We start from the raw sequence: 70,256 nt of genomic DNA, 5'->3' as shown, positions 1-70,256 counted from the left end.
CATGAACATTTTGAAAGATGTGATACCCAAAAGTCTTCCGTGATTTTCCTAAATTATTTCAGTACACATGTCATGCCACAGGTCTGTTCCGACTCTAACCAGGCTTGTGTCCCAGACACTGGGGGCACCTTGAATAAGACAGAGACCCCGTGGGCTGGAGGGAAGCGGCTGAGAGGTCGAGGGTGAATGGACCACCTCCATCCCGGTGTGGGGTCTGGTTGACATGCTGCAAAGATGGCTCTCCCTGCTGTGCAGCAGGGAGACTGGACTCCAGGAGGAGAGGTTGGGGGTGGGCAGGAGTGGAGACACAGACCCTGGTCAGAGGCCGCAGCCGCTCTGCTGTGACTGGCCAGGGCCCGCGGTGCTGGATGTAGGGCTGCTGGGCAGAGGAAGTGGGGATCACAGTGGGGCGTCTGGCTGGAGCAGGTGGGCGGGTGGCGCCATTTCCTCAGATGGGAAGACGTGTGGACGAGCAGGATGGGGTGGGGCGGAATCCACGTTCTGTGTCCGACGGGCTAGGTTTTCAGTGCCCGGGAGGCGTCAGGTGGAGAAGTTGAGAATGAGTAAACGAGTCTGCAAGCAGGTGGTTCTCTTTGTTTTATTTTTCTAATGAGCACAGAGTTCACTGAACACCTGCCCTCCCCTCACCTAGTGTGAGCCGTCAACATTTCCCATGTTTAACACACACGTGCACGCGCACAGCACAATTTCAAAGACAATGACAGATGTCATGACCCGTCACCTCTAAATATTTACGCCTGCGTCGCCCACGTAACACCAGTGCCGTTTTCACACCTCACAAGGTCGATAGTCATTGTCTTATACCATCTACTACCTAGTCCGTATTCCCATGTCCCCCAGATGTTCTAAAGGTGACTTTTATGGCTGCGTGTTTTTCCAAACCAGCACCCAGCCGTGCTCCTGTGTTGCATTAGTGACGTTTTTCTGTCTCTAAGCTATAGCAGTCCTTCCTACCCCACAGTTTCTATTACGGCACTGAGATTTTGAAGAGATCGGGCCAGACAGGTGCCTGTAGGACCCTGGATTTAGATGATTCGTTGTATTTATTTATGGTAATTAAAAATTTTTATATAATTTTAAACTTGCAGGAAAATTCCAAGATGAGTGCTAAGAGCTCCTTGTGTGCCCACCCAGCTTTACCCAGAACCCCCAGTTGTTCACATTTTGCCCCATTTGTTCTGTCTCTCGCAGTCTCAACCATTTGATGGTAAACTGTGGGCACCATGCCCCTTGATACCCAAACACTTCAGTCTGTGATATTAAAGACTATTACATTATCTTACATAACCAGAATACAATGGCCCAAATCAGGACACTTAACATTGCTGTAATACTCTTATCTAATTCAAATTTTGCCTCTTGTCCCAATAACATCCTCTACACCATTTTCCCCGTCCAGCCCCAATCCAGGATCACTGGTGACACAGTTGTTGTGAGGTGACATTTTGGGGTCATGACCTTGAACCCTAGCCAGGCTCTGGGGCTGTGAGGCAGTCTCTCACTCTGTGCTCCCCTCTCCTGTGTCGTGTCACCATCACAGTCTTTGGGCAGGACGGTGGCGCTGCCCCCCTGCTTTGTCTTCCCTCCTCCACCTGAAGACGGGCTGGGGGCCGCCCCGCACCCACTTGTCCTTGCGCACCAGCCCCAGTTATCAGGTGCAGCTGTACTATTACTTCTCCCTTTCCTGTGCAGTAGGAATTTTGTCCTTTTTATTTTAAATTTATTTTATTGAAGTATAGTTGATTCACAATGTTGTTTTAATTTCTGCTGTAGAGCCAAGTGACTCAGGTGTATATATATGTATATACACATATATATACACACACGTATATATATATATATATACATTATTTTTCATATTCTTTTCCATTATGGTTTATCACAGGTTACTGAATATAGTTCCCTGTGCTATACAGGGAACTGTAACCCTATATAGGGTTAGGACCTTGTTTATCCATCCTATGTGTAATAGTTTGCATCTGCTAACCCCAAGCTCCCACTCCATCAATCCCCCACCCCCACCCCCTTGACAACCACCAGTCTGTTCTCTATGTCTGTGAGTCTGTTTCTGTTTTGCAGATAAGACTGTTCTTTTGTAAGAACAGCATTTTGTCTATTTCTCCCATTTATTTATCACATTGTGATCAGTGAAGATGGTAGTTTTTAAAAGCTTGTTGAGACTTCCATTGTGACCTCTTATGTGGTCAATTTTTTTAAATTCTGTGTTTATTTGGAAAGGATGTGCATTCTCTGTTTGGCGAATTCTGTATGTTTATTAGGTTGAGGTTACGAATTGTGGTTCAGGCCTTTCCTGTCCTCTCTTGTCTGTCAGACCTGTGGTTCTGAGAGCCCCCGTGGCATCTCCCGCCGTGACTGGCCTTGTCCCATCTCTGTGGGGCTCTCAGCGTGTCTGAGTGTCGGGGGCACATCCTCCCCCCGGGGCCCCAAGGTTTGTCACCCCGCTTGGTTTCATTAACCCTTTTCCTTTAAGTCTCTCGTCTCTCTGTACAGATGACACCAGTTTTCTTCCTCTTCCTGACTTCCTGGTATAATTTCTTGACATGTAATTGGAACAGTCTTTCTTTTTTCCTACTAAAAATAGTTTTTATTATTGACCTTCTCCTATTTACAAATTTAATGTGAATATCCAACTTTGACCAGAGGTCATCTCAGGATGTCTGATGAGTTGTAAAAATCCCTTCAAACTCAGGTATTTCGATTATGTTTCGTTGAAATAGACGCTACTTGAGAGAGCAGAGTAACAATTACTAGCTTCCCTTTGAGGCAGTCAAGGGCGGGAGGTGTCCACTTGTCTCCCTCTTTCACGGTCACCCCAAGTTCCCATGAACTGAGTCCCAGGGACCTCGTGAGAGTCTAGATTGAGCTACACCTTAACCCCACTGCTGGCAGAAGTATTCAAAATAAAGACGGGTGCCCAGGGCTATCCACCTCATTTTATGACGATTGTTTAGAAAATCTCTTGAAGTACTTTCTGACATCTGAGAGATGATTCTTGTCTTCCTTCGGACTTCTATTTAGGTATTCTCAAAGGTAAATTCTACCTTCTGAAATATAGGCAAATATTTTATAGTTGGGCTTTGGGTGTCAGAATATAGAAACCAATATATCAAACCATGGTTCATCTTACATTGCATTAAGACCCGTTGAAAATCTTTTAAATTTTGGGAAGGAAATTAGAATGTATTTATGTGCAGATATAGCTTCTGAGCATAGACAGTTGTTGCAAATGGCAGATGGCCTTGGTTGGGATGCCACTTAGCGTGTGGACAGGTGGAGTGCTCCAGCCGTTCCAGATGACTCAGAAGTCAGCGCAGTGGCAGCAGAGAGAGCGCTTATACTTCCCTTCCTGGACACAAATTAAATATCAACCTATTGTAGTCCAGCAACAAAGAGACAGCACAATTCAAAAATGGGCAAAGGACTTGAATAGACATTTCTCCACAGAAGATAAGCACGTGGCCAATAAGCACATGAAAAGATGCTCAACATGACTAATGATCAGGGAAATGCAAATCAAAAGCACTTTAATGGATGTGAGATAGCAGTTCACACCCATTGGCTGTGGCTCTTATAAAAGAAAACAACAAGTGTTGGTGAGGATGTGGAGAAATTGCAGCCCTCGGGATTGCTGGTGGGAATGTAAAATGGTGCAGCTGGTGGTTCCTCAAAAAGTGAAACACAGAATTACCATATGATCCAAAAGAATAGGAATTACCCAGAAGAATAGAAAGCAGGGACTGAAACAGATATTTGTATACCAGTGTTCATAGCCGCTTTATTCACAGTCACCAAAAGGTGGAAACAATCCAATCAACAGTCGAATGGATAAGCAGAATGTCTGTACAGCCAATGGATTACTATTCAGCCATCAAAAGGAATGAAGTTCTGACACATGCCTCACAATATGGATGGACCTCCAAAACAGGATGCTGACCGGGAAGAGGCAGACACAAAAAGACAAATACTGTATGATTCCACTTACATGAAGTACCTAGAGTCATCAGATTCATAACGTCAAAAATTAGAATGACGGGTTCCAGAGACTGGTGGAGGCGGATGGATGGAGGGTACATGTTTCACAGGGACAGAGTTTCCGTTTGGGGAGATGAGAAAGTGCTGCAAATAGATAACAGTGATGTTTATACAACATCACTTTCTTAAGCCACTGAATTGTACACTTCCAAATGGTAAAAAATGGCAAATTTTATGTTATATATATTTTACCACAATAAAAACATATAAACTTAGACTTAATTGTGTAGGAATGCTATGCTTAAAAAAACCCAAAAACTTACAGAAATGTATACATGCACAAAAACGGAGAGACTAGAATAATGAACTCCCGTGTGCAATAACTCAGCTTCAGGCATAACTTTGTTTCACCTATACATCGCCATCCTCCCACCGTCACTGAGTTATTTTAAAGCATTTCCAGATGTCATATCATTTTCATTCACAAACGTATCTCTAAAAAGAAAAGGGCTGTTTAAAAGCACAATCATGTCATCATCATCTTCCTTAATCTCCATCCGTGTCCAGATTTCTCTGATTGGCTCACAGGTGTCTTTTTACTGTTGACTTACTTAAATCCGTATCCAAACACTGCATTTGGTTCATGGCTCTTAAATACCTTTTAATCTGTTACGGCTCCCCTTTCCTATTTTCCTTGCTGTTTGTTTATTGATGAGGCTGAATGGTACTGAACGATATTTGGGTCCCCTTGCCTGCGCACAGTCAAGCCAATTTGCTGCCACCAGTTGCAGTGAAAAAAAGTTCAGCGTCTCTTGCAGGTGCCAAAGAAGCAGTGTGGGCAGCTATTGCTCAAAAGACCTGAAGTTCTTGTTTGGCACCCGCAATAAAAGCTGCACTTTCTTTCACTGCAAGCCAGTGTCAGTAGATTGGCCTTACTGTGCGTGGGTGAGTGGACCCATCATCTCGGCCCCCCACGTGCCTGCATGCCTTGCTTACAGGCGCCCTTTGAGCCAAATTCCCAAAGGAAGACAGGCACAAACTCACCTCCCACCCAACACGACGCCCTCCTCGCCACTGTCCCCGCCCCCAGGAGAGGGGACCGGAACTCCCGTCACTTCTGGGCGGGCTTCCCGGTCCTTCAGACCATGGCAATAAGGCCGGCCATTCCCGTCGCATCCAACGCGACCAGGGACGAGCAAGGAGGAGACAACAAAAGCGTGCGATGGATACACGCGCAGGCACGTTTCCATCAGAAGCAGGATGAGGCGCGGCTGTCAGAGCCGTCACTCCTGGTGGCAGCCGCGGCCCTGGTACCGACAACGACCCTCCTCCATGAACCCGTCCACGCTCCCTGGGCCCCCGAGCAGCTGCTGGGGGTTCGTGGCCTGGTGGGTGACCCAAACCTTTGCTTCTGCCGGGTCTGAGCCTCAGCCGTCGGGCCCGAGGGCATCCCTGTGGCTGTCCATCGGCCTGAAGGATGAAGAGGACCTGGGTTCTCCGGCTCCTCACCCTGGACAGTCGGGCCCTGCCACCCCAGCTTTGGGCCTGAAGAGTCCCAAGTGGCCAGGCCACAGCCTCCAGCGACGGCCCCAGGAAGCCTCACTGCGTCCCTGCAAGGAAGCTCTCTTCCCCTCGGGACTGAGCCCTCTAGAACCGAGAGTCACAGGACAGGAAGCACAGATTCTGCGGGGCATCAGGAGAGGTAATAGGGAGAGGGGCCACCCCATTCGCACCCCTTGATTCCAGATCCAGCAATCCAGATCGCAGAGCTGGGTTCTAACTGGGCCGTTGGGCCAACCCCAAACAAATGTTCCATGATTTCCCCAGAGCTACGTAGTCCCTGCCTTCATGTTTCCAAGAAAGGTGCTTTAGCCCTGGTTCTTTTTTTCCAACATCTTTATTGGAGTATAGTTGCTTAAAATGGTTTGTTAGTTTCTGCTTTATAACAAAGTGACTCAGTTATCCACATGCACATATCCCCATATCTTAGTCATGGATTTTAAGGAAATAAGATCTGTGACCTTTAGAACGATTTCTCGTTGTATTCAACAAACATTTATTGCATCCTGTGTGCCAAGCACCCTGGTTGTAGCAGGGAGCAGAAGGGTGGCCTTCCCAGCCCTGGAGACGTGTGTGATGGGGTCCTGTGAGGGTCGGCAGCCATGTCCCTGGAGCCTGGGGCCCCTTGTTGGCACTTGAGGGTGGCGTGTATTGAACATCCACGTCTCCACGTCTAGTCCCCTGCTCTCCCATCTTAACACGGCAGAGACGTCTCAGGGGTCGCCTGGGGAGGCCCAGCCCCAACCCTGTTGTGAAGCGTTCTGCCTAATGCATTTCCTGAGCACCTTCTGTTTCCTAGCTGCCCGTGTTCTTGCAGACTTAGGTTAGCAGTGAGTTTAGGAATAAGGCGTATCTTTAATTTCCTTCTGATTTTCCACCGAGAACTGTCTTCTATTAGTATTCGATTAAATTCAGGCTGTTCCAGGCGAAGCGAGTTATGTTCTGATAAGAAAGGGCAGAATTCAAAGTTGGGCAGTTGGCCCCTCCCCTGATTGTCTGCTGTTACCGGGGGTCACCATTTCTTTCTGGCGAGCAGTGCCCCTCCCAGCATGTATGCGTGTGTGAGCATCACCATGGCTTGTTGAGGAAATGTGTCACTGGAACCTGGACACGGGGCGACGCCCAGTGCTTCAGGTGGCCCTTCGTGTGGGTGGGGTTTATCTTCTTGGTGAGGCGGGGAGGGTTTGGAGTGGGGACTCGGCTCCCGTTTTCTTCTTGGCGGTGGAGTTGTGGGTCCTGCTGTTGACACTGGAAGTCTCTCCGTGACTGAGCACAGGGTGCCTTATTGGCGCGGAGCCCCTTCCCTGGCAGCCCGCGGACTGGGTCTTTTGTGTGTGTGTTTTCCAGATGTTCCAGGTACTGATTGTTTTTTATTTCTGTTAACATGACGTGTTTTACCTTTTTTATCCACGTGTTGCAGGCTACCAAGTAACTTCCATTTGGCTCTTACAGAGCGAAGATTGAATGTTTACAGGTCAGTTCACTGTTGTCCTTGGGTCGCTGCAGTGGGCACTGTGTCCAGTAGAGGCCTGATTTCTCATACAACTGGTGGCTTCGGGAAGTCCTTTAAGAAAAACTTCCCTTAAAGAGTCCCTTTTGCATTTCTTCTTACTGAAATGGTGGCGTCAGGTACAGTGGAAACCTAATGTTACTCTCTTTAAGGCCAGCATCAAATGATGTGTGTTAATTCCACTGCAAAGGCTCTGTGACTAAAAGCTAATGGACATGTACTATTTGGGAAGGAGGAGGCCTAACGGTCTACATTGAGCTCCGTTGATCTTAAGCGCCCACACTTCCTGGAGTCTCTCGCGTAGGCCTTTTTTTTTTAAATTCCAAACTCTTAATTTATCCCCCTGCCCGAGCATGCGGGCCGTGGGATACACTTTGTTTTCTACGTCTGAGTCTATTTCTGTTTTGTAATAAGTAAGTTTATTTATGTCAAGTTTTTTAGATTCCACATATAAGTGATATATATTCGTCTTTGTCTGATTTCATTTAGTATAATAATCTCTGGGTCCATGTATGTTGCTGCAAATGGCATTTCATTATAGCTGAGTAATGTTTTGATGTATACATTAACCACATCTTCTTTATCCATTGCATCCATCAGTGGACATTTAGGTTGATACATGCCCAGGACTGGGATTGCTGGATCATACAGCAACTCTAGTTTTTAAAGGAACCTCCATACTGTTCTCTTCATTTTATTTGTTTGAGTAGTGTAGTTGACCCTTGAACAACATGGGTTTGAACGGTCCGGGTGCACTTACACAGGGACTTTTTCCAGTAGTAAATAGTACGGTACTGCACAGTCTGCTGTATACGGAGGCCAAGTATAAGTTATCCACGGGAAATGGATGGGAGTCCCGTTCCTGCATTGTTGAAAGGTCACCTCTAATTTTGAGGGTAAGTTGTTGCGTGAAGTTGAATAGGTAATTGTACGCATTTTAATAAGAATTGTTGTAGCCGTGATTGTAAAACCTACTTAGTCGGTGTGATTATCTTGTTTGTAATTTGTAAAGCAGAAGTTTCTCTCTTGAGTGTCAAACTTAGGTGCTATGGTTTTGTTTTTCATATGGTGATAGAGACACTCAAGAGGTATTTAATACACCTTTACTACAGGAAGGGAAATGAGGTTCTCCCCCAATGTAAAGAGAGCTGTACTGTGTGTGGGTTGCAAAGATAAGTTTATATAGAGAGAAAATTAGGATATAAAGAAAGGATATAAAATATGAAAGGATATAAAGAGAGCAGAAACCCCAGAAATGGCACCATTTGGAAGCCCAGTTACAGCTGTGGATGTGTTTGTGAACTTGGTTGGGGCGGGGTGGGGGTGGGGGTCAAGATGCGCTGGGAACTGTTACCTGCTGGCTTCGCTCAAGGGTGTGGGGCTCTTTCCATGGCAGGGGCTGTGGAGTTCATCATCCTTTAATTACAGTCTTAAAGAATTGCATCATATGGCTGTTTCTGGGTTTTTCTCAAACTGGTCGCCTGGTGATGGACATTGGTTTGTGTCCCTTAATTTAAAAAAAAAAAAAGGCATGCTGGGAGCCCCCTTACAAATGACACAGGCTATTTATCATACTCTGACTGGCACTTGACACGATGGAGTTTCACAGTTGTCCCCATTTCCCTGGGCAGCACACCTAGCTGTTAGGTTTGTAGTTGGGATTGAAGGCAGGGACACCCTGGTGTGAAGCCTGCCTTCTTCCGTGGTGCTGCCCCTTGAGCCTCCCAGCCCCCTCTCTGCTTATCAGAGGACTTACCCTACTTGTTAGTGTGTGGGTGTGGTCATGCTGTGGTCAGCGGAGGAGGACACTGGGGGCTGCCTTGGTCAGGACTTGGGATGCTGAGCCGGCACAAGGAGTGGTCCCCCTGAAATGCCCCCAGTGCCCCATGGAGACAGGGCTAGGTCAGTGCTAGCCATTGGCTCTTTAGGTTTGTTAGATTGTAATTTAAACAGTATTTGTGTTTTTAGTAGTAAGGTGGCTTTCTTCTGCACTTTTGCGACCCGGGCAGTGGTGGCAGGAGTCGGAGAAGTTGCCTCAAGTTGAGCTCTGCGTGGATCTGTAAAATCCTGTTTTTATTTAATAACTGCTTTATTTAAGCTTGGACCTTCCCCACTGCCCCCCAAAGGTAGACATTGGCCTCTTCTAATCTCAGAGAAAGAAAGGAAGATTCCAGCTCAAGTATACAGTTGAATTCTTGACTTTTGCATTTCCAAGGTCTCCAAGCATTATTTTTGCCCCTTGGCCTGTGGCATGAGATGCAGCTCCACTCATGAAGCACGTACTTGTGAGACAGCAGCAGGCCTTTGGTTTTTTCCTCCAGCCATTTTCTCTTTGGACTTGGGTGGCCGTCCCTCTGAATGCTGCCGTTTCATAACTGGTGCCTTCTCAGTCATCCGAGGAGAGGTGGGGAGGGTCTGGGAGAGCAGCCTCCTGGAGCGTCACTGTCACGGCCCTTCAGTCTCACTGGCCCATCAAGAGCAGCCCTTTGAAGTAGCCAGTAGTGTCAAGTCTGTGCCGTTGGCCATACTCAGACTGACCCCTTTACACCTAAAATTAACAAGGACCCCAAAGGGCTTTTGTTTATGTTGTGTCTATTGATATTTTCCATATTTGGCATTAAAAATGAGACATTTAAATATACTTAAAAATACTAACGTAAATAACACTTTATGGAAACTATGTTCCAAAAGAAAAACAATTTAATGAGAAAGGTAGTGTTGTCCTAGGGCTTTGCAGGTCTCCTGAACGTCTGGCTTAAGCGACAGTAGCCGGATTCTCTTGTCTCCTTCGTCCTATCTCTGTCATTTGGCTTCTGAGAAACCACCACGTCTGTGCCCTTAGTGTTGTGCAAATAGTTTGACCTTGGGAGGGCCCTCCTGAAAGGCCCCGGGGCCACACTTTGAGAACCTCTGCTGTAGGTCATGGTTAGAAATGCTCTTGTTGTTGAGAAATGGGAATTTCAAAAGGCAATTGACTCTGAACTTTAACACCTGGGGAAATGGGTTACTTTTAAGAAGATAGGCAATGTTTTCAGGGGGCCCTCAACCACGTTCTTGCTTTTTGGGAACAGCGTGGACTATCTGGCTAGTTTGTGGTCCCCAGTGAAGAGGGTTCAGTGCACACATCCCCCTCAAAGTGGACCGCCGGGAACCAGAGCCCCAGAGTACAGCCGGGGTGCGCTGTGGGTGAGGAGGCCCCAGGGGTCTTTGGGCCTGAGGGAACGGTGGCATTTTGCCTTTATCGTAGGCTGTCCTCACCCACAGCCTCTCACCGGATCCTTACCAACAGCTCTTGCCGCAGTGAGACACGGTGCACCGGGCCTGCACTGGGTGCTACGGGTGACACGGGGATCTGGCAGCAGTGCCCCCGTGGGTGCTGGAAGGGAGTAGCCAGCCCGGGTGCACTCGGGGCCCAGACAGACCACTGCGGATGTGAAAGCGATAGGGTGGGTGGTTAGGGGGGCGGAGCTGGAGGATCAGGGTCCCTAGGAAGCAACCCCTGAGGTGCCCAGCAGGGCTGACTGTCCTGGGGAGCGACTTACTGTGCCCAGGTCCCTTCTGTGACCCTCCCTCCCACCCACCTCAGAGTCACACCCTCTGTCTTGGTTGGGGAAGGATGGGGGAGGCTCCCGTTTGGGGGCCCATCCCAGTCTTGTCCTGGGCATTTAGCCAGACCTGCCCCATCTTGCAGACTCGGTGAGGACAGGAGCCTGTGCAGTTCAGAGGGTCCCTAAGACCCTGGCGGGGGCCTTGTCTTACAATCACCAACCCCCAGGGTGTAGGATTCAGAGAGTCCCTTGCCAGTGTTTGAAGCCATGTCTTCTTATTCCTTGAGAGACAAGAGGGAGCTGCCTCAGTGCACTCGGGCTGCCGTGGCAAGGACCACAGACTAGGAGCTTTGACACAGTGGACTTGATTTCTTGCAGCTCTGAAGGCGGGAGGCCCGAGGTCAGGATGCCGGGGCAGTTGGGTCCCGGTGGCAGGGCCAGGTGGGGTCTGGGGCCTCTTTTCCAGGGCAGATATCCCATTCAGGAGGGCTCTGGGGGCACAAACGTGCAGACCCCAGGAGTAGTCCATCCAAGGTAGCAAGCGGTTCCGTAGAGGACAGGGAAAGCCTCGTTTCCTCCACCTTACCCTGGACGCATTCAGGTGGCTCTGCTGGTTGTTCCTGAAGCGCTTTTGGAGAGCTGCCCACCGAGGTCACAAGCCTGTGTTTTCACTAGGAAGTGGATAGAGAGAAAGCAGAGTGCCCGCTGCCCGCCCGCCAAGGGGGAGCTGGGGTCCCGGCCTCACCAGAGCTTTGCCGAGGCACCAGTCGTGGCGAGCTTTTAAGCAACAAGTTTTACTTTTTGTCTGCACAGACCTGTGAAGCAAAAACACCTAAGAAATTTTGAACAGCAGGTGGTTCCTAGATTTCTCTCTGTAGTTACCGCTTGAGAAGCGTATCGTGCTGTGGGTCCTTTTGCTTCAGTGGAATTTGAATGACAGTGTTATTTGGCAAGCAGCAGACTTTGGATTGGCCACCTCAAGGACTGCAGTGCCACTAGGGCAGTCGAGTCAGGATGAGCGTGGGGTCGCTGAGAGGGACCGCTGCCAGGTCGGCAGGATGTCGCATGTCCTCTCAAATTCCTGGGCGTGGCCTCGTTAGTGACTGTCCCATTAATAAAAACGGAATTGTGCAAGAAGCTTGTGAAATTGTGAAAGCTTGCTGTTTTCAGTACTTCATAAAACTCTCAGCACCTTCTCGATCCCTCCTCATCCCCAGCAAAGGATTCGTCATGAGACGGAAGACTCTTAACGTGAAATATCCGTAACTGAGAACTTTGGCCCAGCCTATTAGAACCATAAGTTGAGTTAGCAGAGTCCGAAATAATGAGGTTACGTTGTAGCATTGGATATAATTTGTGAGCGAAATAATGAGGTTATGTTGTAGCACTGGATATAATTTGTGACCCGCAGGTTAGAATTGATTCAAAATTAAAATTGTTAGCTTTGAATATTGTTTCGGGGTGTGAGATTCGGAGGACCACCTTGTTTTGCCGCTAGGTGGGCAGGGCAGGTGCACGCTTGTGTGTTATGTTTTTGAGAAGCCGCAACGGTTTTCTCGTGTTTGTTGTGCTGTGAAAATAGGAGCTTCATTGTGGTTATATACTACATTTTAAAGTATCTCAGAGAAATTAGTCTCCAGTGCATAGAACTAAGCATCTTCAGATGGGTAAGATGCGGTTACTTACCTGTGGCGAGCTTTGTAGTAGTGGAGCCTTCAGATTTACGTGCTTGTAGAGTCGGGCAGCACCCACGTTGTTTGTTTGGGGAGCGTATTTTGGGTTTTGCTTGAAAGAAAATCACTTCTGGCAGCTTAACGTTTTCCAAGGGTTGTATAGTCTGAAGGGAAAACGAAGTGGGGCTTTAGAACAGTTTTGTGGAAGCAAATGTTTCCTCTCCTCTGACACTGGAGTGCGGATTCGTGTGAGCGCTTGGCGTGTATCCAGAATGTTCTTGAGCTACCGGAAATGGTGTGTTTTGAAACCCTTTGGAGGCTAAGAGCTCAGAAGCCCTGTCCAGGGTCACAGTCGGCCTCGTGAGCCAGCCCTGCCGGGTCGGCGTTTGCACTGCTGGCACAGAGGTTCCTGGTAGTGCCCCTGAGGGGCCAGAGGCGCCCGCAGCCAGGGGCCGCAGAGCAGTGCCGATGGACTGCATTTTTCAGGTGGTGTGTGTCAGGCGTTTTCTCGAAGATGCACAGCGTGAGACTCGAGGAAATCAACTGCCTATATTTGTTACTGATGACAAAATTCCGGTGTTAAAGGAAAATTAGCATTTGGAAAAGCTTTTATCTGCCACCCTGAGCTTGATGGCTTCCCAGTAATGAAAGACATTTCAGGAGATGGGCGCTCACATTAAGAGATGCGTCTCATGTCGTTCTAATGAAATGTGCCAGCGTGTGGACTCTGCACGTGTCCAACTGGCCACCGTGCACATAGGCAAAAGCTGTTTTCAGAGTGCGTTACGACGCAGGAAGGTGTGGAGCATTCATGGCTGTGGTTGCAGATTCGTGTCCCAAGTAGTTTTCATGGAACTGCGGCCTGTCGAGGTTTGATGTGGTATCAGGGAACATCCACAATTCTGAAAGCCTTTCTCAAGTTTAATTTTGGAAATACATATCCCACATGAGCACCCGCTCTTTGGGGTCCTCAGTTTGTAAGGGTATAAAGGGACCTTGACAGCAAAACGTTGGAGAGCTGCCTGGGAGGTGGTGGGCTGCTTCCTGCCCTTGGGTGGCCTGGGGGAACCTAAGGTTTCGTGTTGGTATTCCTAGGTCTGCTTAGGAAGTGGAGCCGTTTTCAGCTGAGAGGACATTTGCACTTAGAAATGTAAAGATCTAAAAGTATCTCAGTGCATCATGTTCGCCTCCAGGTTTTCTTTTTCCCAGTTTCAGGGATGACCGCCCACCGTTCTTTTCCTCTGGGGAAAAGTTGTTACTAGTACGGTGTGAGCACCGTTTGGTGACCTGCTGTTGTGTGTGGACCCACATTTTAAGTTGTGTTAGGAACAGAACACAATTTTTCTCTTTTAACTTTTGCCTTGATCATAGGAGTTTGTTTTGGTTTCGTGACCTGAAATTTTACCTTAGAATTTCTGGGAAGAAATTATGAAAGCGATCTTGCAAATGTAAAATCAAAAAAAAGAACCAAAATGAACCAGATGATCTAAAATGATATGATGTATTCTGAATAAAGTACTTCATTCCACTTAACAGAAATAGCTGGATTTTCCTTTTCTGATGATTCAGAAGTCAAATCCAGAGGCATGGGTTTTTTCTTGGGTGGGTGGTTGAGATTAACACAAACCTTAAAAACTTTTTAATTCCTGAGACCATCGTAATTTCTTTGCTTTTATACATGTTCACTGTTCTGAACAGTTTCTCCTGAGAAGTTTCTCATTTTGAGATGGGTTGACCATATGTGAGAGAGGTGGTGGCCATGGGGGGCCGGGGGTGACCAGAGTGAGATGGTCGCTATCTCTTTAAAAGGAGGTGGGACGGAATGTTTGCTCTGAGGTCACCCAAGGAGACCACAGTTAGAGGGGAGGCAGTTGGTGTGAGGTGAGGAAGAGGTGAGTTGCGGGCAGGGAGTCCTGGGTCTAGAAAGCAAAATGTGTTAAAATGTTAACACTGCGGACTTACCTAGAAACAGAGACACATTTGTGGAGCAAACTAGGTATCGTGATTGAATGAGGGCACAGGAGGAGAAACGTTCTTTCAATATGTAAATACACATAGATGAGCTGTACCCCGGTGATGTTCAATCATCATCACATTAGTCCTCTGAAATCTTCCTTAGATTTTTAACTAAAAGGATGACATAGGTATAGTGTTTTAGGGCTTCCCTGGTGGCACAGTGGTTAAGAATCCGCCTGCCGAGGCAGGGGACACGAGTTTGATCCCTGGTCAGGGAACTGAAGATCCCACATGCAGCAGAGCAACTAAGCCCGTGTGCGACAACTACTGAGCCTGTGCTCTAGAGCCCACGAGCCACAACTGCTGAGCCCGCGTGCCACAACTACTGAAGCCATGCGCCTAGAGCCCGTGCTCCACAACAAGAGCAGCCACCGCAATGAGAAGCCCACGCACCACAACGAAGAGTAGCCCCCGCTCACTGCAACTAGAGAAAACCCACGCACAGCAACAGAGACCAACACGGCCAAAACTTAAATAAGTAGATTTAAAAAGAAAAGAATTTCTAAATAATGACTTTCATGTGTAATTTTTGTGTTCATCTTTTCATGTTTTGTTCCTTTCTCTCTGTCTCTGGGTTTTTACTGACCTGGGTCCATCTTAAAAGTACGATTGTAATTGGAAAGCAGCTGGTACCAATGATCAGTTTTGAAACCCTCCTTCCCACTGAGGCCTCTGCCCTCTGCCCACCAGCTTCCTCCCCACCAGTGCGCAAGCGGAGGCCTTTCCAGCCCCCTGCTTTGAGGTGTAGTCAAAGTATCTTCCCTTCTTTAAAAGTCCTTAAGGAAGCAGGGGACTTTGTTTTGTGGATATTGTTTGTCGACTCGCCCAGTGTCTTTGTGGGTCATGTAATGTACATTCAAATAAGAGATTGTTTGGAAAGCTTCATGCCTTTTTTTTCTTAAACATGATTTTAGTTATAGTTGCTTTAAATCTTTAAACTGTTTTGTTGTCTTCTTTTAGGAGCTTACTGCGTGGTGACAGTCTCGAGATAATCTGCATTGTAATCTGTGAATAGTGACCGGCAGCAGCAGGGTTTCGGGGCTTGGCGCTTCCCTTGGACCCCGCAGTTGCATCGGCCAGGTTTTCATTGTTCCTAGGAAGTCGGAAGAAGCGCCCAAGCTTCCGTGTGGGGCAGGTAACGTGGCAATAGTGTTAAACGCCAGCAACACAATTTTCAGTTTAGATGTCATGTTTTCTATTTCAAAAGCAGCATTATATGTAAAGAAACTGATGTGACATTAGTATTTGTTTGCAGTGGTTTAAGCTTTAGCCCAAGATTTCTTGAAGAGTGTCTAACTGTGTGTTAAGAATCTGATTCAGAGCACTACTTTATTTTTACATGGGTGATTTCTTTAGTGCATTTACGATGACGTTGTATGTTGTCTCTGGTGAGAACTGTGTTTTGTAGAGGAGAGTCCTTCCTGCAGAAAGACTTGGGTGACCAGGACAGTGGCGTGGTCCTTGGTGGCACAGGTGCTGATGCCACAGCTACTCCTGCAAGCTTCCAAGTGTCCTGGGAGAGTGTGGGCCCAGGCCCAGGGTGGGGGAGTTGCAGAGCTGGACATGGAAATGGGAGGTGACCATACTTAGTGGGAACGAAAAAGAGAGTTCAGTTACGTGTGATTTTTAATTTTGTGTGTTTTCTGTTTGAAGGTTTCCATTCTGTACTAGTCCTTCCCCTGGGATGGATCATGGCGTAAAACCTGAGTCATCGTTAGCATTTAAATGTAATTGAAGGCCGCGCAGCTTGGGAAAAAATTCTCAAGGTATATACTATCTTTTTCAGGCTTTTTCATTTTAAACAGGAGTGAAGTTTTCACAAACACGACCGTTTAAACAGTCTGTTAGAAAGAGGAGAGAAGAAATAAATACCACAGGTGCTGCGTGGGTCAGTATTTTCTCAGTGTCCTGATGGTCTGCTGCTGCAGACCCTGCGTGCAGAGCTGGATGGGCCCATCTTGTGTCAACACAGTCGTGGCTCGGGAATCTGGGCAGGGCTCAGCGGGGGCTGGGTGTGGGTGTTCAGGGTCCGAATCCCCCATCTCCACGTGATCCCTCCAGCAGCGTGGTCAGACGTCTCACACGCAGCTCGGGGCTTCCAAGCACTAGGCCCGGAGCCAGCACGGCATTCTGTCCACCGAGCTCTGCGGGCAGAGCCAGGTGGGCCCCGCGTCTCTGTGCGGGAGAGCCCGAGGCACCCGCCACCCTGTCCTGTCCTGGCAGCACTGCTGCTCGCTTCCTCTTTCCCCGCTACATCTTGTACAAATCCTGGTCCTCAGCAGTCGACAGATGCACAGATTTGGTTTGCTAGCTGTGTTTTTCTACTGAACATTAGCTCCGTAAGTGTTACACTTTTCTTCAGAGATCACCTTGAATCCTCTCAGCGCACTTTAGGAAAAGCCTTCGGTTTTTGTAGGTGGAGAATTGTTGCGATTCACTGTGTCTGGGTTTCCTCCGTGCGGGTGGTGCCCCTTCTGGTGCGCTGTCGTGGCTGGTGGGTGCCGGTCCTGGGCCTGGACCGCGGCCCTGGCTGACGCCTGGCGTGGTTTGGTTGCATTTCCCTGTTAGGTATGGACGAGGAGGATGACCCGAGTGGTGAGGACGCGCCCAAGGCCATTAAGCCCACCAGCAAAGTGTTCAGGAAGACGTGGAGGTTCCGGAGGACCACCATTGGCAAGCGCGAGGGGGCCAGGGATGCGGAGGTGGATTCCCTGGAGCCGCTGCCCGGGCAGCAGCAGAGCCCGTCGCTGCGTCGCAGCGGAAGGCAGCCGAAGCGTACGGAGCGGGTGGAGGAGTTCCTGACCACGGTTCGGCGCCGGGGCCGGAGGGGCACCTCCGTGTCCCTAGAGGCCTCAGTGGAGCCGGCATCCTGTCCAGTGACAGAAGCGGAGAGCGCCTCCGAGGGGAGCATGGAGAGCACCTCGGACGGGAATAGCGGTCCCAGGTCTGGCTGCACGGGTGCTAAGGAACGAACGGCCTCCTCGGCAAAGGCCAGAGGGCGTGGCGACGAGATTGACACCTCCAATAGCCACAGTGACGGTTTGACTTTGAAAGAACTCCAGAATGGCCTGCGGAGAAAGCGCGAGCAGGAGCCCACCGACAGGCCCCCAAAGGGCATCCAGAACCGCCTGAGGAAGAAGCATCGGGAGGAGGACCCGGTGGAGACCGTGGATGCTGAGGCAGGCGATGCGATGGAGGGTTCGCGGCCCGTCCCGCAGGAGCCGGAGGCCGACCTGGGGGCTGCGTCCCAGGCGGCGAAAATGGACAGAGAGAGCCAGCTGGAAGGGAGGGCGGCCCCAGGGGGGAATGCAGAGGAACCCGGAGACGCAGTCCGACACAAGCCCGCATGTGAAGTGTACGACCCCAATGCCCTGTACTGCCTGTGCCGCCAGCCTCACAACAACAGGTGGGTCGTGGGGGGATGAAGTGGCTGCCCAGGCTTCCGGGGGGGAATCCGAGGTGTGGAAATTGCCAGAGAGGGTTTTCCATTCGTCTTAGTTTAGAGAGTCCCAGGGTGGCCTGAATGAGGGACTTGTTCTCTTGGGAAAGACGAGCAAGTCATTGTCAAAAAACAAAACCAAATACGGCATGGGTGGGCACTGCCAAGAGCCACACCCTCCACCAAGGTGGGGGCTGGCGTGGGACATTGGCTGCCTCGGTCCCAACAGCCACAGACAGGGCGGCCTGGACCAGAGAGGATCTGCTGTCCCAGAGAGCTCGCTGGGTGACGCTGCTCCAGAGCGGCTGCGACTGGGCTGTGGTGTGGACGTTGGGGCAGCTCAGGGAGGGGGCGGGTAAAGGCATGGCTGCCCTCCTGTGGACAAGAACTGTGGTGTCCAGGGCAGAGTGCTCCCCTGAAAGAAAAGATGACGCAAATTTGATTGAATGTTAGTAAAATTGAGAGGGGCACGTGGATGCTCTTTATTCTGTTCTGTCCACGTGTCTGTAATATTTTTGTTTTTTTCATAATAGAATGTTGAAATTTGACTTGTGTTTAAAATTGAGTTGGTCTCTCACTTTCCATTCGTAATACTAATAATAATCTCCATTCCTTATTTTATCATTCCAGGTTTATGATTCGCTGTGACCGATGTGAAGAATGGTTTCATGGCGACTGTGTGGGCATTTCTGAGGCTCGAGGGAGGCTCTTGGAAAGGAACGGGCAGGATTACATCTGCCCAAACTGCACCATCCTGCAAGTGCAGGACGAGCCCAGCTCCGAGACCACAGGCACGCAGGACTCGAGGTCGAGACCTGCAGATGCCGACGGCATGGACTGTACAAGTCTAGGAATCGTGGAGCAGAAATCGAATGAAGACCAAGGAATTAAGGTTAGAATTGAGAAAGCTGCAAACCCAAGTTGCAAGAAAAAACTCAAGATATTCCAGCCCGTAAGTACCTGTCTCCCAAGGTCAGCGGTAGAGGTGACTGTGGAGCCCTCAGCTGCCGTTGGCAGAAACATCAAGACAGAAGCGTTTGTTTCCTGAGATAAGTTAGCTTTTCCCAGGAGTGGCATTGGGCGCGGGGCTGGGCTCTGCGAGCTCCCAGGTCCATGCACCTGCTTAAGGCTGGCACGCCTGTCTATTCTTTCTCTATGTTTGTTAATCATATCTATCTCCTATGCTGTTATTACTGACTTAACATTTTCCATAAGTGGACTCACTTTTGTAAGTCTTCCCTTAAGTTTTCTCATGAATGGATCCGGAGTTTGACGTACATATGTGAACAAACAAAATTATTTTTGAGTCACGGGGGCACGTGTGCACCTATATTACCCGTCAGCGCCTTGAGAGAACCAGTGGTCTAGTCCCTGCCTCGCAGCAAGATGCCAAGGCCAGCGGTGGTGACCGCACAGGTCCCCAGGCTGACAAGACAGCTGCGGCTGGCACGCCCTCTGTTATGGTGTTCTCCCACTCACCAGTGCTTGTGCAGCTGTGTTTTCTCCTTTCCCAAGTCTGTTCACTCGTGTCTCCTGCCCAAGGGCCGTGATGCTTTGTCATGGATTCCGTGCATCTTGAGAGCTGTCTGAGGCTCTCATGATCGTCCTACTCAGAGCATGTTTTCACCCCAGGCCTTCCTTGAATTGGGGGCCCATGCCGCCCCCACAGCCCGTGCTCTAGCCAGTGTTGGGCATGCAGACGACCTTGCGGTGGCCATGTCCTAGCTTCCCGCCGTCTCCCCCTTGCACTGAGGTAGCCTCGAGGGCTGGACCGTTTAAATTTTACCTGTCACGGGCGTATGAGGAGGCATCGAGTGGAAGTATGATGAGAACTGGTAAGGAAGAGAATGAATGGAAATGGAAGTCAGTAGGAAACGTCCTGTGATTGCTGATGTGTTTGAGACTACCCAGAAACTTAAGTATTTCTCTGAGCAAAACTTGGATTCTGTGGAGGAAAAACAATTAAGTGCATAATTTGAGATTTAAGATTTTGCTCCAGTACATTGGAGGGGTATGTTCATGTATGTTATTAGTCTCGACCATCAGAACATGCTCTAGTGATCATGGACAGCTGTGTTCAGCCCTTGTAGTGAACCAGGTTCCTACTGCACGGCAGGCAACCACAGACTTGTTCAGCAGCTTAAACAACACACATTTATTAGCTCCGAAATCCAGGCCTGGCTTAGCTGGGCCCCCTCTGCTCTGGGTCTTACAAGACTGCCCTCCAGGTGTCTGTGGGGCCTGAGGTATCAGAGGCTCGGCTGGGGAAAGATCCACTTCCAAAAGCTCTGACTTGGTTTAGCATGAAAAATATATCCCGGGCAATTTTTGTGGCCTGATAATAGCAAAAAGTGATCTGTTGTTTCTGAGAGCCACGTTTAACTGGGTGTCCTGGGTGTCGTCTCCCAAGCTTGCCCGCCGAGCCTAGGCATGGGTGCCCTCTCAGCAGAGGCAGCAGTGGAATCCTCTATCTTCTGGAGGCTCAGTTCCTCTTTGAAGGGTTTTCAGTTGATGAAGTTGGACCCTTTGGACTAACTCAGAATCCTCTCACTTGGGATCTTAATGCGTTGGTAAAATCCCTGCCCATTTGCCCGATAAGGGAACCTACTTGTGGTGTGAAACCCCATTGTGTTCAGAAGTGCGCAGCGTGAGCGCCGGGTCCGCTTAGGGTTCCGCCCTTCTTGCGTTGCTGAAGGGCAGGTAAGAAGCCGAGGGCCTTCCTCAGGGGAGGTAGATGTGTGTGTTTTGAATAAACAAAGGTACATGTTTATTCACAGTTTTTCATACATGATTAAAAGCAGTCATCTCGGTACCATAAATAGTTCTGTTACAAAGTGCCGTACCCACCTGGTGGGTGAGTACACTGAAGCCACGTCTGATCCTGCAGGTCCTAGAGGCGCCTGGTGCCGCCAGATGCATTGGCCCCAGGTGCTCGAGCGTGGCGCAGCCCGACTCTGTCTACTGCAGCAGCGAGTGTATCCGGAAACACGCCGCGGCCACCATGCGCTTCCTGAGCGCAGGGAAAGAGCAGAAACCAAAACCTAAAAAGAAACCCAAGACAAGGCCGGAAAAAATCATTCTTCAGAAATGGAGCGTTCAGGTAAGTTGACTGAAACCAACCATTTGTGTAGTGCAAACCATGGGCGTCTGGAGGTTACAGGCTCGGTGGGTTGATTTGGAGAGTGTAGGGCACACAGGCCCGGACGGGATGCAGGCACCTTCACACTGCCCTCCGTCTTGCCCACCAGTGTTCTTGTCGAAATGACAAATAGGCACGTGTTCTCATGTTTTCCTTCTCCGCCTCCTGCCGAGGGATTAACTGATAGAAACGTGGGAACCGGCTGCTGCGTGGAATAGCTGTCCACCCACACGCCAGCCCCGCTGGGAGGAGAGTGGTCCCTGCTGGAGTCTGTGCGGGGAGTTGACACACAGCGGGGTGGCCAGTGGGTTCTGGGGGCACCGCACTGAGTGCCCGGTAGGGTACAGGGATGTCGTTTGTACGCCTGTCCTTTCTCCACGTGCTGTTGTGTCTGCAGCTCCTGCCTGTCAGTGCTGCTTGGGCGCGTTCTCACACGGGGCCCCGGTCTGTCGTGCTCTCCGCCTTGCTTCACTGCCTCACTCCACGGCCCCTCGGTTATCCTGGCGGCCTAGCGCCTCATGAGGATGCTAGGTTGACGGGTTGTTGTGTCAGGGACCTTGTCATCGTTCGGATGTTGATGCGGGCCTGCTGGATGTGGGGGAGTAGCCAAGCCCTCTGCTGAGCAGATGCAGTGTATTGGGCTTAGGATGGTCCAGGAGCTGATTGAGTCGTGACCCTCACTGCAGAGTGAAATGCGCAAAGGTTAATTTCTGACCTCGTTCATGATTGGGGCTTTACTGATTATCCAGGCAGGCATTAAAATCTCTTCTGTGCACAAGAGACCGGCTCCAGACAAGAAGGAGAACACAGCGAGGAAGGTGGCGGTGGTGCCTCCAAGGAGTGAGGTCCTCGCTAAGGAGCCGCCCTGTGAGAGCAGCACGCCGTCGTGGGCCAGCGACCACAAGTACAATGCAGTAAAGCCAGAAAAGACTGCCGCCCCCTGGCCGCCACTGTTGTATAAATGTAGGTATCAGCCGGGGGGGAGCTCTGGACCCTTCCCGGTCTTTCTGGACGGCCGTGCACTCGGGCCTGTCCAGAGCTAGGAGTTCTAGCCGTGTTTTCTGCTGCACCTGCAGAGATCAAAGCCCTTGCCCAAGTCCAGGAGGCCACCTGAGCCCCGCGTGCCCATCCTTAGTCTGTCGGGACTTCCTGTCCGTGTTTCCAAAAAGCTGTACCAGCCCCGTTGCTGAATGTCTCACCTCCGACGACTGATGTCTTTAATTGCTTTTCTTTATTATCAGGCTCTGGTAAGTATGTGTAGTATCTATCTTCAGCAGAATCTGACAAGGGGGCGCGCTGCCCGGCACTCAGGGTCCGCTGTCATCCAGGTGTTCACCACTGCGCCGTCACCGCCGTGGGCTCTCCACGCGGGGGCCTTTCCACACGGTCTGCTCCCAGCACACGTGACCCTCACTTCTTTGTATATTGTGGGAACCTATTACTATTAGCACAGTAGTGTTGTAGCTGATTTTCAACTGAAGCATGATTTGCAGGAGTTATATTATTCTTGACCGAACCGGAATTTTTTTTATGTCCAATTCACATACTACACACAACAGAAACACACATGCCAGTCTTGAAGGCTGTTTACCCTGCTTCCCGTGCTTGAAAGTAAGTGAGCACAATGTCTGTCCACTCTGAGCAGCACCCAGGCCAGGAGTCTTGGCGTGCACTGCTGGGTCATGCCACCCAGGCTTCAAGTTCAGACAGACCTTTGCAATCCCAGATGAGATCATGCAACTTGAATCTTTTCTCCTTCTTCTTTTTCTCAGCTCATTCTCCAAAATTAAATTTTAGAAATTTAAATTGCTCTGGGGCACATCTTATTCTTATTTTTCTATGATTAAGGTCATTTTGTGTCTTTATTTATGCTATCTTTTATACTCTTGCAACTTTTTTTAAAAGCACAAGAGGTTAAATGGCCCTAAATTCCAGGATTATAGCCACGTGCTGCTGCCTCCTCTCAGCGGGCTGTTTAGGCCAGTGGCCTGAGGGAAGGCCTCGTGGATGTAGTGTGGTTAGAAGACTGCATAACTAGATGCATTTTGAGAATGTAAATGACCCAAGACCTAAGAAATGGAGTTGCAAGTAAACCGCCAAGCAATACTGTGTGTGTATATGTTTCTATACATATTTATTTGTGTATTTATTTTTGGATTTTTGGAGTGAGTGGTTAAATATAGAATTAACCAGTTGCTGTATTAAAATGAGTCTCAATACACCTCAGGTTGTTTGAAGCAAGAACTTCATGCTAACAACGTGTCGCAAACATCCATCAAGTTGTAGCAGCTCTACACCGTAGCGCCTCTACAGGGGTTACGAGTGGACCTAAATATAAGCATCGCCCAGCTGTGAATGGGTGGGGAGCCGTCATGTTGGAATCCTGGGCTGAATGTTCTCAGTTGGTTATAGGCACGTGACAGAATGAAAGGGAAACCGAGGTGTAGCCACAAAACCCTGGGTGATTGATTTCAATTCAGTTGATTTCCATGTCTGTGGACCAGAATCGGGAGACTGCCCCCAGGCTCGGAGTGTGGAGTCAGATGTAGGGCGCACAGTGAGAAAGGAAAGCTGGCGGGGTTTGGGGGAGGGGTGGGTTCTTACTTATCCCCAGTTCTGACTTCCCGGTTTTTGAGGGAAGATTGGGGTGGAGGGGCGGGGAGCCCGGCCTCAAGGAGGTGGTGGCTCTGCTCACAGGCCGGGTTTCTCTTCCCTCTGCCCCACCCCCCTCCTCTGCACATCACCTCCTCACTGACCACCTTCCCAGCGCATTTTTTTAAATTAGTTTCTGCTTTATAACAAAGCGAATCAGTTATACATATACGTCTGTTCCCATATCCCTTCCCTCTTGCGTCTCCCTCCCTCCCACCCTCCCTATCCCTCCCCTCTAGATGGTCACAGAGCACCGAGCTGATCTCCCTTTGCTATGTGGCTGCTTCCCAGTAGCTATCTACCTTACGTTTGGTAGTGTATATGTGTCCATGCCTCTCTCTCGCCTTGTCACAGCTTACCCTTCCCCCTCCCCATATCCTCAAGTCCATTCTCAAGTAGATCTGTGTCTTTATTCCTGTTTTACCCCTAGGTTCTTCATGACGTTTTGTTTTCTTAAATTCCATATATATGTGTTAGCAGACGGTATTTGTCTTTCTCTTTCTGACTGACTTCAGTCTGTATGACAGACTCTAGGTCCATCCACCTCCTGACAAATAGCTCAATTTCGTTTCTTTTTATGGCCGAGTAGTATTCCATTGTATATATGTGCCGCATCTTCTTTATCCATTCATTGGATGATGGACACTTAGGTTGTTTCCATCTCCGGGCTATTGTAAATAGAGCTGCAATGAACATTTTGGTACGTGACTCCTTTTGAATTATGGTTTTCTCAGGGTATATGCCCAGTAGTGGGATTGCTGGGTCATCTGGTAGTTCTATTTGTAGTTTTTTAAGGAACCTCCATACTGTTCTCCATAGTGGCTCTACCAGTTCACATTCCCACCAGCAGTGCAAGAGTGTTCCCTTTTCTCCACACCCTCTCCAGCATTTATTGTTTCTAGGTTTTTTGATGATGGCCATTCTGACTGGTGGGAGATGATATCTCATTGTAGTTTTGATGTGCATGTCTCTAATGATTAATGATGTTGAGCGTTCTTTCATGTGTTTGTTGGCAGTCTGTATATCTGCTTTGGAGAAATGTCTATTTAGGTCTTCTGCCCATTTTTGGATTGGGTTGTTTGTTTGTTTTTTGCTCTTGAGCTGCATAAGCTGCTTATAAATTTCGGAGATGAATCTTTTGTCAGTTGCTTCATTTGCAAATATTTTCTCCCATTCTGAGGGTTGTCTTTTGGTCTTGTTTATGGTTTCCTTTGCTGTGCAAAAGCTTTGAAGTTTCATTCGGTCCCATTTGTTTATTTTTGTTTTTATTTCCATTTCTGTAGGAGGTGGGTCCAAAAGGATCTTGCTGTGATTTATGTCATAGAGTGTTCTGCCTATGTTTTTCTCTAAGAGTTTGATAGTTTCTGGCCTTACATTTCTGTCTTTAGGCCATTTTGAGCTTATTTTTGTGTATGGTGTTAGGGAGTGATCTAATGTCATACTTTTACATGGACCTGTCCAGTTTTCCCAGCACCACTTACTGAAGAGGCTGTCCTTTCTCCACTGTACATTCCTGCCTCCTTTATCAAAGATAAGGTGACCATATGTGCGTGGGTTTATCTCTGGGCTTTCTATCGTGTTCCATTGATGTATCTTTCTGTTTTTGTGCCAGCACCACACTGTCTTGATGACTGTAGCACATTTACGTCTCAGAAGTACGTGGATGGATAGCCACAGCTTGTAGCCTGCATAAGGGACATGCTGTTGAGCTAGTTGCTTCTGATCATTTTCTGTTATCCCAGAAATGTCCTCTTCCCAAAAGATGATTGGGAGGAGTGTAAAAGGTCGAAGGTCAACACCCGACTTGAGCCTCGGTGAGTAGCAGCTGTGCCTCTGCCTCTTCCCCAAACCATTACTTGACAGTGGCAGTGGCTGTGGACCTTCCGCGGGTCCCCACACACAGGCACAATGGGAGGGGGCCCCCCGCACACACTCAGCAGAGCCCTGCACCCCCACCACGCCCCCAGCCGCCTCCCTGGCTGCAGAGCGTGATATGTTTCTGGGTGCAGGTGATGCCGGGACAGCTCTTCGGAGGGGGCGTTTTCCCTGTTGCCCTGGACTCGGGTCAGGTCTTGGGTGGATCCTTAGGCAGCCAGTGTGCGGCCCCTGGAGGTGCTCTGCCCCCACCCCACTTCTCCCAGGCCATTGGCACTGGCCTTGGGTTGTGGGTTCAGGGCAGCCTTTCCTGAGCATCGTGGGCAAGACCTTGCTACACAGAGGCTCTGACCTGCTTCTCTCGTGGGACAGTCAGTAGATCTTAAGGTCCTCACAGTGATGGGATTAACACCCACTTGTTCTCTGATGAGTTTTTTAAATTGTTTTTCAGAGTTTCTGAAAACAAAAACAGTGTAACTTAGGGAAACAGTTGCCATTGTATTTCCCCCCAGGTCCCTGTGTCTCGTAGTCCTCCTCATGGTTTCTCTTCGTTTCCTCTTCATCGCCTCTCGTTACTGTCCAGGCACAGGCACGAAGAGGGCTGAAGATGTTCTTCTAAAGTGGCCCTGGTTGGTTAGGGTTTGGAAGTGGAATTGTGTTAGGCATAGGTACATGGTCCCATGTTGGGGGCTCCCTAAATGGCTCCGAGATGACTTGAAACTCTGGGGACCTGAATAAATTTTGACTGGGAAATCAGATTTCTGCAGTTCCATGTAGGTTTGAGAATTGAAATGGGGACCCCTGGCAGAACCTGTGCACCCAGGTCCAGTGATGTGTTAGCATCCTGCCCTGACGTAAGCGTTGCCCCGTGGTCTCCGTGTGCCACATGTCCGGTTCCTGTGCTGTGGCGAAGTGGATCTGGGGGCGCGGGTTTCACAGGGATCGGTGGTGTGAGTTCCGGGAGCACGCTTCACAGGTAGTAAGAGAAGACAGGTCCCCATGGTGACATAGATGGGGGGCGCTGCCTGGACCAAGGGGTGTTTGGTAGGAATGGAACGGTGGGAGAGGCATGTTTTATCAGCTACACGAGCTGTTTTTCTCTGTCTCTTCCAGATCTGCAGTGGCAAAAAAATGTGGGTGGGGACAAAGCAGCATTGTACATCTCACCAATTTGCTCCCCCCATTTGGAGAGAGAACCAAAACTTGTCCTGATAAGGATTTACCTTGACAGCTGTTTTTAATGTTATCCAAATACCTGGAATTTTCTTGGTCATTGGCATTGTCTTGTATTTTTAAGTGTTTTACTTTTTACAGGTTTTTTTTTTTTTTAATAGCCAACTGTTCAGAAAATTAGTGCAGGGAAGGTTTTGCATGTACATGTACTTTTTCTGACAGAGACCCTCAGATGTATCCTGGCTGCCCCCCTTAGTTCTTGTGCTTTAGCGGGGGGTCGGGGTAGAAGTTTCTAGCAGGATTGGTCCTGCTCACCTCACCTGCCCTTTGGCCTTCATGTGGCCTCTGGGGCTCTGCATCTCCTGTGGCACTGTTCACAGACAGTCCCGCGGCAGAGTCCCTTAGGTGGCATCGAGTCCCAAGGGATCTTTCTGAAGATGCAGCTGTAAACCCTCCCACACGGTGTAGGAGTCTCAGGTACACTTGAAGCTGTAAAGTAATGTTTTTGATTTTTTGCGTGTTGCACCTCACCGTGCACGTAGTCATAGTCTTACCTTCTGAAAGTTAAAGAAGTAAACCTGGAAGATCGAGAAGAAGGGTTTCCACTTTGATTTCTGTCAACGAAGGTCGGGGCGTTGCCGTGCACCTGGAGGCGTCAGCAAGACGAGCACAAAGGTAACGGCCGCTAAACCCGCCGGGGTCAGCAGGTGCCGTGGGCTCTGTGCCCCAGAGTCTTATCACGCCCTCGACCCCATCATGTTGCTTGAAGTAGCAGATGGTGCAGGCACAGATAACAGTTAAAGTTGAACCTTGTCAAAGTGGTGAAGTGCCTGTTGGCGGGTTTTGGAGATGAGGGAAAGCAGCAGCTCTACTTGCAGCTGAGTGTCAGGTCTGGCGGCCAGTCCCCGCCAGTCCAGTTGGCGTAGACAGGAGAGTGGAACGCCTGCCTCACACACAGCCTCGGCCCCGTTTCCTTCTCGTGGTTCGTGCTGAAGGATGATGTGACCATTTTTTTCATATATTACCAGTCCAACGTGAATTGGCTTTTGGTTTTCAAAATCTGTGAAACTCTGAAAAGAAGGAAGGGTCCATTTGCCTCCGGAGGCGTACTTGGTTTTTTGCAAGCTTGTTACGGCCGGTTCTGTGCACCTCTCTTGAGGTGTAAGTCGCTCAAATACTGCACATCAGTAAGAAAAAGTCAATCTGGACAAGCTTTGTGTAGCCCCAGATCGTGGCAGTTTGGCTGTGGACCCACATACAGACCCCTAGCGATGGAGGGCAGCTGGCGTGAGGGCCCCAGAGATGGAGATCAGGCCTCCCAAGTCTTGGGTGGGGATTGTCTCTGTTTCTGTGTAAGCATAACTTCTACAGGAATAATTCACTGCAAACTATTTAAGCAAAGGCACAAAAGTAAAATGGTTCTCTCTTGCTACTTGAATTTTCACACTAAAGTCTTGACAGCCAAGAAACAAAGTTGTAATGAGAAGCGTCTTCGTACACGTGTCAGGCTGAGCTGAAATTAGAACCGCTGTCACAGTGAGCAGGGTCCACTCCCCCCAACCCCTGCCGCTGGTCCACTGTGTCCTCTGAGCCCTGGCTGGTCCCGTTACGTTACCCGGGCCTTGTGGCGGTAGCTGCCTCGGCCTCACCACTGAGCCTGGGTGGATCTGGGGCCCTGTGGGAATGGCGGGGGGGAGGGGACGCTCCGACCTGCACCACGAGGGCTTGCTTGGCGCCTGGTCACATCAGAAGCTCTTCGCTTCCTTTGGCGTTTACAGCCAATCATTCTGAGTAGTGTCTCCCCCACTACCCCCCACCGTGTCAGTGTGACTGAAAGCCTCATATCTGGGGATTTGTAGGGTAACTTGGCACCTCTTTGGGGCAGGACAAAAGGTATAAAGCAGTGACCGTCCCTCAGGGTTTCTCAGTGGTCCCTGTGAGGGCCCACCCCGGCAACGGCTGTCACTGAGCTGTGAGTGGGCGCGGGCCGCGCGATGCTGTGCTGTGCGGTGCGACTCGGCTCTTGCCAGGCGCCGGTTCCTTGTGGTGCTGCACAGCACTGGCTGCTCCCAGTAACACAGCTTCCACTCCCTTTTCCTCCTGTCCCCTCGAAGGCCCACCAGTGCCACCCAGTGGCCAGCAATGCCATAGCAGCATGGCCCACCTTGCCGTGTGGCAAGGCCCCCAGTTTCATGCTTACTGGGAAGTTAGCCAGTTAGATTGTTGCTGGTCCCTGAGCGCACCGGCCTGCCTGGTTCCTGCCGGGCTTCACCACAAACAACTCGTTTCCAGTAGAAACCAATGGCCAGACCCAGCAGAAACGACGTCATGTGGGGCGGTGGCCTGGCCACCGGCCAGCCTTTCCTCCTGTATCTGCTCCCCGAGACAGCACCTGGCCTGGAACTCGGGCCACTCTTTTCCCCATCGGCAGCCCCCGGGATGGCCCAGACTGGGTGTACGTTCCGAGGAGGCCGTCTCTGTCCGGCACGTGGGCAGGTGGTCACCCTGCCTCGAGCTGGCAGCACTGGGGGCCCTGCCACTGCTGGAGCCACTCTGCCGGGGGTTGGTGGGCTGCTGTCCTGTTCTAGAACTGGCGCTTCGAGGTCGGTTGTTTACGCCTTGCTCTTCTGTGAATGTATACACATAATACAGTTAAAAGGGAATTTGGATGAAGAATTTGCAAATGTGATTTTAGCTCTACTCAGAAGTAATGCTTCTGTTGCTGTCAGACGCTTTGGCACTACATGGTGTCACTGCCATTCCAGCAGCAGCTAACCCGCATCCAGCTGACGGTGGGACCACATGCAACTGTTTTCTGTTTTGAGCATTTTTCCTCCAAGTAGAAGAGGGATAGAGCTGACTTGTTGGGGTCCACCAGTTTCCACATTTGACCAACTTTTTATTTCTGTAATCATACTTACATACGCTCTGAGACGCAGGTGAAGGATAATGAAAGTTGACTTTTAAAAGCCAGAAGCAGCTAATCTTCTAGAAGAGCTGCACAATGGTTAAGGAAAGCCATCCCCTGCTTTTTAAATAGAGTACGTTCATTTGCCGTTACCACTCTTGGATAGCAGGTCACTTTAATCACCTGTACTGTGAATGTCCTAAAATTAAGCTCCTGGCTTCTGTTTTCCCTGAATGAGACAAAACACCGGTTAGACCAGTAGGAGCGTTGATCTTAGGGAGTGAATGTGTTCGGAGTCGACAGGAATTCTCACTTGAAACAATGTAAATGTCACATGATAAGATTTGTTTGAGGCCCCATCATGGGTGCCTCATTGAGAATTCTGGAAGCCCCTTAGGCCAGCTTTTTAGAGTTGCTTAAAAGTGTGCTACTAAAATAATCTCAGCAAAGTTCGTATAAAGTCAGTGAGTGAGCTGGTTTTAGGACTCGATTTTAATCCGGACGGGTTTGTTCCTTCTTCCCCTGCTGGCAGTCACAGCTGGCGCCGCGTCCTGCTCCACTCCACTCTCGTTCCTTCCCCCAAGAAGAGGGGCCTCTGTCCATTTCATTTAACTTAAGCTCTAGCAGTCTCTCCCCCCACCCCCCGCCTGGATTCGGTGCTGTGGACCCCGTTAGCCAAGGCTGAGCTGGTAAAGATAAGTTTCCATGTACTGAGGTATGGTAGCGCCTTAGGAATATGGATTTGAGCTGATGAATAATATACGTAGAAACATAGTTCTTAGTTCCTATGACGTGGCCAGTTCGTCCTTTGTCAGACAGCTGTGACTTGCTGACGGGACGTGGGTGACAGCCAGCAGGGTGGATGTAGAGCACAAGCGTGCTGCTCAGCGGGGAGCGGGTGGTCTTGGGAAAGCCTGGACAGCATAGCCCGGGGGTGCCGGCACACGTGGGGCCAGTGATTGGGACACCGTGGACAAGGGGACATAAGGTTGGGGGGGTGCTCTGTGAGATGAAAATAGGAGATTTGCAGTCAGGATGGTTGCTTGATGACAGTGAAGTACTTCTGACACGGTTCTAAGTTTTGGATGTGTGTAGCGCTGTTGCAACGTTTCTAAACATAGGTAATTTCACCTGTACTATGAAATGGAAAACTCTTGCGGTCCCTGGGCTTTTAACACCTGTGGCTGAACTGGCCTGACCAGTGCTGGAGGAAGGCAGTCCTGAGGGCAGCGCTCGGCCCTTCGCCAGGATGGTCACGCAGGGTGTAGGCTGTGAACGCCTTGGGGGCTCTTGTGGGGTCAGGCCTTATTTGTAGACAGGGTCTCACCTCTGTCCCCGGACTTCAGATTTTCTCCCTGCTTCACTAGGAGAGTTGCAAGAGGCACCGGCAGCCGACTGGCATTGGTGGGTGTTCAACCCCTGCGTAAAATCGGAAGGCTGCTAGAGCATCTCGAAGTCTCCTGTTTAGCATGTGGGGGCTCATTGCGCTGTGGGTAGTTTGAGAAAAGCCTGCGCCTGGGGAGGCAGCTTCTCCGTCGGTCCTGTGTGACGTGGCCCTAGGTGGTGTCCCTGTGCTCTCCTGGCTTGCTCCCTGGACCTGCCTGCCCCCCCCACCCCGTTCTGCCCTGGGTCCCAGACGTTCTGGGCGGTGGGCCTGAGCGGGGCCATCTGGGAACACGCCCCAGCTCTCCGTCACGGCTCCCCATGGACGTCTGCTGGGCCGCCCGCCCCTGAGACCGAGGGACTGGTCTTAGGATGAACCTCCTTGCTTGCCTCTGACTGTAATTCTGATGGTCTGATACAGGATTAAGTGGAATCAGTCCATGCGAAGTACTGGCATAAAGATTCTCATTTTGGCTTTGGGCTGTAATCCTTGTTTGCATTAAAAGTGCTAACCTACTGTCTTACCCAATAGCGAGCTGCTACTAGAGGGGTGTGAATGGGAACGTGAATGACAGCAGGTGGCGTTCCTGCCACCGAGCTCCTAGTGTAAAAGTAACTGGTCTCCCCCCATGTTGCAGTTCTCTGCCAACATTCTCTATATTTATTAACCGTGTCCAGTTGACTCTTGTCCAAGAGGACGATGAGCACCTGTGAGCCCCTAACCCCAGGGTGGACTCTCGCTAGTCCTTCCAGTGCCCCAAGGGCCCCCGAGGTGGGGCTTGGATATGCATTCGAAGAGAATGTGTCTGATCCACCCTGGAAAGAGTTTCTAAGCTCCTGTTCACCAAAAACTGCACTGGGACTCTCCATGCGAGTGGTCTTTGAAATCTATGCCTTCTCTTGATACAGCGAAATTTGGCCTTGGAGTTCCAAGCTAAGCTAACGGTTCAAATCAAGCCTTTTATAGCTTACTGGTTTATCAGTTGGAGTAAAAGTTTTAATACTAAAGCATTTCTCTCTGAAACAAAGTATATTCAGTATCGTAAATGTTGCTGGTAGCCCTGTTTACACTCCTTTTGTGAATTTAACAGTTACTTTAAAAATCCTCTTTAGGGCCTCCCTGGTGGCGCAGTGGTTGAGAGTCCGCCTGCCGATGCAGGGGATGCGGGTTCGTGCCCCGGTCTGGGAGGATCCCATGTGCCGCGGAGCGGCTGGGCCCGTGAGCCATGGCTGCTGAGCCTGCGCGTCCGGAGCCTGTGCTCCGCAACGGGAGAGGCCACAACAGTGAGAGGCCCGCATACCACAAAAAAAAAAAAAAAAAAAAAAAAAAAAAAAAAAAAAATCCTCTTTAAATCTGTCTCACAGTGATGCCTGGTTATTAGCTTTGCTGGTTTCGGGTGCACATGCTGTGTGGGGTCCCCTGCACCCCTGCCTCACTAAGCGGCCCCTCTCCTTTCAGCCGTGAAGGAGGACAGACGCGCAGAGGCCAAGGCGGCGGTGGCGGCGGTGCCGAAGAAGGTGGCTCCTCCAGGCTCCTCGGGGGGCCTCAAGCAACCCTCGCCCAGAAGTCTCCTTCCAAAGAAGTCCCCTCCTTTTGTAAATGCGGCAGCAGCCAAACCGGCCATCAAAAAGTTGCCACCGGGGTTCAAGGGCACCATCCCCAAGAGGCCGTGGCTCTCGGCTGCCCCCTCCCCCTCGGGCAGCGCTCCCTCGGCCAAGCAGGCAAGGCTGGCACCTGTTGCTGCCACGTCTGCTTCCAGAAAGTTCCCCAGCTCCACTGCTTCGGTGGGCGCCATCAGGAAGCCTGGGACCACCTCGGTTCCCCTGGCCTCTCCAGCCCCGGGATGCCTGGGCCCCGCGCGCCCCGCCTCGTCACAGCCAAATTCTCAAATTCGGCAAAACATACGACGCTCCTTGAAGGAGATCTTGTGGAAAAGGTGGGCTGTTCCACTTTGTTTCTTATCTGTTAAAGTGGAAAGTTTTCCACGTAAAGGGTGGTTGTTTCACGATGGCCCTGCTGTTTATGAAAAATGTCCCATGTGGGACTTCCCTGGCGTCCAGTGGTTAAGACTCCACGCTTCCACTGCAGGGGGCACCGGGGTTCCATCCCTGGTTGGGGAGCTGAGATCCCATGTGGCATGGTAAGTGCAGCAGTTACCGTGGGGCTTTCTTCATTCCATCTAGAGTCACTGACGGCGATGACTTAATCATAACAGAAAATGAAGTAGGAAAAATTGCACTGCACCTCGAGAAGGAGATGTTTAACTTGTTCCGAGTCACAGACAGTCGGTACAAGAGCAAGTACCGCAGCCTCATGTTCAACCTCAAGGACCCCAACAACCAGGTGCGTGTCCGACCGTCAGGAGCTGGGGCAGTCCTGGCCAGGGGCTGCCCAGGCCTGGGTTAGGGCACTGGGTCCCCCTGCGGCTGCGGGTGAGTGGCATGCTGTTCCCGTGGGGCCAGGCGCTCGCCAGCTGAGGTTCTTGCCACCTGCGCGCCTGTGTGCCTGCCGGGGCCCACGCTGTCTGGATCGGCCTCTTGACCTCTTGCCTGTGTTTAGAAGCAGGGCACATACTCTTGACTTTCCATTTCGCCTTGTTAACCCCCTGGCAGAAGGGATTTCTTCTACCTTTGTCCCTAACACTGTACCTTCTTCAGTCAATTGTGTTTTCTGTGAAGTGGTCTTTGTAGCAGGGTTAGTGCGGTGGGATACTGGAGATGAGCTGCCCGAATTCAGGGCCCTTGTTCTCCAAGCATCGATGGGAGGCTCCGGGCCCTCGTCCTGCCGCGGGGCAGGGGCTTGCCTTGCTGCCCACCTCCACATCCTCTCTAGTATCTTAGAGGGTTTTGAACGAGTGAACAAGAGATGTTTGTTTACAGGGGCTCTTGCATCGTGTTCTGCGTGAAGAAATCTCTTTGGCAAAACTTGTGAGAATGAAGCCAGAAGAACTTGTCTCCAAAGGGCTTTCCATGTGGAAAGAGAGATCGTCAAATCCTGTGTGTGCCGACGGGAGAGGCGGCTGCGGATGCCAGAAGCCTGACACCAACGCCGCCCCCAACCCCACCCCAGAGTGAATTAATAGCCTGTTGGCGTGAGAGAGTCCCCTTGGGAAAGAAGGGCTAAGGGTTCACGTTTGTCTGTCTTTTTCATCTTAGGTGATGGAGTCCGGAACTAACTTGCATAATGAGACTAAGAAGCCGACCGTTAAACCGGAAACTATTCCCGATATGGAAGATTCTCCGCCAGTATCAGATTGTGATGTAAGCGTTTAGGATTTCCAGTGCTCACGAGAATTGACAAAGATGATCCCGTTCCAGGCGTTGTTAGGTGCCTGAATTACTGGGCAAGACACTGAGCTGACACAAGTGTGTGTAGTTGTATTGCTTCTCGAGGACTTGTATTCAGTAGTCCTTTTCCTCTTTTTTCAGTGGTTCTTAATCACGTGAGATGTTTTTTCCATGGGTGCTGCTAATTTGGAGAGGGGCTGGAAAAGAAATGACCTCCTCTGCTTCTTGTGCTTTAGGGACAGCAAGAATCGGTGCGGGCGGCCCCCGAGAGGAGCGCGGTACCGCTGCTGGGCCTTGGCGGCGGCACGCTGCAGGACACGACCGGGCAGCACCGCACGCACCTCTTTGACCGGAACTGTAAGATCTGCACAGGTGAGCAGATCTGGGGGGAGACTGTGGAGACCCTTCTCAGGATGGCTGCATTCAAACCAAGTCACATAGTGGAAAGGCTAGAATCGTTTCTTCAAGCCTAGGAAGTGACCCCCTACCTTTATAGTGTTGTTGTTTTAAAGCAGTGATCGTCTGTCTACCCATGGGAAGCCTTTGCTCTCGAATGTGTGGGACTTCATGATGAAGGCCTGCCTTCTGTTCTCCAGGTCAGGTTCCATCGTCGGAAGATGAGCCAGCTCCGCAAAGACAAAAGTGGTCAACTTCTGCCAAGAAGGAGGACTCAAAGTCCAAGCGTGACAGCTCTGCCTCTGAGCCTGCTCTCAGCTCAGCCGATGATGCGGCCCCAGAAACTCTGCCTGAAAACACCTTGGAGCCAGACCTGGAAAGCCCTGCTCGCGCCCATTTGGAGGGAAAGTCCCTCCCGGTGCCTCCAGGGGATGGCCACCCCGAGCCCTCCGCCCTGGAAGGCGCCCCCTGTCCGGCCCCTGGTGGCGGCGCAGTGCTCACCACAGTCACGGTGTCCGGCCGAGACCCCAGGACTGCACCAGGCAGGCCGAGCACGGGCACGGCTCCCTCGGCAGCCCGCCCAGGCCGCGCCCACCCAGCAGAGCCCCGACAGGATGTCCCAAAGCCTCTGCCGACTTCCGTGACGGTGCCCAAGTCCATCTTGGTCAAGCCGTCCACGTTGCCCGAGCCCAGATACCTGCTGTCGGTCCCGCCGTCGCCAAGCATCAGGTGCTGCCCCCGTGTGTGGTCTGAGCAGCTGAGCTGTGGCCTTTCTTTCAGATGAAGAGAAGGAGCAGTAATGAGTGATTCAGTCGTTCGGCTCAGAAATCCACCCAGATATACAACTCTCCTCAATTTTCTATTTTAGAAAGGCGTTTTTTTAAAGCTTCAGTTTTAGGATGACTAATGATCACCTTAGACATATAGTTGTTGAAAACTGGAATTTGAATTTACAGCCATCCAGTTTATTGCCTATATAGTTTATATTTCTTTGACCAGAATGTGTTCATATCATTATGATGAAGGTAATTAATTTGAAAAAGTAAGCTATCAAAACTTGCAGGAGGGCTTCCCTGGTGGCGCAGTGGTTGAGAGTCCGCCTGCCGACGCAGGGGACACGGGTTCGTGCCCCAGTCCGGGAAGATCCCACATGCCACGGAGCGGCTGGGCCCGTGAGCCATGGCTGCTGAGCCTGTGCTCCGCAACGGGAGAGGCCACAGCAGTGATAGGCCCACGTACCACAAAAAAAAAAAAAAACTTGCAGGAATTCACTTTGCTTTTATAAACACGTGAAATAAATAAATAAATAAATAAATCTTGGGGATTCTTTGGGCAGAGAAAGATTCACGTATTTTCTGTGGTTCTGTTTTACAGCATCTCGGAGTCCCAGTCCCCTCCAGAAGGAGATACCACCCTCTTTTTGTCTCAACTCAGCACCATATGGAAAGAATTCATTAACATGCAGAGTGTAGCGAAGTTTGTCACTAAGGCGTTTCCTGTCTCTGGATATTTTGATTATCTCAGTGAGGTTAGAACCAGGAGGGAGAGAAGTGTGTGTGTGTGCATGTGCGTGCACGCGCGCGTTTTCCAAAGGCACTCTGATCCGGCGCTGGAGTCAGGCGTGTGACCACCTTCCTGCTGAGTGTCTGGACGCACAAGCACCTCTGAAGGCAAAATAAGGGTTGCCGGGCCGAGTCAGCAGGTTACGCAGTTTGGACAGTGGCGAAAATTCAAATGAGAAATCAGACCCTCCCTCTTTTCTGAAAAAGCTGAAGCTTGTCTTCCTTCTCCCTCTGTTCCGCTAGAGCTTGTGCAAAAGCTGGGTGTGCATGTGCCCACTGCAGGTGTGGCCAGACACGCGTGACCTGCCCTGGTGTGGAGGGGCACACGTGACAGGTCTTTTATTTTTCAAAATTAACGAAACAGCACTAGCACTTCAGACTTAAGAAAGAGTGCTCAGTCTCTTCTGAGACATACCTGGATCTTTCCTGTATGTGTATGTTCCTAAAAGACAACAGTAACACACTTTGCTAAATGTCATCCTATTTAGCAGAAGCTTATCCTCCTACCACCCTTGGGTTTGGTCACTCATAATCCCGGATGTTAGTCAACTAAGCAACATTTGACACAGTTATTGCCGCTGTGTTTGGGATAGTTGCAGTTGTCTTAGTTGTGAATCTCGGGTAGTTTGGGGTCTGTCTCTGTGACGGCCACGGTTCCACCGGCCATTGAATCAGAGCTCATTTCACTTAGGACCTGCCCGACACAATTCACATCGGCGGACGGATTGCCCCGAAGACAGTCTGGGATTACGTCGGCAAACTCAGGTCTTCGGTGTCTAAGGTACCTGCCCACAGTCTGACCTCTGCACCCAAGGAAGAAGGGGTTTGTTTACCCACGGCTCTTTTTTGACGTCTCATCTTGCGCGTTAATACTTGAAATGTCTCTAGTTGGTGAGATGTTTGCAGGTGGACGTTGAAGTTGATAGCTGGCTAACCTGTGAAGGGGGGTCTGAGTAGCATGACGGTGGAAGCTTTGTGAAAGCGCATGTGTGGTTCAGAGTTAGAAATACAGATGCTGTGTCCCTTGTCTGAGCTGATGGAGGAGAGGTCGGGGGAGGCGGCTGGGCTGGAGTCTGTGAACCGCTGAGATGCGGACGCAGCTGTGTGTCTGCGTGTGCAGTGCTCTTTGGGGGAGGGGCTCTGGTTTTCACTGGGGTCACAGAAGGGTTACGACCCTGGTCTAGTTCAGCCCTCCCGTTTCGGAGCTGCGGGCAGCTCATCGCACGCTTAGTGGTCACTTAGCTCTGTGTCAGACGCTGCCCCAGACTGGCCCTGCACACAGAGTACCCCATCAGTACGAGAGCCCCAGGAGGTGGGCTCTGTGTTGAGGACGGTGGGGCTAAGTAGTTTTAAAGCAAGTCCTCCGAAACCAAGATCAAACCCAGCAGTCTTGAGACTTGGTCCTGTGTCCTCTTCAGCAGCTCATTGTTCTGATGTGTTGGGCAGCAGGGCTGTGACAGTCAGAATCAGGGCTGGTCGCTTCTCTCCTCGCTTCCCTCCTGCTTTGGGGGCTTAGGTGCAAGGAGAAGGGGCTGCCTTTCCGAGTGGCCGCAGGTCAATGCTCCCCGCCCTCTGTTTGTTGCAGGAGCTGTGTCTGATCCGCTTCCACCCCGCGACGGAGGAGGAGGAGGTGGCCTACATGTCTCTGTACTCCTATTTCAGTAGCCGCGGCCGCTTCGGCGTCGTGGTAAACAACAGCAGGCACGTCAAGGACTTCTACCTGATCCCGCTGAGCGCCGCGGACCCCGTCCCCTCCAAACTCCTGCCCTTTGAGGGACCAGGTAGGCCCCAGGCTTCCGCCCACACGTCCCCCCGACGCCCTGCGGAGTCCGTCCCAGCGAGCTGCGTGCCTCACCCAGACCCGGCCTTTGGCAGCGGAACTTGGGAACAGGGGTGAAGCAGCGGATAGTGGAGGGGGCACGGGAGGTCCCCTGAGGAAGGTGTGCATTGTCTTAGAAAAGTCCTGTGAAGAGGGACAACCCTGTCCGGAGCCCGCCCGCCTGGCATGAGCAGGGTGTTGCTGGCAGGGGCTGGGCAGTGCCGGGAGGGCGGGGCCTGGGCCTGGCCTGCGGGCTTGGCTCCTTGCAGGCGTCAGGCAGAGCCTCTTGGCTGCAGGCATTCGTTTTGAGGAGAAACGAAAAATAGCGTTGAGAGACAGGAACTAGTTCTAGAAATAGTCACTTTGAAATCTGCTGCTCGAATGCGTGTCTTTGGCAGACCACGTTTTGGTCACTCATTCCTTAGAAAGTGCTGCTTCTAAAGAATTATTTCCAGGCTGACCAGGAAGAAAGTTCAGGCTTCTCAAGGGAGCTAAGGGTGATTCCAAGGGGGGCGTGGTCTCTGGGGACCCAACTCCCCTTAACCCTGAGAAGTTGACGGGACTTAAGTCTCGCCTAAATGGGAGTGTCTCCTTGTCCATGGCGCCCCCAAAACGGCTAAGCCTAAAAGATGCTGAGTGTAACCCGCGGTGAGGGCTCTTGAAGCACCTGCTTCTACAGGCAGTAGCTACGCCCGCGCCCGGCGCCTCCGTGTCCATGGCCAGCGCCCCTGCCGCGGCCAGGCACTTACGCGCCCCGGCAGCTCTGCGGCTGGGCCCAGCGTCCTGGTCGGTCCCCGTGACCACAGGGCTCGTGTCCCCTGACACAACACACGGAACTGTCTCAGTGCCAAACACGTTAGAAGCCAAGCTCTCCGGGGGGCTGTCCCACTCCTCGCGCTAAAGCGGTGCCGCCTGACGGGCAGCAGGGAGGGCTGTGGCCGAGGTTCTTGGCGGGCAGCTCCCGGGGCGCCGGCCAGCTCCCTGGACGCCGTGTTCCCGAGGCAGCGGTGACGGTGGTGAAGCCGACTTCCCGATACCGTGAAGAGCCTCCAGTCAGTCACAAGGGCGGAAGCCTGTGCGGGGCCTAGTGTGAGCGTAGATCCTGTGACACGCACACTCTGCACGTCTGTAGCAGCGGGACCTGGGAGGTGACGAAGCCCTGTTTCACCCATGTTGGAGCCCCTCTCACGGCTCCACCTGCAGAGCCCGCGATGGGGTCTTGCCTGACACCGTCCCGGTGCACCTTGTCACACGAGCAGGGGGCTGCCAGGTTCGGGGCCACACACAGACCCTGAGGGGGGCAGAGGTGGACGAGGTCAGGCGTGGTGAGGAGGCAGGGGCGCGGGGGCCACCGAGGAAGCCCCCGGTCGGAGCCGCGGCGGGAGCTGGTGCAGTGCTGGGTTGGGGCCCGGCTGGCAGAGGGAGGGGGCCGCGCTGGGTGTTCCGGGGTGACACGGGGACAAGGAAGGCTGGGCAGGGCGCCCACCTCATCTGCTAAGTGACCACACTTGATGACCAGCGGAGTGGACATCGCTCCTCCACCTGCATTGCCAAGGCTGTCACTTCCTGAAGGGGATGCTCAAAAGCCTGCAGGTGTTCCTCCACAATAGAGAACGAATGTTTCATTAAAATAAAGTAGTAGGAGGGGTTTTGGAAACGTGATTGTACGGGAAATTTTACCATAAACTTTTAAAGACTTTGTTTTTCAATCGAAGGGCTTCTAAATCTCAGCTTGTTTAATTTAGTATATATGTTTTTAATTCTAAGGGCTTTATTCACGGAAGGAAGAGCAGTCAGATGGGACGCTGGGCCTAGGCCAGGGTGCCCGGCCCTCCCGAGGGGGTGGGGGGCGCCTGTCGAGGGCCCTCGGGCATCTAAGGTGTGGACCACCCTGAGCAGAGGACAGGGACCTGCCTTCCGAGGCACTGCCGGGAGAGGGCCATTCTCTTAGGCTGGCTCCATCCGTGGTGTCTGCCTTCTGTCCTCACTCTTAACTGCTTCCTGAACAGCAGACCGTTTCCGTGACTTGCAGTATTGTCAGATAAAAGCACGTCTTCAGTTTCTGCGTGTCTTCCTGCGTAGCTGTGTACAGATGTTGTAATCAAAGGCAAAATGGTGCTGAATGGAAAGTGCTTCTCTCTCCTTTGAAATCAATGAATATTTCATGGAAACTGGCCATTGTTTGTCTGAATTTGAACCATTTGGTAGCTCTTGGTGCCCATCCAGGTGCACTGTGAGGGAGGACTGTCTCCACCTTGCTTTGCCTCAGCCGACGCCAGTGTGCTTCTGGCTGTGCAGGCGGCGGTGCTGCGCTGGGGGCGCCTGGACACGGGCGGGCGGACGGACGGATGGACGACGCTCTCCTCACTGGGACGCGGAGCCCTGGCTTTGCTCAGGTCTTAGGGACCCAAGAGTGGGAGCGGGCGAAGTCTGCATGGGAGCCGAGTGTGGCGGGCGGGCAGCTGCTTCTCCCTGTATTTGCTGGGTCTCTGCCCAAGTCCTCTTTGAGGATGTTTGTTGCTAACTCTAGCACAGTTTCTGTTCCCGCAGGTGTGGACGTTTTGTCTTGTCGGACTCAGACCATAAAAAGGTGTTCACTGTAAATACTGAAGAGTGGAGCATGCCAGGTTGATTTAGGGGTAAAAGCCTCATTTGATAGTTGGGCAGCTTTCAGCTGGTTTATTAATTAAAACTAAACCTCGTCTCCCGCTGTGCCACGTCCAAGGTGCATGGGGGCTGCTTCCCCCGCGGCCCTGTTGCTGACACACCCGGACACAGATCCTGGTTTGGGTCTTGGCTCAGGAAATCCACACACACCTTTTCAGCTGTCCCTCGTCCCTGGGTTTGTCCACTTCTCTCTTTGTACGGGTGGTCTGGGGCTGACCCGTTCTTTCACCGTGAAGACTCGGGGACCTACATGCAGCTAGGAAGGCTCGTTTCAACCACACGGGACATTGTGGACACGTTTGCTCCCGCAGTTCGGAGGGGGTCGGGCAGGGGTGCCGACACCCCGGTGCTCAGTCTGACCAGTACCCCTTGTCTGGAAATGATAGTTCAGTGGCCTCCCACCTAGTTCTCATCTACTTGATGAGTCATAAGCCTCACCACTACCCTCAAAGGGAGGTCGGTAAGTAAGCACCCCCCTTGTAACCATGGGACAGAGGCCCTGTGCGGAGCCGGCGCGGCGCCCCGGACCCCCAGAGGGAGCCCTGTCTCTGCACACAGCCAGCGTGCTCACTGCTGCTGCGCCGTCTCGGGGCGCCCTTTCCTCTCCAGGGGTCACACTCAACAGTGGGCGCGCCCACAGGGGCCCCAGGCAGAAAATGGGGCCTTCGGGGGAAAGCTGCCCCTGCCACCGCCCCAGTGGTAGTAGCCCTTTGACTGTGTCCAGCGTGCCCTTGCCAGGCGCCTGTCGTGAGGGTGCGGAGCGGGGTGGAGCCAGACGTGCCCTCACCTCCCTGAAGGTCACTGCCGAGACCCCGGTAGCACTGTGAATCATATTCTTCCACGAGTCAGTCATCTCCACGGTGCTAGTTACATTTCAAGTCTCCATGCAGCCATAACGTGCACAGGTGAAGTAGAGAAGGTTTGACTGCTTCAAAAACAGCCCAATTCAAATGTCAAATCCTGGGGAAGATTAGTGGGGAAATGCATAACTAACACTCCTCCAACTCTGGAGCTTTATTAGATCGCTTACGGGTGTGTGTAGATGAAGTAGTTGAGAGCTGAAAGCATTTAAAAATACTAGCTGCTTAGTTAGATGCTGGTCTCCAGGGAGTTTACTGTTTTCGAAACAAATGTAAATGTTAAGTAATTGAATGCTACCCTCAGCTGTGATGCCTGTGACCGCAAAGGGTAGAGTCTAGAGAATTTTGCCAAGTCTGGGGTGTATCCTTTTTGTTAGGAGGCATATAAAGCTGTTGCCAGTTGTAGGGCTGGCACACCTCCCGAGGACAGGACCCCATCTCCCTGGATTTAACGCAGTGCCTTAGCCTCCACACACAGCATCTTTGACCTGAAACGTGATTCATGCCGCAAGCCCTGGTGTTGGCACCTTAGAGGTTTAGCTCTTCACAGGTAGCATAGCCCATCTGCATTGAGGACAGTGAGGACAGTCGTGGGCCCTGGGCTGCTGAGAGGACGCCCCCGGCCAGGGCTCCCCAGCCCTCCCCGCCCCCGCCCGCGTGGCCGAGCACATTCCTCTGCTGCTCCTGCTCACGGGGCTGGCCAACGCTCCAGCGTGTGGCTCGGCTGGGGACCTGTTCTGCCAGCTCTGGGGCCGTGTCGGTGACAGTCGGTCCAGAGAGGGCCACGAGAGCCAGTTGAGCTATTGACTATGCCCCAGACTGGATATCAGTGAGCTGTAAATTATTCAGTAAGTGGCTGTTACAGCGAGTGAGAGATTTACTATTTTAAGTTAAAATAATTCATTTTGATTAGAAAGCGAACTTGATAGAGCATCTTTCACATCTGAGCAGAACCATCTGGATGCCATGCTCAGTGCAGTGGGCCTGGCCTTCCTGTGTCCACGCCGTCCTTTGCCCAGCTCCTCCTTCCCCTGAGTCACCACTGTCATTAGAAGGGCAGGCAGAGGACATTCTGGAAGCCATTCCTCTTACCATGAGTGGGTGTCTTCATGGGCACCTCAGCCCTTGAATGTCAGCCTGTGAAACGAGGCGCTGAGCACAGTGGGGAGGGGCGCCAGCAGTACCTCGCCGATCCATGCGGATGCTGGGCCAGCCCAGCTCCCCCTGGCATGCCAGGTCTTCCTCCTCCTCGGGGGCGGGACGGGACATCCGCCACCCTCGTGCTCGGCATGTCACCCCATCTCTGTTGGAATTTAGGAAGGGTGACAGGCGCTCAGAACTACACAATGGGTGTCTAGGGACAACTCTTTGATCTGTGATCAACTTCAAATCACAGAAAGAATAGGAAAAACAGTGCTGATTTTCTTTTTTAGTGAGTCAACAAAAAATATATAGCATGAATGTCTTTTACACAATAGTGATTTATGTGTAAATTGAGTTTATACAATTTGATTAATTTAAAATATGCTGTTGAAACAAAATTTTGGTGCCGTGTTTATCGTTTCTCCCTAACTTACTGATCTGTGACGTGGGCTTCTCTGTTCCCCTGTTGGTATTCCAGGTTTGTTATTACTGTGAGGGTGGCGGAGCCGTACAGAAACAGTAGCATTCCTGGTCCAGTGCACCACAATCCAGAATGTGTGGACCAAGAATTTGTTAAGAAATCATTATGTTTTAAGAACTGTGCAATGTTCTGAAATTCCCAGCGTGTTCTCCACGTGGTGTGTCCTCTGTTGCCCCTGTCCTGAACACCTTTGGGCTTTAAGCCGCACGTCCTGTGTTGACAGAGACCTGAGCGTTCGGTAGCTTTTGAGAAGTTACTGGTCATTGAATGTCTTTCTAAACCTGCAAGAACATTTGTTTTAGGCAGTTTGGTCAGCATCACTTTTCCCATCAATTGTCACTTTGACACCAGTGACTCATGAACTTACCGAAGGGCGTGTGCTATATCGATCCGTATAATTTTGTTGATCATTATAATTGAGTTGTAGAATTGGTCCTTAATTGAACCTTTAATTTTAGTATGAATAGCTTAATTTACATATTGCAGCTCATAAGTTAAAGTCGAAAGGGGGTGCTGCCTTCCTGATTTGTAGCAAGAGGCAAATGAAGGTACACGGCTAAGAGTTTGTTTAGAAAACATCCTGGTACGTACAGGCTTCACTCCCAGTAGGTGAACGGCCTGGAGTGTGTGCGTGCTGGCCTTCCCCACCTCCCCCAGCGCGCCTCTACCCTAGCGTTGTGTATAATTGAAAACCTGTAATAATTTTAGCACTGGGCGAATGCGCGTGTGCATTGGGCCCTTGGTTTTGTGGTCTGTGGGCCCGTCAGGCTGGGCAGGTGCGCGGTGCAGTCTGCGTCTTTTGCGGCCGGTCTTCGAACACTTGGTTCTATTTTGCCACAGAATTTCCCCCTCCTCCTCCCTGTGGAAACCATCCCCCCGCTGCCCTTCACACCCAGAGTTGACCCCTGAAGGACAAAAGCTACAATTCGATTCTAAAATTTGCACAACTGTTTTGCTTTTTAGGTCTTGAGTCACCGCGTCCAAACATAATACTGGGGTTAGTAATCTGCCAAAAAATACAGCGGCCTTCAAATGCTGGCAAATTAGACAAGACAGAGGAGAAGCGGCCCCGTATTCAGACACAAGAAGAAATGGATGCCGTCCACCCCAGAATGCCAGCAGCCCTGCTCCCTGAGAAGAAGCCCCGCAAGTACCCGCTGCGCCCAGGGAACGCGGCTGTGAGCACCACACCCCCGGGGTCTCCCCCACCCCCAGCCCCTCCTCCAGAAGCACCAGGTGCGCCGGCCTCATCTTCCGGGTTACAGATACCGTCGTCGCTCAAACCAGGAGCCACGAACACTGTCACAGCATCACCCGCGTCAGTGACGGTTGTGGTGGCCGCTTCCTCTGTCACTTCCTCTTCTTCACCCCTAGAATATATCCTGCAGACTCTCTTCGGGAAGAAGAAGGCGTTTGACACCCCCACCGAAGAGCCTGCCGAGTCGGCCCCAGCCCCCCACCAAGACTCGAGAGCCAAAGCCGGCGGCGGGGTGCCGTCGGCGCTTCTGCTGGACCCAATTGTCCAGCAGTTTGGTCAGCTCTCCAAAGACAGAGCTCTGGAGGAGGAGGAAGACGACAGGCCGTATGACCCCGAGGAAGAGTACGGTCCTGAGAGAGCCTTGGACACTCAGCTCGGAGACCGCGGGAGACGCCAGGACGCGGACAAGGCCGCGGAGGCAGCTGAGCGGGAGGAGGTGGCCTATGACCCGGAGGACGAGACGATCCTAGAAGAAGCCAAAGTGACCGTGGACGACCTGCCCACCAGAATGTGTGTGGACGCGCACGGCGGGCCTGGCCTGCAGGCGCCCTCCCTGGCCGAGCGGCAGCAGATGATAGAGGAGCTCACCAAGCAGATCGAGGAGCAGCAGAAGCAGGTGGAGGAGCAGGAGGAGGCGCTCAGGCAGCAGAGGGCGGCCGTCGGGGCCTCCATGGCCCACTTCTCCGTGTCGGACGCGCTCATGTCGCCGCCGCCGCCCAAGCCCGCGCTGCTGCTGCAGGAGCCGCAGGCCGCGGCCAAGGCGGCCGCGCCCCCCGCTGGCAGCCAGGCCCCGGGCCCGAGCGCCGAGGCGCGGCTGAGCCGGGACCCGCGTCAGGCCCGGCGGCTGGCCACGGAGAGCAACGAGAGCGAGGCCGCGCCCCGAGGCCCCCGCCGGCCAGAGTAGCGCCCGGAGGGGCCGCTGCTCCCCCGGGGCCACTTCCAGCCCAGGAGGAGCCAGAGTCAGCCCCTCCACCGTGGGCTCCGGGCGAAGAGGCCCCACTGCCGGCCAAGCAGGACGGCCCCCTGCGCGAGCCCACAGAAAGCCCGGGGCCTGCGGGCGCGGAGGGCGCGGCCAGGCCTGCCCGGAAGGTGCTGCTGCCCACGCTGCAGGGCACCTCCTTCCAGCCCCTCTTCCCTTGGCAGCACGACGGCCAGACCTTCCACCCTCCCGGAAGAAGGGATTCTTTCTCGGGTCCAGTGTACGCCTGTCAGGAAAAACCTCTGGGCTCTTGCCAGTACGAGGATCCGAGAAATGCTCGGTTTCCCAAAAAACGTGACTCCCTGGCAGCTGAAACCGAAAGAGACAGAGAGCCACAGCCCAGGCCGGCTGAGGGGGCCGGCACGTTCCCCACCGCAGCAGAGAAAGGGGGGCCTCTGCCCCAGTTCCGAGGCCAGCGGGAGCCTGCACCGCGCGTTCTTGGGATGTCGGGCCTTCACGGCCCCAATTTCACAGGCCCACGGGGGCCAGTCCCTCCGATCTCGGAAGAGAATTCTAATAACGATGGGCCGAGAGGGGGGCCTCCACCAGGCAGATTCGGGCCCCCAAGCGGGCCCATCCCTTCTTTGTTCTCAGGGCCACACGGGCCACCTCCCTACAGGGATGGGAGGGTCCCACCCGTCTCCCACGTGGGCGGGCCCAGGGGAGCAGGGCCGCCTCCATTTGGAGACCGCAAGGACCCCCACGGGGAGAAGAGGGAGTTCCCGGAGGCCCCGTACGGTGAGGCCTCGGGCCCCCCTGGCCAGAGCGAGGGGCCCGAGCAGGCCCCGTTCCTGGGAAACGGGCACCGCGCCTTTCCAGTTCGGGGGCCAGAGGAGGCCTCTGCTGTCACAGTTCAAAGGACCCCGAGGTGGCCCTCCTCCCCCTCAGTTCAGAGGTCAGAGAGGCCCCCACCGCGGGCCACTTTGTGGGCCCGAGGGGGCACACCCTGGGCACTTTGAAGGCCCAATGGGCCAAGCTCCTGGATTCGTGCCGGGACCCAGGGGGATGCAGCCTCAGCGGTTCGAAGAGCAGAGGGTCCACTCGCCACCCAGGTTCACCGGCCAGAGGGCACCGGCGCCCTTGCCCTTTGGGGGGTCCCGGGGGGGCCACTCCCTTCCCGGAGAAGAGCGAATCGGTGCTTCCACACTTCCACTGCCAGGGCCCGGCCACCCCAGAGCCAAGCCGGCGCCCCTGCTGCAGAACCTTCTGGACTTGAGAAATTACTGTAATTTTGTGTGTGATTATTTCTTACAAAATTTCACACCTTTACAATTCTGACACTTTTTAAATAAAAACAAAATAAGAAGTCTTTAACATGTCCATTTGAATGTACTGAAATGGGAAAGTATCTACAAGAGCATATTGCTTTTCAGAGTATAAAGTTATCTTTTCTCATAACTTGACTGTTGTAAATTTTAAGGGAGTTTAGTGGACCTCAGAGCCATACCTTTCCTGACATCTTCTCATCTGTGATACCTGTTTCCAGAAGCTAACTTCACAGGGTTCGGGGCAGGCGGCCGCGTGTTTCTGTGCATGGCTGTGTCAGCTCGTCTCTGGAATGTTGAGAAACACCAGACTTACAGGTGCATCTTTCTCTTGTCATGAAGAAATTTGAAATACAAATTTCAACCAGGAAACAAAAACACATTTCTTGGTTTTGCTCAGTGTTTAGGTATCGCCTTACATGTTCCCCCCAGCCCCAAACAGGATTAAAAGCAACATCTGAATAGAAATTGTGGAATTTTAAAGAACAATTTATTTTGAAAGGTGTAAATTTTACCAGCCTAAAGAAAGTGAGAAAAGAAAGCAATCAAGTGTACTTTAAAAGGCAGGGTGGGTGGAGGGAGTAGGTTTCTTTGATTTGGATAATCAGGAACGTTTTTGTTTGTTGAACTTTACCATCTGAGCGGTTCGTTCTCTGTCCCGGGAAAGGTGCACGAGCTCTGCACTGTGGTACTTGTCAGGTGACAAATCTCAACGTTTGTCGTTGAAACGGAACAATATTTGTGTAAAGCCTGAGATGAAAATAGTGATACTAGCTTAAGAGGTGCCAACTAGAAAGCTTTTCACTGTGAGACACAGTATACCGCTTCTCGTCGTGTATTTTCCAAGTACTTCTGAAGTGCGAAAGAGAGAAAAAACGTGCTCATTTATTTGACTGTACAAAGAAACTGATAATTTTTTTATATTTTCATAAAGTTACTTTTGCAAACAAAATTAGAGAATTTCATTTTTTCTTTGGAGTCTGTTCCATTGAACATCACTACAGATTTTTCAGTTTCTAGCACAAACGTTTAAGTTATGAGAACATCGAGAACTTAGCAATTTGGAGTGATTGGTGTTAGAGACCCTGTCATTAGGTTACGTTAAAGTGGCGACGAGTTCCAAAATCTAACGACATGTGAAGGCTTTTTTACGTGTAAAACAAAATTTTTCTAATTTACAACAAATGTAAAAAATGCAGTGTGTTTGTTTAGGTTTACTTGATAGAAATTTCTGTAAATTGTATTTTATATTGCAAAGTATTATATCACTGTACATTAAAACATGGAGCTTCATAGCTTTGTTACTTGAAGTAGAATAAGCATCTACAGAAGGTTTTCTGTCTCGTGGGGCATGGCGTTGGAAAGTCGGGTCTGGAGAGGGATGCGTCAGCTCCCGCTTCTTGGCAGTCGGCGTGGTGTGGGCATCGGTGCCCTTTGGCCTGAAGACGCCTGCCGGATGCACCCCGTTCCCGGGATGGTTCCAGCACAGGACCCCATGTCGAGCAGGAAGCCCGAGGCCACCAAGGGAAGGACGGAGAAGCGCACGGTCAGGGGATGACAGAGACGTGGGCCCGGGTGGGGGTGGGGCTGGCGATCGACAAAGGTACCGACAGGGTCGGCAGGCACCCAAAAGTCCCGGCCGCTGACTCGGGCCTTAAAGGAGCACTGGGCTGGTCACGAGCGTGTGGTGAGGCAGAGCTGGTGGCCCAGGCACCTTGCTGGGTGGAATAAGGGGCAGGGGCTGCACCAGCAGATGCGGCGCCTTCAGGTCAGGGAAGCGGCCGCCGCTGGGAGGAGAAGAGAAAGGTGTGGGCCTTGCCCTTGAACTTCAGGGCCACCGGTGACTGGCCCCAACGCGGTGGCCCTTGTGCCAGCATTTAGCTTCTCAACAAGTTTGTGCACCCAATGCCCACCGTGAGCCCAGACAGCCAGAAAACATCCCTCGGGCAGGACAGGCTCTACCCCTTGGGCTGGAGAGTCAGTAGCTTACGGTCTGGTTTACTCGGCCGAGCGCACGACAAACCAGGGGAAAGTGCCGCAAAGCAGGGGTCCCGCGAGGGGACGCCGCCATCACTGCCGTCTCAGAAAGGCGTCGGGCCAGGCGAGGCCTGGAGGGTGGCCGCTCATCTACGGAGACCCCACCGCGCTAGCCTGACCTTGGGGAAGACCGCCCTACGGCGAGGTCCCGCCAAAGAGGAAATCCCGAATCCTGCAGGATAGACGCCGAGCAGGGCTGGGCACGGTGCCCGGCTCCAAAACGCGTGAGTCCCTCCGGCCTGCAGGCTGATGTCCAAGCAGTTTTCCCAAAACGTCGGGGAAAATATGCCCAAGTTTTAAAATCCTCCGTCCCTGGAGTACAGCTGGGACATTTGCATCCTCCCCAATCCCTGCTTTATCTGCTGCAGAGAATATACTCCCACGGCGCCCACAGCTCTGTCCTCACGCTGCCAGCTTCCCCTGCTCTCCTCCAGGACCAGCGCTGACGGCTCCAACCCGTGACCCCGTTTAGCCAAAGTCACTCACACGCAATCAGGTGCGCCGTGCAGAGCTTGGCTCTCCGGAAACCTGGCATGAGGACTCCCTCCCGCTGGAGGCCTCGAGGGCCGCGGTGCCTGGCAGGGCCCCGTATCCCATCCAGCTCCGCAGAGGCAACCGTCGGGGAGGATGAAAGCAGCCTCCAAGGGAGGATCACACCCCAGGGGCCGGAACCTCCCCACCGCCGCACCAGCAGGGCCAGGGCCAGGGAGACAGCAGGGCGAGGGCACGGCGACGGGGACCAACTGGCTGTGCCCTTGAAGGGGCCTGAGCAAGGGTTGGGGGGGCCCCTCAGGGTGGGGATGGGAGCTCCTGGCTTGGGATGGCTCTGACGCCTGCTTCCCATCAGACATTTAGGACAGGGGAGGCCCTCCAACACCACCCACACTTTCCACCCAGTGGTCACCAAGGGCAGTCATCTGTCTCTTTTCCCTTAGTCTTTTTTCCCTTCTATTTTTCTTTTACAAAATTGGGATTCTATACATTCTTGTATCTTTTCTTCACTTCTTATAACCAGGGCAATTCCCAAAGTGATCAAGTATTCATCAAGAGCATCATTTAGGACTTCCTTCGTGTTTCAGTGGTTAAGAATCCCCCTGCCGGGCTTCCCTGGTGGCACAGTGGTTGAGAGTCCGCCTGCCGATGCAGGGGACATAGGTTCGTGCCCCGGTCGGGGATGATCCCACATGCCGTGGAGCGGCTGGGCCCGTGAGCTATGGCCGCTGAGCCTGCACGTCCGGAGCCTGTGCTCCGCAGCGGGAGAGGCCACAACAGTGAGAGGCCCGCGTACCGCAAAAAAAAAAAAAAGAAAAGAAAAAAGAAAAGAATCCACCTGCCAATGTAGGGAATACGGGTTCGAGCCCTGGTCCAGGAAGATCCCATGTGCCGCAGAGCAACGAAGCCCGCGAGCCACAACTACTGAGGCTGCGCTCTAGAGCCCTAGAGCCCGTGCTCCGCAACAAGAGGAGCCACCGCAATGAGAAGCCCGCGCACCGCGACGAAGAGTAGCCCCCACTCTCCGCAACTAGAGAAAGCCCACGCTCAGCAACGAAGACCCAACGCGGCCAAAAATAAAAATATATAAATATATTTGTATATTAAAAAAGGCATCATTTACATTTCTCACATCGTTCAAAAGTTTCTAACTTCTACTTTCCAGAGAATGTGGGCTCCCTGGAGATCTGTGGGGTCCTGTGTGTTCCCAGAATGTGGGAAATGAAAGAGGTGTACCAAGAAAATCGAGATCTCCCAAATGCCGCCATCTGGAGACAACTGTTCTTAATGGTGTTTCTGGCCCACTTTTCCTGTACCCATGTTGCTGGTGTTCAGGTGAGGGGGTCACCAAGGAAGCACAGAGACTTTTTCCATCTTCGAGCTTCCCACGAGGGTGGGGCAGGCAGCCCTGGTGGCTGGAGCGGCTTGCAATGTCACTGAGGGTCCCCCGTGCTCTGCCAACCTCAGCTCATGACTCTTGTCCTCGTGTTTGCAAGGAGGCTGCCCCTGCAGCCATCACGTCATCACCTCACTGTTATAGGAGGAAGCCAGCAGGAGCGACAGAGCCTCTGTTCCCCTTTGAAATGTCTGGTTTGACCTCATTGGCCAGGTTGGCACACGGCCACCTCTGGCTACAAGGCAGCAAATCAGGGTATCAGGGTCTGCCAGAGAAAAAGAAGAGGAATACAGCCACTGTGGACCCCACCCCAGGGTGTCCCTTTACGTAAAGGGTCAGAAAACTGACTTAGCAAGCGCTGGCGAGGATGCGGGGTGGCGGGGAGGGAAGGTGGCACCGCCCTGGGGAAGAGCTGCGGGTTTCCAATCAGTGACTTGTCATTAAATTCCACACAAGCCGGCCACCCCCCGCTAGACATTCACCCCAAAGCACGCATCATCAGTGAGGGCAACGTCACCCCAAGGGGATGAGAACCCAAGTACTTAGAGTGATTTATTCACAGTTGCCTACACCAGGAAACCACCCAGGTGCCCTTCAGTCAACACGGGGGTGGATCGTGGCCCAGCCACGGGGAGGAGGGAAGTGCATCCAGTGAGAGAGGCCCCAGACCAAGGCCACTGGCCGCAGGACCCCCTGAGGGACATGCTGGAGGGGGCAGGTTGCAGACAGGGTGGGGTGGGGGGGCCTCTAAGGGGCAGCACGAGGGAGGCCTCTGGGGGACGGGGGCGTCCTGTCCGATGGCAGCGCTGCAGGCACAGCTGTTTGCACTTGTGACTTTGACCGTGAGCAACACCCAGACGCACAGGGAGACCAAGTGCTGGGCTGGCAGCTCCCACGGATAAGCCCCAGCCCCCGCGCACACACATGCACACGGATACGCACACACGTGTGCACACACTGGCACACACACACACACGTGTCAGGAACGAAAAGAAAGCAGCTCAAGTGTGGAAGGCGAACCGGCCGCGGTCACGCTTCTCTCCCTGGACGATGTGCACCTTTCATCTGTAGTGGCGCACTCTTGGTTTTCAGAAAAGATCCCCACCCGTGTAATCAAGTGGTAAAGGAAAGCTTTCCTTTTGTTTGGAAAACGAGTGGGGAGGGAGGTGGAGGGCAGAGGGAAGGAGAGGAGTCCCGTGCAGCGGCCTCGGGTCCCTCTGCCGCTGCTTTTCTCAGTCACGCTATCACCCCCGTCAGGACGGCCCTGTGCATCCCTGGCTCTGGCGTCCTGCTGCATCGTGCCTTATTCTAGGCCAGTCCTGGAATCCCTCCACCCTGCTGGGCATTCGGACCCGATTCTCTCCAGCACTGGCTCCACCACTTGCTGCTCTTACTGTGTTGTGATTTTGCAGTTTTAACTGAAGACTCGACCCTTCCCTGCCTCTGCTGGCCTCTGACCCCTGCTGCCCTGCCCCTCGTCACTGGAGTGCTCATCTCTTGACCCCGCGAGCTCAAACTCACGTTAATTTCCTTTGAAGTTCAAAAGCAGTTGCTCAAACTTTCCTTTAGTTTGTCTTTCCTTCTGTGCGTTGCGTGTGCGTGTGCGTGTGCGTGTGTGTGTGTGTGTGTGTGATTAATCAATACTTTATTAGCTGAGGAACTTTCGAGCAAGCAGAAGGAAACTTGTATTTTGCTCAATGTCCTATTTCTCAGTCCTATAAATCTATTAAACAATACTTTTAGAGATATTTAAACACAATATCGAACACTTAAACACCAAATTAAATACTGAACAATTTTTCCAAATATTTAGAAATCGGTCACAAAGGTATTTTATCGAATTCTCCTAAGCCGCTGATTGAAATCACATCTCAAACAAAGGCTTCTCCGATTCTTTTACTCCTTAAGGAGCGAACAAAACTCACAAATCACAGCAATAACACGATGCTCAGCAAATGGTTTACAGACGCCGGTGCCGTGGGTTTCACCGTCTCTTCGTTATCTGGATCAGAGAGAGACAGAAGAGGAGAGGGAGGGAGAGAAGAGGAAGACAGGGATGGGGGGACGCATCAGGGCTTGGTCTGCAGGCTTAGCCCCAGCTGTGGGAGCTGCTGCGGCCAGAGCTGGACGGGAAGGACGGGCAGAGGGGAGGGCGTGGAGGGCGAGGTGAGGCCAGGCCGGGCCCCACGAGGATGGACTAGCCCCTCTCACGTGTTTCTCTCTACCTCCAGCCTGGACGGTGCGGACAGCGGCCTGAGAAGCTGGCACACTTTGTCATAGAGGTTACAGGCACACCTGGCCCGAGGGAGGCTGAGCGGGCCCGGGAGGTGGCGTGGCCAGTGGGGACACTGCCCCCAACAAGGCGAATGCTACGCGTGTGACCCCAGGTTGACCGTCCGAGTTGAAATATCGGTGTGGCTGTTGCTTCCCTTCTGGTCTCCAGATCTCGTGCAGAACTGTCTCTGCTGACCCCCTCAACCGCGAACACGCAGCAGAGGGGCTTCTAAGAAAAGGGGCCCAGCTAGACGCCCCGCACCCATCATCTCGGCCCCCGCACGCCTGCATGCCTTGCTTACAGGCGCCCTTTGAGCCAAATTCCTAAAGGAAGACAGGCACAAAGTCACCTCCCACCCAACGCGACGCCCCCATCGCCACTGTCCCCGCCCCCAGAAGAGGGGACCGGACCTCCCGTCACTTCTGGGTGGGCTGCCCGGTCCTGCAGACCATGGGAATAAGGCCGGCCATTCTCGTCGCATCCTACGCGACCAGGGACCAGCAAGGAGGAGAAAACAAAAGCGTGCGGTGGATAAACACGCAGGCACGTTTCCATCAGAAGGAGGACGAGGGGCGGCTGTCACAGCCGTCACTCCTGGTGGCAGCCGCGGCGCTGGTACCGACACCGACCCTCCTCCATGAACCCGTCCATGCTCCCTGGGGCCCCGAGCAGCTGCTGGGGGTTCGTGGCCTGGTGGGTGACCCAAACCTTTGCTTCTAACGGGTCTGAGCCTCAGCCGTCGGGCCCGAGGGCATCGCTGTGGCTGTCCACCGGCCTGGAGGATGAAGAGGACCTGGGTTCTCCGGCTCCTCACCCTGCTGAGTCGGGCCCTGCCACCCCAGCTTTGGGCCTGAAGAGTCCCAAGTGGCCAGGCCACAGCCTCCACCCACGGCCCCAGGAAGCCTCACTGCGTCCCCGCGAGGAAGCTCTCTTCCCCTCGGGACTGAGCCCTCTAGAACCGAGAGTCACAGGACAGGAAGCACAGATTCTGCGGAGCATCAGGAGAGGTAATAGGGAGAGGGGCCACCCCATTCGCACCCCTTGATTCCAGATCCAGCAATCCTGGAGCAAGAGCACCACTGGTTGCGGAGCCCAGACCGTGTCCTGGGAGACATCACCCCCGCCCTGCGCCGCATGGGGTTGCCACCTAGCCGGCACAGTAACTGAGTCTTCAAAAGGCCGTCAAGCACACTTCGTAGACTGCCCAAAGCATGCAACGCTGACAACACCAGATGGGGCTGGGGATGTGGAATGACAGGAGCTCTCGTTCACGCCAGTGGGAATTCAGAATGGTGCAGCCTCTTTGGAAGATGGTTTGATTATTTCTTACAAAACTAAGCATCAGCTTACCATACGCTCCAGGAGCACACTCCCTGGTACCTACCCAAAGGAGCTGAAACCCATGTCCACACAAAAGCCTGCACACGGATGTTTACAGCAGCTGTATTCATAGTTGCCAAAACTTGGAAGCAACCAAGATGTCCTTCAGCAGGTGACGGATAAATAAACGGTGTCCCACACAGACAATGGCATATGATTCAGCACTAAGTGAAATCAGCTATCAAACCACGGAAAGACACAGAGGAACCTAAAATGCATTTAACTAATTGAAAGAAGCCAATCAGAAAAGGCCTCATGATGCCACCTCTATGACACTCTGGAAAAAGCAGAACTATGGAGACAGTAAGAGGATCGGTAGCTGCCAGGGGGCAAAGGGGCAGAGGGATGGGTAGGCAGAGCACAGGGGATATTTAGGGCAGTGAAAGCACCCCGTATGCTATTCAACATGCATGTCCTATACGTATTCTGTTACACTGACACCTCGGTGTGCACTTGAGTGATGGTAGGTGCTACTGTACTTTAATTGCAGGGTCTGCATGTCCACCGCTATTGTATAGGAACATGACTGGTATTAGGATGTTGTTATGTTCTCCGACCTCACTGAACTCACTGGCTTTTGTGTAGGTTCTGTAGGAGTTTCCCCCTAGGTCATCGTGCTGCCTAGGGAGAAAGTAGACAGTTCCACTTCTGGTCTTCCCACCTGCATGCTCTTCTTTCTCTTGCCCTGTCATGCCGAGTAGACCCTCCAGCACAATGCTGAATAGAAGTGGCGACAGTGGGTATCTTTCCTTTTTCCTCATCGAGAGGGAAAACATTCCGTCTTTTGCCATTTAAGTATGATGTGAAGTGTGGTAATTTCATGTACGCCCTTTATCAGGTTGAGGAACTTGCCCTCCATGCTTGGTTTGCCCAATTTTTTTTTTTTTTTTTTTTGTGGTACGCGGGCCTCTCACTGTTGTGGCCTCTCCCGTTGCGGAGCACAGGCTCCGGATGCACAGGCTCAGCAGCCATGGCTCACGGGCCCAGCCGCTCCGCGGCATATGGGATCCTCCCAGACCGGGGCACGAACCCGTATCCCCTGCATCGGCAGGCAGACTCTCAACCACTGCGCCACCAGGGAGGCCCGGTTTGCCCAATTTTTATTGGGAATGGATGTTAGATTTGCCAGCCACTTTTTTTTTTTTTTTGCATTTTTGAGGTAATCATATGGTTTTCCACTTTGCTCTATGAATATAGTAATTTACATTGGTTGATTTTCAAATGTAAACAAAACTTGCATCCCTGGAATAAACACCACTTGGTTACGATGTGTTATTCCTTTTAAGAAATCTTGTTGGATTCAATTTGCTAAGCTTTTGTTAAGAATGTGTGCCTATCTGTTCATCTCCAATATTGCCTGTAGTTTTAATTTCCTGTAATGTCTCTATTCTCTATCTGGTTTTGCTATCCAGCCCTGCTGGTTCCACCGAATCCATATATTTGTACAGCGGTGTCATGTCCGACGCTTGCCCGCATTCCTTGAGGCTCACATGGATGCTGTGCTTGGGTCTCTGGCCATTAGTCCGGAGCCACTAAACTGCCTTTGCCACCCACTGGGGGTCTCCCCCTGCACGATGGCCTGTCCACAGAGCAGCTCCTCCTGTTCTCGAAAGCCAGCCCTTCGCATCGGTCCATGATGCTGTTTACTTACTTATTCATTTATTGTTTTTTTTGCATGTTTAGTTCTTAGCTCAGGGGAGCCCAGGTGGGGCCTTTCTCCCGCCCTGACCTGCTCCGCCGGGCTCTGCCTGACCCTACAGCCAGGGTCCTCAGCTAAGGAGGGCTACCCCTGGAGGGCTACACCAGAACCACTTGGAGCCACGTTTAGAGTTTGAAAAAAACATGTTTTATATTTTCTTCACATTTTATTTATGAAATAAGTCCCACTAAAGCCAGATCATTCTCACGTTTCATGTCTAAATAAAAGAGGGCTCAAAAACTGTTATCTGCAAGGAATCCGCCCAAATCAAGAAACACAGAAGACAATGTAGGTGCCAAAGGTCTTTATTTCCAATGAGCGAAAAACCAAGTCGCATATAATCTTGATTTTATTTTCTTTTTTAAACATTGTAAATGTCACCATACTGCGTGATTTTGCTGCTCAAAGTGGGGTCAACTGATCAGCTGCACACACGTCAGCTGGGGCCTCCTTAGAAAGGTGGCATTCCGGGTCCCACCTAGGCCTGCTGAATTAGAATCTGCTTTTAAACAAGATCCCCAGGGCGAACCTGTGCACATTACGGTCTGTGTTGATGTCACGCTGAGAATCTTCTCAAAGATTTTATCGATATCATCCTATATATTTAGTAGTTGTATAATTTTCTTTTTAAATGTAGGTATTTCGATGATCTGAAACTAATTTTTATGTTAGGTGTGAGAAAAAGTGCTCTTTTTTTTCCCCCCACACCTGATACCTTTTCTTGAGTAAGTGGTCCATCATTATCCTACTGGGGACATGTTAAGTCGACAAAAAGAAAAGCAAATGTATATATATTTTGTCTTTTTCCTTTTTTTAAAAAAAGTTTTTCGGCTGTGCCACGTGGCATGTGAGATCTTCGTTCCCCTACCAGGGATTGAACCTGCACCCCCTGCAGTGGAAGCACGGAGTCTTAACCACTGGTCCTCCAGGGAAGTGCAGGATGATCTTACCTTGTTCAAAGAAAAGAGACTGCAGAAGAAATGAATAGCACTCCATAGATGTCTGAGCTCTGACAGAATGAGCGATTCAGAGCCTGATGGAAGAAAACTGTGCCTAAATCACAGGCCTTTCTTTAAAGCACGTGGTTCCCATACAGAAAACAGCCACTGGTTGAGATGGGGGTAAGGGTGAGAGGTGGGTACAGTCATCATTTTGAGCCTGCAAAACTAATTCTTCTAAAGACCACGTATTCTATGATACCATTTATAGGACGTACCCAGGGTCGGCAAACCCATAGGGACAAAAAGAAGGTTAGTGTTTAGGGAGTGCTAATGGGTATGGGATTCTTTGGGGTGATGAAAATGTTCGAAAACTGGTTGTGGTGATGGCATGTGAACACACCACCACTGAAGAGCGCACTTTAAAAGGATGAACCCACATGGCACGTGCATTCCAGCTCATCAGTGGCCAGTGTTTGTCCAGTGCATTGATTACACGAGCCCTGCCGGTTGTAGGAGGAACCGTGCACCACGTGTATTGATTTACCTGCCTGAGTTTTCACCTACGTACAGCCTGCCTTGTCACACCTGTATTTGGGGCCGCTGTCTCACCTGTCTACTGTTCGGGCTTACTGCAGGCCTCGTGTCCCGAGAAGGGGGGGACCGCAGGACTGGTGGTGAAGCGTTACCTAGAGAGGTGTCTCTTGCATGCGCCCTGATACCCGGCCAGGCCCCGGGCGGCCCCGCGGACACTCGACCCAGGTGTGTCTGACCCTCGGACACTGGACTCGGGCGTTTGGCCCCTTGGACATTGGGATCCGGGCGGCCCGGCCCTGCGGACACTCGACCCGGGTGGTCTGGCCCCTCAGGCACTGGACTTGGACGGCCTGGATCCGCGCGCCACACCCCCGCCACCAGAACCCCGCGTCCCCAACATGGGCGCGCAGCTCGGGACGGGGCGCCGCGGCGGGGGCGGGGCGGGCGGTGGGTGTGGCCCGCCTTCGGGGTGGGGCCTCCGGGCGGGGCGGGGTGGGGCCTCCGGGCGGGGCGGGGCGGGGTGGGGTGTGGCCTCCGGGCGGGGCGGGGCGGGGCGGGGCGAGGTGGGGACGGGGAGGGTTCGCCATTGCGGGCGGGCAACGCAGGCCCGCCGCGGCCGTCGGTTTCTGTGTACCCGACCGCCCGGCCTGGCGCAGCAGGCCCGCCCGCGCGCCACACGCCTTTGGCGCAGGCATGTCGGGCCCCGGGCAGCAGGAGCCGCCGCAGGCGGGCGGGCCGGCGGGCCCCGAGGGCGCGGACGCCGCGCTCGGCGAGGCGGGGCTGAATTTCAGGACCAGCGAGCTGAGCCTTGTGGAGATGACGGAGATCGAGTACATGCAGCTGCAGCACATCCTCTACTCGCACATGGAGGCGGCGGCGGCCGACGGCGAGCTCGAGACGCGCGTCAACTCTTGCTTCCTGGCGGCGGCGGCGGCGGGCGCAGCGGCGTGGGGCTTCGCTGCGGCCGTGGGCGCGGCGGCGGGGTCGCGCCGCTTGTGTACCCGGTGCTGTGCCGCCTGCGCTGGCCGATGGTGGCTTCGCGGGCGCCAACCAGTGCCTGGGCCACATCGACTTCCAGGAGCTGCGCATGATGCTGCTGAGCGAGGCGGGCGCGCCCCGCGCCGCCGAGAAGACGCCGGGCGCCGACGGACCGGGCGCCGGCGCACCCCGGCCCAAGGCGCCCGACGGCGCCGTCAAGGAGAACGTGGAGGGCGCGACCGAGGCGCGGGCCTAGTGGGCGGTGCGCGTCCGCCTGGAGGACGGCTTCAACAGCATAGCAGCCGAGCCCCCGCCAGCCCCGCGCGGTGCGGATCCCCCCGAGCCTGGCATGGCGCTCAACAAGTGGGTGCATCCCCCAAGGAGCGGGCCCGGCTGGATCAGGGTGTAGACCAGGGTCCTGTGCAGAGAAGCAGCAGGCTGTGTGCGGGTATAGACCAGGGTCCTTGCAGAGAAGCACCATCGTTGGTCTGGGTGTAGACCAGGGTCCTCAGCAGAGGCCATCGGCCTGTATCCGGGTGGAACCAGGGGCCTCTGCAGGGAGGCAGTAGCCTGGGTCCGGGTGTAGACCAGGGTCCTGTGCAGAGAAGCACCAGCCTCGGTCTGGATGTAGACCCGGGTTTTCTGCAGAGACCAGCGGCCTCACTGCAGCTTGCATCTTAACAGGGAGCAGACCTCAGTGGGTGTGGAGGCTGAGCTGAAAGTTTGTGTGCTCTGTGCAGGCACAGCAAGCAGATACTAAGTACACAGCCTGCAGCATTACCTTTGCGGTGTGCGCTCTGCGTCTGCGTGTGGAAGAGAGATGAGTTGAGATAAGTGCACACGTGTTCCTGAGGAACAAAGGTTTTGTCCCCAAATCACCCACCTAAATGTCAGGAGAGACCTCTGCTTCCCCCTCTGTTGACTCAGGTTGAGGCTGACCTGATCTTGCACAGATGCATCCCCTGGGAGGACAGGCGTCGTGTTGTGAGGCTTTGAGTGTAAAATGCAGCTTCATCCTTCAGCCAGACTGCCAGCCCATAAGTGATCTCGCAGCAACAACTATCGGAGAGGAGTAGCCTGTCTGCTAGGGTGTCTCCTCAGCTTTCTGTCTGTCCCCACCCTGTAGTTTTCCCCGTTTTGCCCATAGTCGTCAGATTTTGGAGGATGGCCAAAAAAAAACAGATTGGTGTCAGAAGTGTAATGGGAAGGGAGGTGTAACTAAAAGATGACACACAGCCACACCTTCCAATGTGAGGAAGAAAGTTTGAACTTGTCCCCTCCAACACTAGCTGATAATTGTTTTGTAGAGATTTCCATGATGGGGGGCATTCATGGTAACAGATTCAGGTTCCTATCCAGAAAATCAAATGTTAGCCATTAGAGTGTGATAGTGATTGTGGTGTTTCAGGAAACTTACCTGCCACATACTCTTCATGTGTTTCTGGGTTTCTTTTGTCTTGGCAGTTTGGTAACTCTTATTCGCCATCCATCCGAATTAATGAATGTTCCACTTCATCAGCAACAAAACAAATGTAGAACATGAGTGAAAAATAAAACAGCTGCTGCAACTACTGCTCTTCAATTTACATACCCTCTGTTTACTGCAAATAGTTGCTCTACTAGTGGAAATTCTAATCTTTCACAAACACAGGTAGGGAAAATGATTTGCGAAGCTTTGCTCTTTTGTGTTAAATGGATAAATTGTATTTTAGTTAGGTCCCAAGGCTGTTTTTGTCTTTCATTGAGCTCGATAACTTGTTAAAATCGAGAGTATTTATGTGGTTCGGGGATATTTAAAAATCCTTAGTGCACCTAAAGTTCTTCAAGTTCATGTGAATAACTTTGACGTTACTTCTATTAAGTGCATTTTATTTGTGCGTAGAGAGGAGATTGTCACCTGTTGATAACGTTCCTGTTGCTTCATTGTTTTCCAGAGTTGTAGTAACTCACGTTCTGTACTTGAAGCTACCAAGCATCAGGATATTGGATTGCCGAGAGCGTTTTCTTTCTGTTATCAGAAGTAAATTGAATCCACTAAACAGACTTTGGGTAGTAGAAACAGAGCTTTGCCTGAGCAGGTTCGGATTAAAGTAGGAAGTAAGCGATAAAACAGAAGCTGGCAGGTGCTTTCTCCTCCTGCCTGATGTCTCTGCCCCCCCTTTTTTTTGTCCACGGGTGGGGGAGGGGAGAGAGGTGGTTTATAAACAAATGAAAGGATCTCGGAAGCCTGCTTGCATCTTAGGAATCCTTCTGTCCCTCTGCCCAGTCACCTCACTTGGAACATCCTTGCGAATTTTGAACATCACGTTTATACTTGGCCTGGAAACGTTGAGTTTAGGGGCTGCTTTTTCCTAACAGTAACCTCCTTAAACAGAAACATGATAGACTTAGGTACATTTTCGTTAACTGACAGCAAATTTAGGGGTTTTTTTTTTCACTCTTATTTCATACTTCATGAGTGAGGCAGGAGTCTGAAATCCGCTCAGAGCTTTAGGGGACCATCTGCAGATGGGCAAAGGATTGAGTTGGGAGCAAGAGGCCATAAGGTGATACAGACAGTCTTAGAAAGAAAGAAATTTCTGAAGGCAAACTTTGCTTACCCCTGACGTTAACCCTCAGTCCGTTTTTCCTGGAAAACATTCTTTTTCGAGTTATCCAACAATAACACAGCTTACACTCAGCTTTTCAAGAGCTGACAAAGGGTAGGGATAGAGCTCTCCTTCTTTCTCCCATGCCAGTGATTAATTTTCCATTGTTCTTATGACATTGCTCGTGAAAGTATAGGTTAGCATTTGTAAGGTATAAAGGTTAAAATTAAAATAGTCCCTGTACTGACTACTCAGCTGAAGAACCAAAATATTACCAATACTTGTGAATTCCTCTCTATGTCTTTTGCAAAGTTATCACCATTCTGAAATGTGTGTTAAGTGATTCTTTCACCGTAGAGGGTTTGGCTTTGTACGGTACCTCGGGAATTCCCATCACCACAGGTACTTCTTAGACGCCTGCTGTACTGTGATAGAAATTTGACATATTTCTGTAGCACAGGTCAAAGCTATGACGTGATGACTCCTTTTGTGGGGGGAATCTCACTTGTAAGGTGAGGGCGTGTTTAATCCTAAACCACTTAGGTGCTGTCCTCTTCTGAGCATTGCAGTTAGAATATCAGTTGTCATCTGAGAATAATTGCATATCAAGAAAATCTTTTGGAGAAAATATTTCTAGGTTTGTTTTTTTTTTCCCCTTCTGAATATCAGAAAAATCAAACAACTTCTTGGTTTTTTACTTCATAGATGACAGTTAAAATGGCTCTTGATTTAAAAAGGGGACTTTTGATTGTATTGCTGTATAAGCTGTATTGATTACATAATACCTGGGGTGTTTTTTTTTTTTGCGGTATGTGGACCTCTCACTGCTGTGGCCTCTCCCGTTGCGGAACACAGGCTCCGGACGCGCAGGCTCAGTGGCCATGGCTCACGGGCCCAGCCGCTCCGCGGCATGTGGGATCTTCCCGGACCGCGGCATGAACCCGTGTCCCCTGCATCAGCAGGCGGACTCTCAGCCACTGCGCCACCAGGAAAGCCCTCTGGGGTGTTTTAATTTAGTTTATGTTCAGTTGTATAGTTTGAAACCTAGAGCCTTGTGCCGGATGTTTCTATGGAATTTTGGAGTGCTTCTTGTTTGGTTCTGTGTGCTCCTTACCCATTGATGTTTATATCGTGGATCGAAAATACCAAAAAATATATTCAGCATTCACGAGGGTAAGTTTAGAAGAATCAAAAAATTAAAATACCACTTTTTCCTTCTTTTGCAAAGAAGAAGCGCTATGTAAACAAGCAATAAATAAGAGGAGTCGGAGTAGGATCCGTCAGTTGGACACAAACATAGAAGGAAGAACCCTTGGAGAGCTCCGGAATGTGGGTGAAGGCTCCACAGCAGCGCAGGGTGCTTGGCCGTCGGTGGAGTCGCCCCAGGCCGCCCTCGGGGAGCAGAGGCAGAGCGGGCCCCCACGGGGCAGGTCCCAGCGGAGGGAGAGGCACAACCGCATGGAAAGAGATAGAAGGTAATGCGTGCTGTCGGTGGTATACAGTTGTCCTAGACGCCAAGCTGGTGAGAGTCAGTGCTGGTAACAGGCACCTTTTTGTAGAAAACAGTGGTGTAGGCACTTCTGTGTTCAAGGGAGGGAAAGCTGGCAAGAGTCAATGGTCACCTTGCTTTGCTAGGTGGATGGGGGTAGCCAAGACCACCCCCAGGTTTGATGATTCATTAGGAGGACTCATGGCTTTGATTTATTTTGGGCAAAGAACCCAGCAAAGTCAGCAGAGGCGCATGGGGAGAGGTCTAGGGGCCCCAGGCGCCAGCTCCCCAGAACACCTCTCAGTGGAGCCACTCAGGATGCCTGTCACCCCCCAGCACTGGTGACATGTTCCCGGACAGCAAAGCTCCTTAGAGACTCAGGGCCATGGATCCTACTGGGGGCTGGTTGTGGGGGGTATTCCCTAGGTGGCACGCGGCCAAATCCCAGACGCCCAGAAGGAAAGCTGGTGTTTAGCATAAGCCAGTGACCAATGGTGGTGGGAACCCCCCAGAAATCTAAGTTCCCAGGCGCTGGCCGGGGCCGCCTTCCTGGGAGGGAGTCCGCCTGCACACTGGGTTACTCAGTTTTGCTTGGTTCTTTTAAGGATATTGAAGAAGGAGGAAGTTACAGCTTATGTAAGTTGTTTTATCTGTGGATTTTATTTGTGCTGTTCTGTGTAGATAGAGCTGGGTACGGGATGATTCCCTAACATAGAGTTAATTAACTTAGTCATTTATTGAGTACTTTGTACCAGTTTCTGTTTTAGGCTCAGGAAATAGAGCATTGAGCAAGACAAATATTCATCTCTGAACCTACAGTGTGGAGCGGTGGAAATTTATTTCTTTAAAGGGATATATTAAAGCTAGGCATCTAGATCCCTTTCCTAAGGGTGTGTCCGCACATACACGCCAAGTGATGGGCATCACTGAACTCACCGTGACTCATAATGGGCATGGTTTATATTTATTTAATAAACATTTGCTGAGCACCTACCGTCTGAAAAAAAGCCTCATATGTACTACGTGTTGACGGTAAAAGTTTAAATTCTTGCTCTGCCATTCCCTAGTTTAACAACTTCCTACACATTCTTTACCTCTCCACCTGAGTCTCTCGTCTATACAATAGGTATATTACCTACTGCGTAGATGGGACACAGGAAGTAAAGAAGCTGAAGTGTAGTGTCTGGCCCAATGCCTGCAGTTACAGAGCATCTAGTGAATTCCTGCTGTTGTTGTTGCCTTAGAAAGTTGCTCTAAAGTTCTGAGCGTACAGGTGGGGAAATAGAAACAAGGGCCGTATTATCTGAACGTAATACGTAAAAGTTAAAGATGGTCTAAGACTCCAGTTGTGATGTAAATCATCCCTAAAAAGAGCAGGTTTGGGGATATTAACCGGCTGGTAGTCTGTGGTCCTTTATGAACCGGGACCCCTGGAGGATGAAAGCTGTGAATCCTAGCTTCTGTGACTTTCTTGGCACCTGGAGGGCAGGTGAGTGAAAGAATGTCCTGCCCAGAAGAAACACACACACAATTTTGCTTCCAGTTTCAGGGGGTTTGGGTCCATCCTTGGTCTAGAGACTTGGACCTGGTCCTTGCTCCTGGCCCAGGAGAAGTAAACAGGAAACTTTCCAGGGAGCGCAACTGGGCTTAGTGGGCCACTGAAGGGGGGCTGGCCGCTGTAGATGAGGCCTCAGTGAAGAGCGTCCGGGTTTGGCTGCTGGTCCCGGCTGTCGTGTAGTCGCTGCCGTTGACGGCAGCACAGGCCTGGTTAGAGAACCGAGCTGAGGCTGGCACTGTAAACGTGGAACCTTTTGCAAAAGAGCCTTCCGTATCGAGATCCCTGGGGCAGCGGCCGGCCGAGCGCCCCAGGTCGCCTGGAGTGAGGCCCCTGGGGCTGAGCGCTAAGAGTTTGTCTTCTCCATTTCCCTTTTCTGTGCCTATGGGCATTTCCATCTTGTGTATTTCGTAATTTGGTCAAGTTCCTTATTTTCCTTGTATATTTAGTTGCCTTTGAAAGCGATCCCTGTGTGCAGTTTGTGCTGATTGGATCATTTCTGGTTATTTATAGTGTGGTTACTCTTTAACATTATTTTTTAGCGATAGACTTGGTTTATTGTAAAAAAATAAAGCTTTTCTATTTAAAACAATGATTTAATGGTTGGCTGTGTGTACGTAATAGTGGTAAACTATTATTTCTATGATTCATTCAAATATGATGAAGGTGTTTACAGCAATAAAAAAACGTAACTGTCACTATCTCTACTCACAGATTAAATAGGTTAAAAACTTCCGGACATTAATTTTTATGTGTCTTAGGCTTCCTGAATCTTTGTGAAATTTAGTTACATTGAAGTTGTAGATTGTTTCTGGGTCGGATTACAAGACCCATCAGGAAACAGGCTGAAGTGACGTCAGTAGCAACTTGGGGGGGAATTAGAATGTAGGTAGCTTAAACCCTTGTGTCCTTCCTGTTTCCTTAGTGACTTTCCCCCTCTTCCTTGCATGAACATTTTGAAAGATGTGATACCCAAAAGTCTTCCGTGATTTTCCTAAATTATTTCAGTACACATGTCATCCCACAGGTCTGTTCCGACTCTAACCAGGCTTGTGTCCCAGACACTGGGGGCACCTTGAATAAGACAGAGACCCCGTGGGCTGGAGGGAAGCGGCTAAGAGGTCGAGGGTGAATGGACCACCTCCATCCCGGTGTGGGGTCTGGTTGACATGCTGCAAAGATGGCTCTCCCTGCTGCACAGCAGGGAGACTGGACTCCAGGAGGAGAGGTTGGGGGTGGGCAGGAGTGGAGACACAGACCCTGGTCAGAGGCCGCAGCCGCTCTGCTGTGACTGGCCAGGGCCCGCGGTGCTGGATGTAGGGCTGCTGGGCAGAGGAAGTGGGGATCACGGTGGGGCGTCTGGCTGGAGCAGGTGGGCGGGTGGCGCCGTTTCCTGAGATGGGAAGACGTGTGGACAAGCAGGATGGGGTGGGGCGGATTCCACGTTCTGTGTCCGACGGGCTAGGTTTTCAGTGCCCGGGAGGCGTCAGGTGGAGAAGTTGAGAATGAGTAAACGAGTCTGCAAGCAGGTGGTTCTCTTTGTTTTATTTTTCTAATGAGCACAGAGTTCACTGAACACCTGCCCTCCCCTCACCTAGTGTGAGCCGTCAACATTTCCCATGTTTAACACACACGTGCACGCGCACAGCACAATTTCAAAGACAATGACGGATGTCATGACCCGTCACCTCTAAATATTTACGCCTGCGTCGCCCACGTAACGCCACTGCCGTATTCACACCTCACAAGGTCGATAGTCATTGTCTTATACCATCTACTACCCAGTCCGTATTCCCATGTCCCCCAGATGTTCTAAAGGTGACTTTTATGGCTGCGTGTTTTTCCAAAGCAGCACCCAGCCATGCTCCTGTGTTGCATTCAGTGACGTTTTTCTGTCTCTAAGCTATAGCAGGCCTTCCTACCCCACGCTTTCTATTACGGCACTGAGATTTTGAAGAGATCGGGCCAGACAGGTGCCTGTAGAACCCTGGATTTAGATGATTCGTTGTATTTATTTATGGTAATTAAAAATTTTTATATAATTTTAAACTTGCAGGAAAATTGCAAGATGAGTGCTGAGAGCTCCTTGTGTGCCCACCCAGCTTTACCCAGAACCCCCGGTTGTTCACATTTTGCCCCATTTGTTCTGTCTCTCGCAGTCTCAACCATTTGATGGTAAACTGTGGGCACCATGCCCCTTGATACCCAAACACTTCAGTCTGTGATTTTAAAGACTATTACATTATCTTACATAACCAGAATACAATGGCCCAAATCAGGACACTTAACATTGCTGTAATACTCTTATCTAATTCAAATTTTGCCTCATGTCCCAATAACACCCTCTACACCATTTTCCCCCGTCCAGCCCCAATGCAGGATCACTGTTGACACAGTGGTTGTGAGGTGACATTTTGGGGTCATGACCTTGAACCCTAGCCAGGCTCTGGGGCTGTGGGGCAGTCTCTCACTCTGTGCTCCCCTCTCCTCTGTCGTGTCACCATCACAGTCATTGGGCAGGACGGTGGTGCTGCCCCCCTGCTTTGTCTTCCCTCCTCCACCTGAAGACGGGCTGGGGGCCGCCCCGCACCCACTTGTCCTTGCGTATCATCCTGAGTTATCAGGTGCCGCTGTACTGTTACTTCTCCCTTTTCTGGGCAGTGGGATTTTGTCCTTTTTATTTTAAATTTATTTTATTGAAGTATAGTTGATTTACAATGTTGTGTTAAATTCTGCTGTACAGCCAAGTGACTCAGTTGTGTATATATGTATATACACGTATGTATATATACAAACACACGTGTATATATATATATATATATACACACATACATTCTTTTTCATATTCTTTTCCATTATGGTTTATCACAGGATACTGAATATAGTTCCCTGTGCTATACAGGGAGCTGTAACCCTATACAGGGTTAGGACCTTGTTTATCCGTCCTATATGTAATAGTTTGCATCTGCTAACGCCAAGCTCCCACTCCATCAATCCCCCACCCCCACCCCCTTGACAACCACCAGTCTGTTCTCTATGTCTGTGAGTCTGTTTCTGTTTTGCAGATAAGACTGTTCTTTGTAAGAAGAGCATTTTATCTATTTCTCCCATTTATTTATCACATTCTGATCAGTGCAGATGGTAGTTTTTAAAAGCTTGTTGAGACTTCCATTGTGACCTCTTATGTGGTCAATTTTTTTAAATTCTCTGTTTATTTGGAAAGGATGTGCATTCTCTGTTTGGCGAATTCTGTATGTTTATTAGGTTGAGGTTACGAATTGTGGTTCAGGCCTTTCCTGTCCTCTCTTGTCTGTCAGACCTGTGGTTCTGAGAGCCCCCGTGGCATCTCCCGCCGTGACTGGCCTTGTCCCATGTCTGTGGGGCTCTCAGCGTGGCTGAGTGTCGGGGGCACATCCTCCCACCGGGGCCCCGAGGTTTGTCACCCCGCTTGGTTTCATTAACCCTTTTCCTTTAAGTCTCTCGTCTCTCTGTACAGATGACACCAGTTTTCTTCCTCTTCCTGACTTCCTGGTATAATTTCTTGACATGTAATTGGAACAGTCTTTCTTTTTTCCTACTAAAAATAGTTTTTATTATTGACCTTCTCCTATTTACAAATTTAATGTGAATATCCAACTTTGACCAGAGGTCATCTCCGGGTGTCTGATGAGTTGTAAAAATCCCTTCAAACTCAGCTATTTCGCTTACGTTTCGTTGAAATAGACGCTACTTGAGAGAGCAGAGTAACAATTACTAGCTTCCCTTTGAGGCAGTCAAGGGCGGGAGGTGTCCACTTGTCTCCCTCTTTCACGGTCACCCCAAGTTCCCATGAACTGAGTCCCAGGGACCTCGTGAGAGTCTAGATTGAGCTACACCTTAACCCCACTGCTGGCAGGGTCCTCAGCTAAGGAGGGCTACCCCTGGAGGGCTACACCAGAACCACTTGGAGCCACGTTTAGAGTTTGAAAAAAACATGTTTTATATTTTCTTCACACTTTATTTATCAAATAAGTCCCACTAAAGCCAGATCAGTCTCACGTTTCATGTCTAAATAAAAGAGGGCTCAAAAACTGTTATCTGCAAGGAATCCGCCCAAATCAAGAAACACAGAAGACAATGTAGGTGCCAAAGGTCTTTATTTCCAATGAGTGAAAAACCAAGTCGCATATAATCTTGATTTTATTTTCTTTTTTAAACATTGTAAATTTCACCATACTGCGTGATTTTGCTGCTCAAAGTGGGGTCAACTGATCAGCTGCACACACGTCAGCTGGGGCCTCCTTAGAAAGGTGGCATTCCGGGTCCCACCTAGGCCTGCTGAATTAGAATCTGCTTTTAAACAAGATCCCCAGGGCGAGCCTGTGCACATTACGGTCTGTGTTGATGTCACGCTGAGAATCTTCTCAAAGATTTTATCGATATCATCCTATATATTTAGTAGTTGTATAATTTTCTTTTTAAATGTAGGTATTTCGATGATCTGAAACTAATTTTTATGTTAGGTGTGAAAAAAAGTGCTCTTTTTTTTCCCCCCACACCTGATACCTTTTCTTGAGTAAGTGGTCCATCATTATCCTACTGGGGACATATTAAGTCAACAAAAAGAAAAGCAAATTTATATATATTTTGTCTTTTTCCTTTTTTTTTTGAAACTTTTTTGGTTGTGCCACGTGGCATGTGAGATCTTCGTTCCCCTACCAGGGATTGAACCTGCACCCCCTGCAGTGGAAGCACGGAGTCTTAACCACTGGTCCTCCAGGGAAGTGCAGGATGATCTTACCTTGTTCAAAGAAAAGAGACTGCAGAAGAAATGAATAGCACTCCATAGATGTCTGAGCTCTGACAGAATGAGCGATTCAGAGCCTGATGGAAGAAAACTGTGCCTAAATCACAGGCCTTTCTTTAAAGCACGTGGTTCCCATACAGAAAACAGCCACTGGTTGAGATGGGGGTAAGGGTGAGAGGTGGGTACAGTCATCATTTTGAGCCTGCAAAACGAATTCTTCTAAAGACCACGTATTCTATGATAGCCATTTATAGGACGTACCCAGGGTCGGCAAACCCATAGGGACAAAAAGAAGGTTAGTGTTTAGGGAGTGCTAATGGGTATGGGATTCTTTGGGGTGATGAAAATGTTCGAAAACTGGTTGTGGTGATGGCATGTGAACACACTACCACTGAAGAGCGCACTTTAAAAGGATGAACCCACATGGCACGTGCATTCCAGCTCATCAGTGGCCAGTGTTTGTCCAGTGCATTGATTACACGAGCCCTGCCGGTTGTAGGAGGAACCGTGCACCACGTGTATTGATTTACCTGCCTGAGTTTTCACCTACGTACAGCCTGCCTTGTCACACCTGTATTTGGGGCCGCTGTCTCACCTGTCTACTGTTCGGGCTTACTGCAGGCCTCGTGTCCCGAGAAGGGGGGGACCGCAGGGCACCCCGTGGATACGTGGACTGGTGGTGAAGCGTTACCTAGAGAGGTGTCTCTTGCATGCGCCCTGATACCCGGCCAGGCCCCGGGCGGCCCCGCGGACACTCGACCCGGGTGTGTCTGACCCTCGGACACTGGACTCGGGCGTTTGGCCCCTTGGACATTGGGATCCGGGCGGCCCGGCCCTGCGGACACTCGACCCGGGTGGTCTGGGCCCTCAGGCACTGGACTTGGAAGGCCTGGACCCGCGCGCCGCGTCCCCGCCACCAGAACCCCGCGTCCCCAACATGGGCGCGCAGCTCGGGACGGGGCGCCGCGGCGGGGGCGGGGCGGGCGGTGGGTGTGGCCCGCCTTCGGGGTGGGGCCTCCGGGCGGGGCGGGGCGGGGCGGGGTGGGTCCGGAGAGGGTCCGCCATTGCGGTCGGGCGGCGCAGCCCCGCCGCGGCCGTCGTTTTGTGCGTTCCCGACCACCCGGCCTGGCCCAGCCGGCCCGCCCGCGCGCCACACGCCTTTGGCGCGCGCAGGCATGTCGGGCCCCGGGCAGCAGGAGCCGCCGCAGGCGGGCGGGCCGGCGGGCCCCGAGGGCGCGGACGCGGCGCTCGGCGAGGCGGGGCTGAGTTTCAGGACCAGCCAGCTGAGCCTTGTGGAGATGACGGAGATCGAGTACATGCAGCTGCAGCACATCGTCTACTCGCACATGGAGGCGGCGGCGGCCGACGGCGAGCTCGAGACGCGCGTCAACTCTTGCTTCCTGGCGGCGGCGGCGCCGGGCGCAGCGGCGTGGGGCTTCGCTGCGGCCGTGGGCGCGGCGGCGGGGTCGCGCCGCCCGTGTACCCGGTGCTGTGCCGC

At 51.7% G+C, this 70,256-nt stretch overlaps 1 protein-coding gene and 2 pseudogenes across 3 annotated transcripts in view; all 3 read left to right on the top strand.

The window, feature by feature from the left end:
• Positions 1-16,891: 16,891 nt before the first annotated feature.
• LOC307053204 (death-inducer obliterator 1-like) lies at positions 16,892-46,606 on the top strand (the record flags this gene model as incomplete). Its single annotated transcript, XM_079704552.1, is given in 17 exon segments — positions 16,892-17,727; positions 18,391-18,712; positions 20,648-20,860; positions 21,649-21,862; positions 32,350-32,827; positions 33,075-33,234; positions 33,771-33,887; positions 34,047-34,151; positions 34,415-34,550; positions 34,775-35,303; positions 35,949-36,102; positions 36,828-36,917; positions 37,722-37,917; positions 44,070-45,245; positions 45,248-46,142; positions 46,144-46,432; positions 46,434-46,606. Coding segments are annotated over 17 exon segments (6,036 nt in total). The 3' UTR covers positions 46,560-46,606.
• An 11,449-nt stretch (positions 46,607-58,055) lies between these two features.
• LOC307053935 (transcription factor-like 5 protein) lies at positions 58,056-62,407 on the top strand (annotated as a pseudogene). Its single transcript has 4 exons — positions 58,056-58,703; positions 59,805-59,991; positions 60,275-60,437; positions 62,157-62,407. The product of its transcript is annotated as a transcription factor-like 5 protein (transcript).
• A 7,526-nt stretch (positions 62,408-69,933) lies between these two features.
• The window catches only part of LOC307053906 (transcription factor-like 5 protein), a 4,359-nt pseudogene continuing 4,036 nt past the window's right edge, over positions 69,934-70,256 (top strand). Inside the window, exon 1 of the transcript in view lies at positions 69,934-70,256. This exon is cut by the window's right edge and continues 325 nt beyond it. The product of the transcript in view is annotated as a transcription factor-like 5 protein (transcript).

Source organism: Hyperoodon ampullatus, assembly GCF_949752795.1.
Source record: "Hyperoodon ampullatus genome assembly, chromosome: 5".
NCBI classification, from domain to species: Eukaryota; Metazoa; Chordata; class Mammalia; order Artiodactyla; family Ziphiidae; genus Hyperoodon; species Hyperoodon ampullatus.
The sequence above is the reverse complement of the archived record's forward strand: the minus strand, read 5'-3'. Positions and strand labels throughout refer to the sequence as shown.